This window comes from Pezoporus wallicus, unplaced genomic scaffold (genome assembly GCF_028554395.1).
Source record: "Pezoporus wallicus isolate ANWC-B61680 ecotype Strahan unplaced genomic scaffold, APGP_CSIRO_Pwel_v1 contig_4452, whole genome shotgun sequence".
Lineage (NCBI taxonomy): Eukaryota > Metazoa > Chordata > Aves > Psittaciformes > Psittacidae > Pezoporus > Pezoporus wallicus.
Genome location: NW_026641651.1, coordinates 16,796 through 78,539, shown reverse-complemented (window position 1 = coordinate 78,539; position 61,744 = coordinate 16,796). Strand labels below are relative to the sequence as shown.

Below are 61,744 nucleotides of genomic sequence, written 5' to 3'. Positions count from 1 at the left end.
TTTTTCATCAATTGTTGCAGCTGAGCGTCTCCAAGGCCAGTAAGTAGTTGCTGATGAGCTGAGCAGACGGACCCGGGAGACGACGAGTCAGAGTCTGGAAGCAGAGGATATAAATCTGGCTCGGATTCAGGGGACTCGGAGTCTGATCCTGGGTCGAACTCAGGGTCTCCGGTGTTCGCATCTAAGTCTTTCTTGTCAGGTGTCTCTTGTTCGGTATGTGGCCGTCTGTGGACCTGGCTCTTGCTTTCATCGGCTCGGGGCGTTGATTTTTTCGGCGCCGTTCCAGGTACCACAGGGGGTGCAAAAGTCATAGCCGCAGCACTATGATGGGGGTTAGGGGAGACAGCCCCTTCTGGAGCTGTGGCGGCAAATACAGAAGCTACCGCCGCCCTTTCCAATTTCATCTCTTTCAAAGTCTCAAACACCTATCTCCAAAGTGTAGAGTGTTTCTGTGCATCTTTGGTCCCTTTACTAACCTCGCGATCATGGGACCACTTTAACAGCCATCATATTGCAGTCCTCTCTTAGAGAGAATGTGTTGGAGGAGCTTCACCACCGCCTGTTCCTCTTTGGATAGCAAGTGCCCCATCTCCTCCCCGGTCACTCACCTGATCAGGGCGAGATTCCCGAAGTTTTGCAGACGTCTGACTTCCCAGTGCCAGGGCAGCGCTGAATTTCGGCTGTCTCTCCACCCCCTCCTTTTTGTCGGACCTTCAAACTCGTCTTTGTCGAGTACCCGATCGGAGGGTCCCTGTTCGGGCTCCACTTGTTGACGCGGGAGTCACAGACAATGCAAAGACGATCAATGTGATCAAGCAATTGCCATATTTATTACAAAGCCTTAACTCCTTATATACTATTTCTTACATGCAGTTACAGTGATTTGGCATATTATGATTGGATACATGTCTTGAAGACCCTTAGTGACTAACATATAATTGGTTAAGCACAGGTGTGAGAACTTGACCTCGAAAGCTTGCCAACAGTCCACAGTTTTCATTAACTCAGTGAATTCCAGCTTCTTCTTATCTTGCTTGCTTAAGCTTCCTTGGGCCTCTCACGGCCTTGCTGTATCTTTCAGGATTATTCAGTTTATGTACCAATTATCCATTCTCCTGTGAGAACACTGTCTCCACAGCCGATGGGTCTGGAAGAGAATTAGGATGGGGAATCAATTAAGGAAAGAAGAAACGGCCATCCTCAATCTCTTCCAGCATATCCTCTCAGCGAGAGGGATAGAGTATGACAATCTGTCAAAAAGACTATTGCTCTGCAGTAAAGAAAACGAGCTGATCCAGGGGGTTAATGAAGCCTTTGAGTTTGGGACTTGGGAAAAAATCGCTAAGGAAGAAACCTCTGTTTTTTGGATGTTTTCAGTCCTTCTTAAGGTGAAGGGAGTAACCTTTAAAGAGACAGACTTAAATTTAATGTTGAAATAGTTGAAGACGCGTTATCCAGAGACTGATGAGTCTACCGTGTTTGAGGTCTCTTTGTGCAATGGTGCAGGAGTTAAATTGTGGGATGCAGTTACAAAAGGCAATGACACTGTGAAAAATTTGTTAGTCATTTGGAGATCTATTTTAGAGACGTTAAAGTCAAAAAATGAGATCGTGGAGCTCAGTCGTCATTCCCCTACCCCCCTCACCCCCCCCACCCCACCACCAACCTCTGCTGGTTGCCGCCATGGCTGCGAAGACTGAGGATAGAGATGAAGATGATCCTTTTAACTCAGGCCCTATTGACCCCTGGAAGGGGCCTGTGCACGTTCATCAGACTGCTGTTGCTGCTCCTGAGGTTCTGATGCCTGATAATTCTGATGCTGACCTGGATGGTTCTTTTGAACTGGAGCCTATTGATCTGGAAAAAGAGCCTGATTTATATCCCCCAGATCCTCATGATAAATGCACCGCTGTAAAGGGAGAAGCGAGACCAGTGGGGGATGCAGGCGTATTGGGTGCTTTCCTGGTGGCGTATGTGCTGGATCAAGACCCACGGTGAGAAGGTCTCCCGTATGCTCTTATCAGGGGTATTGGGCAGACTGTGGCAGACCATGGACTCTGGACCCCATATACAACTCAATTGATACAGTCTGTCTGTGATACCCATGTACTAGAAGTTGGTAAATATAAGTATGTCCAAGTTTCTATCGACCTTTGGAGACCTTTATAGATATTGCTGGCCACTTCTTCCAACGTAGGCTGGCCACCTGTGTCGGAATGAGTGTGCATTTTGGTTAGGATAAAAGCCCAAGCCTCATGCGATGTGGGGGGGGCAGAGCCTCTGCGGGGACACCCGCTAAGGTTGAGCCTGCCATCTTGCACTGCGGTGATGCTTCTCGGAGCTGGTTTCCTGATAGTCTTCACAGGGTCCTTGTGCCACGTTCTGTATGTGGGACTGTGTAGTGGGAGTAATGATTGTCTGGATTTTGTGCTTCAAATATTGTAGTTATGTGGAGTGTGCTTCTGGGATCCCATACATGTGTGTGTGCGTGTGTTGAGGGCAGATGGTGTTCTGTGTATTTTTTTGTTGTAGGGTTCATGTAAAAGTTTTCAACTGGTAGCAGTTTAACATTTCGGGCAAGAAAGGGTTAATACAAAAGTGTGGTTGCCGGCAGGTATTTATGGTTGCTGCTGAAGCAGGCAAGCAGCTGTAGCTGCAGCGGAGCAGGCAGTCATTTATAGCTGCTGCTGAGCAGGCCGGTGTTCGTAGCAGTGCAAAGCAGGTTGAGCGACTTTGGCAAAAAAAAAACGATTCAGCTCCCGGTACTCCACCGGCAGAAGAGCCAGGATGGACGCCAGAGCCGAGGAGTGCAAAAAAAAAAAAAAAAGGCATTCTGTCTGAAACCTCTAAAGTACAAATTGGGAAAACAAATAGGAATGCATAAATTTTTATGCATGCCAAATTCTCTAAAATCTTTATTAGGGCAAGAAGCAACATTTAAAGAAGGAAAAATAAATGGAATTTAGAGCTAAAAACAATCAATTAATTGCAGTTTTGAGTTTTTCTTTAATTCAGCAGAAAAGCAAACAGGAGGACCTCCCTGAAATAGAAGAAATCCTTAATCAGGTATATGTGGGAGTATGGGCATCTGAAGTTCCAGGTAAGGAGAAAAATGCTTTGCCTGTTAAAGTGAAAATAAAAAAGGGGGGCCTTCCCAATTAGAATAAAACAATATCCCTTAAAATTAGAAGATCAAAGGGAATAAAAAAAAAAACATTGCTAAATTTTAAAATATAGATTATTAATTGAATGTGGTGGGGGTGGTGGGGGGTGGGTGGGGCACACTTTCTTAGACCTTCCTCTTCTGGTTGACATACCTGTAGAAGCCCTTGTTGTTCTTTTCCATCCCTTGCAAGGTTCAGCTCCACCTGCATCTTGGCCTTCCTGACCCCATCTCTGTACAACCAGTCAGTGTCCCTATGTCCTTCCCAGGATATCTGTCCCTGCTTCCAATGCCTGTCCTTTTCCTTCTTGCCCTCTAGTTTGACTAGCAGGTCTCAACTCAGCCGTGACAGTCTCTTGCCTTCCTTACTCTATATCTTACACCTGGGGATCATGAGATCTTGTGATCTATGGAAAGTGTCCTTAAAGATCTTCCAGCTCTGTTCTGCTCCCTTGTCTGTGAGGGCAGTTTTCCAGGTTGAGGTTTTCCAGGTTAGTCCTATTGACTAACTCCTTAAAGAGCTAGAAGTTGGATTTCTTAAAATTCAGCATCCTGACTATACTCTTTGTATGTCCCACCTCCCTCAGGACTGCAAATTCCAGCAGTGCATGATCACTGCAGCCCAGGCTGCCTCCAATCTTGATGTCACCGTTTACCTCACTCACACTGGTGACCATCAGGTCCAGTATCGCATCCCCCCTGGTAGGGCTGTCTATTACCTGGCTTAAGAAGTTATCCTCAATGCACTGGAGTCTCCTGGATTGCCTACAGCTCACCATGCTACTTTTCCAGCAGATGTCATGGTGGTTGAAGTCCCCTAGCAGTTCAAGAGACTGCAAGCGTGATGCCTCCTGTAGCTGGAGTAAGAAATCTTCATCAACAGTCTCCCCCTGATTGGGCAGCCTGTAGTAGACACCAGTCACCAGGTTTCCTTTGTTTCCTTGGTCCCCAATTCTTACCCACCAGCTTTCAACCTGCTCATGGCTCTTCTTCAGAAACAACTCTTTGTGCTCTGCCCATCTCTTGATGTAGAGGACAACCCATCCACCCTTCCTTCCTCGCCTGTCTCTTCTGAACAGCCTGTCGCCATTGATAGCCACACTCCAGTCATGGAATCCATCCCAGCACATTTCAGTAATGGCCACCAGGTCATAGCTTTCCATCTTACTGGTGGCTTCCAACTCCTGCCATTTGTTGCCTATGCTGTGTGCATTGGTGTAGAGGCACTTCAGCTGGGTTGTCAGTCTTGTCACCTTCTTAGAGAAACACCTCTTAATTCCTTTGGAGTGTTTCACTGGTGTTTCCCTGTTGGCATTAATTCTAGTGTATTTAGCTTTATAGTTCATGAAGCAAATAGTTCAGAGTGAGCAATGCAATTATTCATGTGCAGACCACTAAGCTTATTCATAAAAAATAATAGTCATCACACTATTGAGCTTTCTCAGTACTTTAGAATTACAATTTGAGTCCATTTCTTAGATTTTCTCAACTAATAAGATGGGAGCTAATATCTGATGGTTTAAAACTAATAATTAAAAGAATTTAAAAGATTCTTAATACTGCTATTTGGGGAGGGGGGGGTAGGTTAGAAGTTAAATTTTATCTGAAAAAAAGCCTTGTGTCCTTTTTGCTTGATTCATGAAAAGCTGAAATGTTTAAGAGCAAAATCGTTGCTTCCTGACAAAGCAGGAGGATTTTGAGAAATGTCAGGCTCCCTGGTCCAAGCTAGCACATCAATATTTTGACTCAGGAATAGTTTTTGTTGTGTGAAAATCAGGATCAAGGCAGGATTGAGTACACTCTGGGCTATTTGGTTTTGTTTTATTTTTGTGCTGAGGTACAGTAACATGCAGACTGACAACCGAACTGTTGTCATGTAGGTAACTTCAGCTTGACTAGAATAGATGAGGGGTTTTGCTTCAGATGTAAAAATAAACAAAACCTGTAGGCTTAGGCTACAAAATGAGGATCTCCTGCAGTATGTAGGAAACTGTACATTCACAATAAAAATATTTTTTCCACAGATCCAACAGTTTACGAATATTTAATATACTATAGTTTTAGCCAAGCTTGAGTTAAAATAGGAAGGTTTTTTTTGAGTGCTTCAGAAACTGTGTTCTATAAAAATGCACCCAATAATTAAATTCTAAAAAAAGATAACTAGCTTACTAAGCAAAAGCTTTCAGACTTGGTTGGTCTTTCCCACCTGTGTGGAGGAAAAGCACAAGAATTCTTTGTGCAGGCAAGAGTGGATCAATTTTGTTGTCATGTGAGGAAGATAGTTGCTTCTGCTTTTTAGAGAACAAGTACAGATTGTGAAGCCTTCACTGTCATATTGCAATTCAAGTCCACGGGCCTTTTTTTTATTATTTTTTTATTTCAGCTGGGATGTTAATCATGGTTATATGAACATATGAAATGCTGTGTTATTCTTTCACTACTGGGATAGTGTTTTCTGTCTTGTATACAAAGTGTTCATGCAACTGACATGGTTCATGCCATGGAATAAATAATAAAACCCAGAGTAACTCTGTTTTTAGCTAGCACCTGTATTATTTTAGTGCTGTACTGTTCCTATACAGACAAAGATTTTTGTTTGAACTATCGGTTTGGTTTTTTTTAACTGAGGGAAAAAGTGTAAATTCAGCCCTTTTTAGACAGTTTTTTTTTCCCCTATTTTAAGCTTTTAGGCATGTTCTCTATTTGAACTCTACCTGCTGATGTAATGTCTTTCTTTTTAATGAAGCACAGCTAGGTTTTGTCTCTTTCTAGAAAGCAATAATATGAAATTTAGTGTTGGGACAAAAGTAACTTGTCCCATTAATCTTGAAGTTAAGCAAGAATTAATGCTTAACCTCTGAAAAAAACATTAAGTCTTAGGTGGATTGTTTTTCTAGTTGTAAGCATTTAAGTCTTTAATTGCTAGACAGTTCTGAGTGTCTAAATTTGGTTATTAACAGTAGTTTTAGATGTTGCTTGAAAGAAAATGAATTTTGTTTACAATATCCATCTGCTTATTACATTTTGTTACTGAACAGGAAGTGCTATTTCCTTTCTCAGAATACATTGTTTCCTTGGTGTCTACAATGAGAGAAAAAACCCAAATCCGACACAACTACTCCTTCTGACCAGTGAAAACTTCTCATTTTTTCTAAGTAAGGATTTGTGATAAATGAACTTTAGTAATGCATGGCTGATAGGCATTGTAATTTTAACATCTTATTGCAGTGAACATTGTAGGTAATATGTTGTAGGTCATCATACAATACATAAATGTAGTTTTAACTGCATAGCTAAAAATTTTAGAAATTGAAGACTGGATGCGTGAAAGCAGCTGATGTAAATATGCAATTGCTTCTCACTGTAAGTAAATTTTTATATAGCCTTATCTTCCACTTTAAATTGTGATTTTATTTTTGAAACAATTTTATCGTAAGAGTTGGCTTAATCAAGCTTGCTTATTTTTATATGGCTAACTTCAAGAAGTTAGAAGGGGATCATGTACCGCTGCTTAAGAATGTAGTTTTCTTGGTGATTTAGCAGATAATTCAGGAGAATCAGGAAATCTTCCAGACTGTTCACATTTTTTTTTTCAGTGTCTGACAGTACTTTTTGCTGCACTGTTGTTGCCAGCAATCAAACTACTTTGCTTTAGGTCAAAAAAGCACAAGCCCAGATGGATTATACTTTCACTTCACAGATATGAACTTGCTGTGAGTTTTGCTATTATAGCTGACTTGAAGTGCTTCTGAGTCATCACTCATAAACTAATACACAGTATGTTTAAATTAGACACAGAAATTGTGAAAATAAGGCTAGTGCCCTTGAGAACCATTGAACCCATTGAAACTATTGCAAATAAAAAATCCCTTAACTTACTTTCTTTTAAAAACCTCTTTATTCTTAACAATTTGCAGACTCTTAATTGTGAACCTCTTATTTTTTTAATTAGCTGTTTAACAGGAAATTGTGGTTGACTTTATGAAGTGTATGCATTTATTAAGTTTCTATTTTTAAAAAAGGCGTATTGCTGTGCTGCAATCAGTAAAAGATACTGTAGTGTATAAGTACTGTAGTAGTATAAGATGCTGCTGTGGCAACACTCCCCTCTAATGTTCATTATTGTCCTGGGTTCAGCAGTAGCAGTCATGTTTCTCCTTCTTGGTAGCTGGTGCAGTGCAGTGTTTTGACTTTTGGCCTGGGAACAGAGCTGATAGCGATGTTTTGGTTTGGCCAAGGACTTTGTGAGCCTCATGCTCTGCCAGGGAGGAGGGGAAGCCAGGAGGAAGCAGAGACAGGACACCTGACCCAAACTGACAAAAGAGGTATTCCATACCACAGCACATCATGCCCAGGAGGTAGCTGGGAGTTAGCCGGAAGGGCTGGGAGACTGCAGGGTTGGAGGAGGTATGGGTCGGTGCTTGGTCGGGCTTGGGGGGCGAGTTATCAGTTGGCTGGTGGTGAGGTGATGTATTCTCTTCCCTTGTTATTTCCTTTATCATTGTTATTATTGGTAGTAGCAGTAGTGGTTTGTGTTATACCTTAGTTACTAAACTGTTCTTATCTCAACCGGTGGGAGTTGCGTTCTTTTCGATTCTCCTCTCTGTCCCTCTGGGAGTAGGGAGAGGGAAAAGAAGGGGGGGAGTGAGTGAACGAGTTACCTGACTGGGTTTAAACCATGACAATTGTGTAAAAAAATACATTTGAGTATAAAACTGTCCTGTAGTGCTTTGTACTCCATTATTTAGGGTTCCATGAGCTTGCATTTCCCTAGTTTGTTAATTTTTTTTTATGTTTCACATGTTGTCCTGAGTTCAGCAGTAGCACTCATTTTTTCTCCTTAGTAGCTGATGCAGTGCTGTGTTGTTGACTTTTGGCCTGGGAACAGCGCTAATAACACTGATGTTTTTATCTATTGCTCAAATGTTTGGTCTGGCCAAGGACTTTCTGAGTCTCATGATCTGCCAGGGAGTAGGGGAAGCCTGGAGGAAGCAGAGACAGGGCACCTGACCCAAGCTAGCCAAAGAGGTATTCCATACTACAGCACGTCATGCCCAGGATGTAACTGGGAGTTACCCGGAAGGGCACTCACTGCTTGGTTGGGTTTGTTTTGGCGGGTGGTATCGTATTCTCTTCCCTTGTTATTTCTGTTATCAGTATTATTATTGGTGGTAGCAGTAGTGATTTGTGTTGTACTTTGGTTGCTGGACTGTGCTGGACTGTTCTTGTCTCAACCCATGGGAGTTACATTCTTTCGATTCTCCTCCCCATCCCTCTGGGGGGGGGGGGGGAAGGGGTAGGGAAGAAAGAGGGGGGAGAGAGAAACTGCGTGGCTTGCTAACAGGACTTAAACCACGACACGTGAATTTTTTGCTAGATGAATATACAAACTGCAAGCTTATTAGAACCAGAAAAATCAAATCCAAGTAACTCCTTCACATAAGTTTGAACTCTGCTGAAACTTTGATGCCAGAGTATTCCTATTAGACTTTTTCGGTAATGCTTTTTTATAAATGGCTCAAAAGTAATTTCAAGAGATTTCATTATTTTATTAAACAGTTGTGATTCTAACACTAGCATATTCCGTATAATCATGGTTAATAATAGCAACTAGCTATGCATAAGTGTAGTTGCACTGATCAGTGTGACTCCTGTGTAACACTTGATGGGAGTGCAAATTTAAAGCTAAGATCATCTAATGCAGTAAACAAGTGTTTGGGGGCAGCTTTCCTAGAACAGAAATAAGGGTTATGTTGGTAAGTTTCTTTCATAAGACCATTGAAAATACTGAAAATGCACCAAAAAAGCAATACCTTGAATAATAAAAGACAGTTCTTACTCGAAAAAAATTCTAAATGCATCTTGATTAGTGCATAGCTTGAAATTATGGTTCTCTGCTCAGCTCACTTCCCTTGAGGGTTCTGTTTTTTTCTAATGCAACTTTTGATGCTCCAGATTCTCAGTCATTACCATTTTACATTTAAACTTTTTCAAGCCCTAGCAAATGATAACTAACTTGTCCTTAGGCACATGAATTTACATTTTGATCTTCCAGGAAAGAAAAAAGCAGTAATTGCAGTAATTACATTACTGTAATGCTTTCCCCAAAGCAGGGACCCCCCCCCCCCCCCCTTTTTTTTTTTTTTCGGAAATTTGAGACTTCTGCAACTCTGCAACTTTATGGGAGAAGTCTGTTCTGTTAATTTCAAGTATTACTTGGAGCTTCCCTCTGGTTTTGAGCCAAGCCTCTAAGACATGGGGCCTTACTCTTCTCATGCATTACGTAAACCTAAGGGGCAAGCAGCTGCAAGTTGTCTTGAAATATTCCATATCTTGGTGTCAAAATTCAGTGTTTATGCAACAAAGCACTGTATTAGTAGTGTAAGATCACTCTTCTTGATCACATGTCTTTTCAGGTAGTGCAACACTGTGCACAGTGATTAGCCCAGATACCAGATGCTGTGTAGCTGTTTTACTTGTATTGCAGGCAGAAAAGCTGGCTGTGGTTCTTATAGGGCACAGCACACCTTATTTTTGCTGTATTGCCTTCAGGTTTAACACAATTTTACTTTGCAGCAACCATTCATATTGTGCTGTAGAAATAGAAATCCTAGTATTTATCAACTGATACTGTATGTAGCAGATGGATCCAATGTTATGGCTCTTAAATAAGCAGTCAGCATCTGTAGAAAAAAAATATTTTGGTTCCTACTATCCAAATGGGAGAATTGCTATCCTCTGAGATGCCATGAATGGCAATTGCAGAAGTGCTCTGAGACTCAAATCAGTTGCTGCTACAGCTCTAACATGTGGCACAAATGGACAGGAAAAATGGTTTTTGCTTCTGTGTTGGGTATAGATTAACAAGATGATAGACCCTATTACATGTTAATATCAGTACCTCAGGAATATGAAAGCTTTGCATGTCTAAATAAAAGCTTGATTATAATGTTAGCAAATTTGATAAATTTGTTTTGCTTTAATGTGCTTTAATGTAAAATGATCAATTTGTAACTCTAGCATGGTTTAATTCCTGCAAGGTGGTGAAACCTATTCCTGGGAAAGGAAACGGCTTGGAAATGAACAAACTCTCTCTAGAGCCTCAGGCTGAAGGACAAAGCACTGCTACTTCACCTACACAGAAAAGAAGACATAGTCATCTTTCTAGTAACTCGTCATCATCACTTAGGACAATTAAATCTGAATCACCAGGTGTTAGAAGAAAAAATATATCTCCAGTGCCTGTAAGTTGCAAGCTCTGATGCAATTTTTAATTTAGCTACATACTGCAATCTTTTGCTTACAGAAGCAATAGGTATCATCCTACCTGGGTAAGCAAGATGCTGATATAAAGCATCTTTTATGACAGGGGTTATGACTGACAGGGTATCACTTAGAATCACAGAATCATAGAATAGTTAGGGTTGGAAAGGACCTTAAGATCATCTAGTTCCTGCCCCCTGCCATGGGCAGGAACACCTCACAGTAGACCATGTTGCCCAATGTCCAACCTAGCCTTGAAAACTGCCAGGGATGGAGCATTTACCACATCTTTGGGCAACCAGTCCCAGTGCCTCAGCACCCTCACAGTAAAGAATTTCTTCCTTATATCCAACCTGAACCACCGCAGAAAAAATGTGGACTCAGTCAGAGATCAATATAATCAGACAAAAGCCTTTTTTTACAAAGCCATAACTCCTTATATACTATTTCTTACATGCACTTACAGTGATTTGGCATATTATGATTGGATACATATCTTGAAGACCCTTAGCGGCTAACATATAATTGGCTAAGCATAGGTGTGAGAACTTGACTTCGAAAGCTTGCCAACAGTCCACAGTTCTCATAACTCGGTGAATTCCAGCTTCTTTTTATCTTGCTTGCTCAAGCTTCCTCGGGCTTCTCATGGTCTTGCTGTATCTTTTGGGATTATTCAGAGTTCACGTACCAAATATCCATTCTCCTGTGAGAACACTGTCTCCACACTGAACTTCCCCTGATTAATTTTTAACCTATTGCCCCTTCTCCTATCGCTACAATCCCTGATGAAGAGTCCCCCTCCAGCATCCTTGTAGGCCCCGTTCAGATATTGGAAGGCTGCTTTAAATTTTTATTACTAGGAAATAAATTGAGAAATATAAATGTTCAGTTGTGAACACATGTATGTTCTCTTAGCTTGATTTGCATGAAGAGGTGCCAGGAGTTCTTTGCTTTCTGTGGGTTTTTTTGTTTTGTTTTGGGGTGTGGTTTTTTTGTTTTGTTTTGAGACAAGGGGGAGCGCAAAATTACAAAATGAAATGTATAAACCTTTAGAATCAGTTTTAAGCAGTGTTAAGTTTGATGGCTTTGTAACAGTAGCAATGGAAAATTACTGAGGTGCATGATACACAGAAAAAAAAGTAGACTATAGCTAGAGAATATACTGAGAATTCTTGTACAAGATAAATCGTTATAGTTGACATAGTTTTAAGAAAAACAGTCTAGAAGAACAGGACACAGGGATAAGGAGTATCTGGGAATGGCAGGTGTCCAGGATGGGCTACAGTTAAACTAACTGGTAAGTAGGAGGACAGGAGGATTATTATGTCTCTGGTGCTAACAAACCAATTAAGCTGGTATAAGCATCTACTGCTGGTGCTCCAAAGGTGGCCAGATGTGATGAAGATTGTTGGAAGAAGTAAATGACCCTAAGAGACCATTACCACAATTCTGTATGCATGCGGGGAACTTTCTGTAAAATTATGTAATCCATATGTAGCCTCATGAATATGTATGTATGCCCAGTGGCTATAAAAGGATGGCTTGTGCAGCAACACAGGGACACACATTAGGTGGAGCTATCCCCTCTGTCTCCTGATGCCGCAATAAAGAATACCTGCTTGTCAGCTTGAAAACTTTGTTGGCGAGTTTGTTCCTGGAGTTTTCTCCGAATAATTTGGCACCCCAGATGGGACACTTTCTGCGCAGTTGCAGGACCTGCTGAGGACAGGGCTCCCTAGGGCCCTCAGGAGTTTTTCCCAGAGGGACCCCTCAACTCATCCAGATCACTGCAGGAGCAGACAAGGACCATCTTCATAAAAGGTATTCTTTTCTTTTGTATAGTCTGTAAGGTGCAGGGGCATCTTGCATAAAGACTAATTTGGTAATTGGGTTGGTTTGGTGAGCGTGCACAAGGTTTTGAAGCCTTCCATAAATCGAGATAGGAAATCTTGTGGGTAAAGGCGTATACCTGGCTGCTAGCCTCCATTTGGTATACACCCACAAGAAGCAGGGGGCTTCTTGTGGTTTTGGTCCTGCAAGACGCAGTGGGCATCTTGTAGAAAAGGTTTTGGAATTTACTGGTATACAGCCACAAGAAGCAGGGGTCTTCCTGTGGTTTGGGTTCTGCAAGACGCAGGGGGTATCTTGTGGAAATGGCTTTCGATCTTGTTGGTAACTGATTTGTTTTGTGGCTTGTTACATTAAGGATTTTGGTCTTGTGATTTTGGTGTCAGTGACCGACTGTTATAACTAAGCAGGGGGCATCTTGTGATTTGGGTCCTACAAGACACAGGGGTGTCTTGTGGAAATAGTTTTGGGTCCAGTGTGCTATCAACAGCCCATAAAGGATTTGATTCAGTGATGCTGTCAGCATGGGTCCCTGAATAGGTTAGTCAAATCACCGTCCGATACAGTGGGCTGTCCAGTACGGGTCTCACAGTGGGACGCAGACAGGCTGGTCGGCACAAGGGTCTCGTCCTTCTTGGTACACTGACAGGCTGGCCAACTATAAAGGGTTCAAGGAACCCCCCTATTAATGTTACAATATGGTCTGAGCCATAGGGGTTAGGATGTATTGCTTTTGATTCTACTGGTATTCATCTTATTTTGCGGCTTGTTACAGTAATGATTTTGGTCTTGTGATTTTGGTATTGCTGACAGGATGTTATAACTGTGTTGTTAACTGTTGTTTGTTTTATTGAATTTTAGTCTCTGTCTTTGTCTCAAGTGTTGTAACTGTGTGGAGTGTGTCTGTGGGATCCCGTTTGTGTATGTGTGTGTGTGTGTGAGTGTGTGATTGATAATGGAAAATCAGCAGAGTGAAGAGATCTTGAAAAAGAGTCCTTTTGGGTGCATTTTGACACACTGGAAAGAACTGTGAGGGTCTCCTGGGGGCTCAGTAAATAAGAAAACATTGGTAAAATATTGTAACCAATGGTGGCTTTTGTATATACTATATTACTATAGTAATGTACACAGATATGTTTTTCACTTTAAGAAGCCATGCAGATTGACAGACTGAATGCAAAATTAATATAGCTCTGCCAGTTTCCTTAATTTTGGCCTTGGAAAAGGACAGAGAAAAACTGAAAGTTAAGCTGAAGAGGTGTTGTTCAGTCTGTGATATTGGGGAAAGATGTTTAAAGTTAAAAAAACAGTAATCAGGAAGAGAGGTTGAAAATTATGTATCACAGGTACCTCTGAGAGGATCACCCTCTGCATCTGTCCAATCTGATACTGATAAGGAGGAAGAGATTGCTGTCACTGGCAACAAGCGGCACATTCACATTCAGAGTTAGGAAGGGGTTAAACCAGAAGTGACAGAAGTGATGTTGCAGAGGCAGGCATCTGCAGGCCCTGTGCAGCTGTGAAAAAAAAAAAAAAAGGGAAAACAAAGGGGGAAAGGGGGGAGCTCGGGCAGCTCCTGTGTTTGAGCATGGAGGAGTGACGACGGGCAGAGGTTGGGGGAGTGGGCTCTTCTGTGGACACGGATCGGTGTGCGTGCTATGGGGAGTTTGGACATTGGAAGTGAGACTGCCTTGGGGGGGGGGGGGCAGTGCCATGGGGTGGCGCCGGTGACTGAATTGGAACTAGACTGAGAGGGACCTGGGGAATCTACCCTAGCAGATCCACTGGTTAAATTAAAACTACGGACTAGAGGAAATAAAGAGGAATTTTAGGAATTTTAGTGGATACTGGAGCAACTTATTTGGTGTTAAATCAGAGAGGAAAGAATTCGTTACAGATGTGGGTGCTACTGGCCACCAAAAAAAAGCAGGGAAAAAAAAAAAAGCCATTCTATCTGAAACCTCTAAAGTACAAATTGGGAAAACAAATAGGAATGAATAAATTTCTATGCATGCCAAATTCGAGGGCGAGAAGCAACATTTAAAGAAGGCGAAATGGAACTTAGACTTAAAAAGAGTCAATTAATGGCAGTTTTGAGTTTATCTTTAATTCAACCGAAAAGCAAAAAGAAGGACCTCCCTGAAATAGAAGAAATCCTTAATTAGGTATATGTGGGAGTATGGGCATCTCAAGTTCCAGGTAAGGCAAAAAAATGCTTTGCCTGTTAAAGTGGAAATAAAAAAGGGGGGCCTGCCCAATTAGAATAAAACAGTATCCCTTAAAATTAGAAGATCAAAGGGAATAAAAAAAAAATGTTAAATTTTAAAATATAGATTATTAATTGAATGTGAATTGGAATATAATACTCGTATCTGGACAGGAAAGAAATATGATGGGAAAAGTTGCAGATTGGTTTACGATCTCAGGGTAATCAACAAAATTGCAGAGGATATTTGTCCAGTAGCAGCTAATTCGTATGATTTATTGACTAAATTGAATAATAATCAGAAATGGTTTGCCATCCTGGATTTAAAGGATACTTTCTTTTGCTTACCACTGGCCAAAGAAAGCCAAAATTATTTGCTTTCGAATGAGAAAATCCTGACGCAGAAAGAAAAACTCAATTAACTTGTACAGTATTACCACAGGGGTTTAAAAACAGTCCAGCAATTTTTGGAAATCAGTTAGCATTGGAATTAGAATTATGAAAGCCACCTGCTCAGACAGGGACTCTGTTACAATATGTGGATGACCTGTTAAATGCTACAGAAACAAAGGAAGAATGTGTCCACTGAATGGTGGGATTATTGAATTTCTGGGACTGAATGGTTATTGGGTATCCAGACAAAAGGCCCAACTAATCCAAACCTGAGTTTTCTGCCTAGGATATGAAATTAGAGGAGGGCAGAGACAACTTGGAACTGCCAGAAAGGAAGCCATTTGCCAGACTCGACAACCGTCGACCATCAAGGAGCTCCGGACATTCCTTGGAATGACAGGATGGTGCAGACTTTGGATCCATGATTATGGTGTTCTGGTAAGACCAGTATACGAGCTGTTGAAGGGAAGCCCTCCCTCTTTGGACTGGACTGATAAAGCAGAGGAGGCTTTTAGAAATTTAAAGATAGAGTTAATGAGAGCTCCAGCTCTGGGACTTCCGGGTGTGACTAAACCATTTTGGCTATGTTCCTATGAAAAACAAGGAATAGCCTTGGGGGTCCTTGCTCAGAAACTAGGACCATAGAGAAGGACAGTGGCGTATTTTTCAAAACGGCTGGATGAAGCGAGCAAAGGATAGCCCGGATGCGTAAGAGCTGTGGCAGCAGTCGTCATGAATATTGAAGAGGCTCTCAAATTCACCTTGGGACAAAAGATTACTGTGCTAGTGTCCCATGTGGTATCAGCAGTCCTGGAACAGAAAGGAGCCCACTGGTTATCTCCTTCACGTTTTTTAAAATACCAGGCCACCATTGTAGAACAGGATGATATAGAATTGGGGTCACTAACATTGTGAATCCAGCATCCTTTTTGCAGGAACAATCAACAGAACCACTAACACACGACTGCTTGACCACCATAGAGACTGTATATTCGAGCTGACCAGACTTGAAAGAAAAACCTCTGGAAGATGCTGATTCTTGGTTTACTGATGGTAGTAGTTTCATGAAAAATGGTAAACGAAAGGCAGGATATGCTGTTACCATCACTTCACAGGTAATAGAAGCTAAACCTTTACCCTCAAACACCTCCACCCAGAAGGCAGAAATAATAGCCCTCTTTTTGGAGTACCAGCAGCAATTAGAAACTGATTGGCAACTACATGTTCCATACAGGCCTCAGGCCAGTGGGCAAGTACGAAAGATGAACCATCTGATTAAACAACAGATTAGTAAAATATGTCAGGAAATGAATTTATATTGGTACCAGGCATTACCACTGACTTTATTAAGAATTCGAGCTAAACCTCGGTCGAAAGAATAGGTCAGTCCATTTGAGATTTTGTATGGAAGACCATATCAGTCCCAGCTTAAAGGAGAAAGTCTTCAGGAAGTGGGAGAAAGTTATCTCAGGCAGTTTCTGATCAATCTGGGAAAACAATTGGAGGAGATAAATAAGAGAATAGTAGGGACAAGAGCAAGAGGTTTGGATTATCCAATTCACCCTTTCAGATCTGGAGACTGGGTTTATGTTAAGAATTTTTCAGGAGATCCTCTACAGAAGTGGAGCGGACAGCACCAGATATTACTGACCACCTTTACAGCAGTGAAGATAAAGGAACAACCTGCTCAGATGCATTATTCAGGAATCAAGAAAGCACCAGAGCCAGAAAAGACATGGTGGATCAAACCTTCAGGACCCTTATGTATAAAATTGCATCGGTCATAATTTGGACTCATATGATAACTGGCGCACAAACTTGGGACCAGAACTTATACCTGAAATTAGTGCAGAATGGATTTCCATTTCCTAACAGTGTCTCATGGACAAATTTGTGGGTGAACACTAGCAATCTGTATTCAAAGGAAAGGTTAAAATTTGGAATACCTAATCCTAATCCAGGTAATAAATATTACACCTGTGCACAAAGGTGTATTGCACCAGGAACCAGGGTAGGGAATCTTGCTTAAATGCCACAGATGTAGGTCACCATTCAAATTGCAATCATACTATTAGTATAGATGGTATCATAGTTCAGTGGTGGCCCGTTCCTAAAGGGAAAGGATGGTATTGGTTATGTGGAGAAAATTCTCATGAGATTCTACCCCCAAGCTGGAAGGGGGCATGCACCTTAGATGATGTAATACCCAGTTTTAACCAGGCTGTCTAAAGTGGTATTACAAAACCAAATGGCTCGCGACATGTTATGGGCATCACAAGGAGGGGTTTGTTCCATAATCAGTGAAAGCTGTTGTTCCTATATAGACCAAAGTGGCAGAATCGAAACAGCTCTGGAGGAAATTTGAAAACAAACTAAGATATTTCATGAAATAGCCATGGATGACACCTCCTGGGGTTTTGAAGAAATATGGAAAAAGTTAACTTCATGGTTACCCAATCTCTCCTGATTGAGTCAACTGGTTGCAGGAATATTGATGTTATTTTAAGATTGATTACTTGTGGTATGATACAATGTTCCTTCTGGTGTTTTAAACGCTCTGTGTTTTGAAAAGGAATGAAATTAAGCACTAAGCTGAAATGGGAAATTATTTCAAAAAGAATTTTGATGGTAATGGTAATATACAAAATGTTGCAAAAGAATTTGCAAAAGGACAGAAAAATGGGGGAATTTGAAGCAAGGGGGCACAAAATCACAAAATGGAATATAGAAACCTTTAGAATTGGATTTAAGTAATGTTACGTTTGATGGCTTTGTAACAGTAGCAATGGAAAATTACTGAGGTGCATGATACATAGAGAAAAAAAAATAGAGTACAGCTAGAGAACATACTGACAGTTCTCACAAGATACATCGTTATAGTCATTATAGTTGTGACATAGTTTAAGAAAAACAGTCTAGAAGAACAGGACACAGGGATAAGGAGTATCTGGGAACCGCAGGTGTCCAGGATGGGCTACAGTTAAACTAACTGAGAAGTAGGAGGATAGGAGGATTATTATGTCTCTGGTGCTAATGAACCAATTAAACTGGTATGAGCATCTACTGCCCATGCTTCAAAGACTGCCAGAAGTGATGAAGATTGTTGGAAGAAGTAAACAACCCTCAGAGACCACCACCACAGTTCTATACGCATGCGAGGAACTCTCTGGAAAATGATGTAATCCATACGTAGCCTCATGAATATGTATGTATGCCCAGTGGCTATAAAAGGATGGCTTGTGTCAATGTGGAGACACATGTTAGGAGGAGCTGTCCCCCGTGTCTCCCGCCGCCGCAATAACGAATACCTTCTTGTCAGCTTGAAAACTTTGTTGGCAAGTTTGTTCCTGGAGTTTTCTCCGTATCAGAACTGTGTTGGTGATACCGATGTTTTCAGTTGTTCCTAAGTGATGTTTACCCTGACTAAGGACTTTGTGAGGCTCATGCTCTGCCAGGGAGGAGGGGAGGAGGGGAAGCCGGGAGGAAGCAGAGACGGGGCGCCTGACCCAGACCAGCCAAAGAGGTATTCCACACAACAGCACGTCATGCCCGGGGGGGGGGGGTAACTGGGAGTTACCTGGAAGGACACGGGCTTCCGGGTGGGATTCGTTTCTTGGCTGGTGATATTGTATTCTCTTCCCTTGTTATTTTCTCTTATCATTGTTGTCATTGATAGTAGTGGTGGTGATTTGTGTTGTACATTGGTTGCTGGACTGTTCTTGTCTCAAGTTGCACTCTTTCGATTCTCCTCCCCATTCCTCTGGGAGCGGGGAAGGGGAGAGCCCCGGTGGGGGAAGGGCCTCGATTGCTCTCAGCCCGGTACCACTCACTGGGAATGAGTGAACAAGCTGTCTGGGTAGGGTTTAAACTACGACAGACTCTGATCAGGAAATTGTAAATAATTTGGCCAATTTTGAAGCGAAACAAGAAATTGAACAATTTCAAATCATGTCCTTAATCTCTGATGGCAAGCTAACAATTGAAAAATCTAAACCTAGGTATTCAAAAGAGGATAGAAAATTGATTGATGATCTAAAGGGCCAGGAAAATAAAGAGGGTTGGGCTCAAATACCTGATGGGCGAATTGTAATCCCCTATAACCAACACTGGAAGTTAGTTCAGGAATAACATAATAAAACTCATTGGGGTAGCAACTCTTTGTATAAATATTTAGTCACACAAATTGTAGGAAGGAATCTATACACCACAGTTCAATTAGTGACAAAACAATGTCAGTTATGTCTTAAGAATAATCCTAAAACTGAAAATAGAAATCAAATTGGGAAAACTGGGAGAGTGTCCTGGGTTCAGCAGTAGCAGTCATTTTTCTCCTTCTTGGTAGCTGGTACAGTGCAGTGTTTTGACTTTAGGCCTGGGAACAGAGCTGATAGCGATGTTTTGGTTTGGCCAAGGACTTTGTGAGCCTCATGCTCTGCCAGGGAGGAGGGGAAGCCAGGAGGAAGCAGAGACAGGACACCTGACCCAAACTGACCAAAGAGGTATTCCATACCACAGCACGTCATGCCCAGGATGTAACTGGGAGTTAGCCGGAAGGGCTGGGAAACGGCGGGGTTGGAGGAGGTATCGGTCGGAGCTTGGTCGGGCTTGGGGGGTGAATTATCGGTCAGCTGGTGCTGAGGTGTTGTATTCTCTTCCCTTGTTATTTCCTTTATCATTACTATTACTGGTGGTAGCAGTAGTGATGTGTGTTATACCTTAGTTACTAAACTGTTCTTATCTCAACCGGTGGGAGTTGCATTCTTTTCGATTCTCCTCTCCGTCCCTCCGGGAGCAGGGGGAGGGCAAGAAAGGGGGGGAAGTGAGCAAACGAATTACCTGACTGGGTTTAAACCACGACAGAGAGGAAGTTATCCGGGACAGCAGTGGTAAACAGATTTTTCTGAATTACCACGAAAAGGGGGTTATCGATATTTGTTGGTGTTAACGGATATTTTTTCAGGCTGGCCAGAAGCATTCCTTTGTAGGATAAATGATGCAAAACAACTGATTAAAACATTATTTAACAAGATAATACCTCATTCTGGCATACCCAAAGCAATTTCTTCCGACCAGGGTTCACACTTTAGTGCAAAATTGTCACAAGGAATTAGCAAAAAATTAGAAACTGATTGGCAACTACATGTTCCATACAGGCCTCAGGCCAGTGGGCAAGCAGAAAAGATGAACAACAGATTAGTAAAATATGTCAGGAAATGAATTTCTATTGGTACCAAGGTTTACCACTGGCTCCATTAAGAATTCAAACTAACCCTCGTTTGAACAAAGAGGTTAGCCCATTTGAAATTTTTTATGGAAGACCATATCAGTCCCAGTTTAAGGAGAAAGTCTTCAGGAAGAGGGAGAAGGCTATCTCTGAGAGTTTCTGATCAGTCTGAGAAAGCACTTGGAGGAGATAAATAAGAGAATAGTAGGGACAAGAGCAAGAGGTTTGGATTATCCGATTTGCCCTTTCAGATCTGGAGACTGGGTTTATGTTAAGAATTTTTCAGGAGATCCTCTACAGGAGAAGTGGAGCAGACCATACCAGATATTATTGACCACCTTTACAGCAGTGAATATAAAGGAACAACCTGCTCAGATACATTATTCAAGAATTAAGAAAGCACCAGAGCCAGAGAAGACATGGCAGATCGAACCTTCAGGACCCTTATGTATGAAATTGCGTCGGCCATAATTTGGACTCATGATAACTGATGCACAAGCTTGGGACCAGAACTTATACCTGAAATTAGTGCAGAATGTTGCTAAGGTTTTAATTGTAGTGACTGTTGGGTGTGTGCACAGTTGCCTAAATCAGGAGAAAATCCAGACCTTCCATTCTCCTAACACTATCTCATGGACATATTTGTGTGTGAACACTAGCATTCTACGTCCGAGGGAAAGGTTAAAATTTGGGATAGTTAATCCTAGTCCCGGTAATAAATATCATACCTGAGCACAAAGATGTATTACACCAGGAACCGAGGTAGGAGACCATGCTTGTTTAAATGCCACAGATGTAAGTCACCATTCAAATTGCAATCATACTATTAATATAGATGGTATCGTAGTTCAGTGATGGCCTGTTCCTAAAGGTACTGGTTATGTGGAGAAAATGCTTATAAGACTCTGCCCCGCAACTGGAAGGGGGCATGCACCTTAGGTGCTGTTATACCCAATTTTACTACTATCAACAGGAATCCTTCCGGGACCTGGATTAGAAGTTTTGCTAAACGAATTAAGCGACGGTTTAACCCTATTGTTGAACGGCACACCACATTTCATAGTTTTGTAAGATGGCTAATTCCATCTTTGGGAGTAAGTGAATTAGAGAAGGCAATTGTAAATATCTCAGCAACCATAGAGGAAATGGAAAGTAAAAACATTGATATAATTCAGGCAGAACAACAAGAGATAACTAGCCTATCTGAGGTGATATTACAAAACTGAATGGCTCTAGACATGTTACTGGTGTGAAATACGAACTCAACAAGGTAACAAGGATTTATTGAGGGGCAAAGTCAGTAAAGCAAAAGCAACAGCGCTGAGTGCATGACCGTAGCCAGAGGCACGAGTGATTAGCATTTGTTACAGGTTTATATACTTTCACTATTACATTAGTTACATGCATATTCATAATTCCTGCATATGGGTGGGGAATATTATAACTAATGCCCAGAACTTATTATCATAAGTCCCCTCCTCTTGGCATCTGCGCACTGCTCTCTGGTGCTTGTGGTCAGGGGTCTTGAGGATAAAGTAAGCAGTCTTCCTCTTGTGAGTGGGGGTCTTCAAGGTGAAGTAAGCATTCTTCCTCACAGTGTACTTTTCACCTTTGGCACAGTTGGACGCCCCAGTAATCAAACAACTAGCTGAAACCAGCTATATCTGTATTCTGATAACTAGCAAAGATTTAAAACAGTGTGACCTTCCTGCAAAATTTATTGCAGGATAGGCAGACAAGGAGTATCCCAAGCTAGCAGATATTTGGGAGGCTGTCTCTAAACTAACTGATAAGTTAGTTTAAACTAACGTTTAGTGCAGCCACTACATTCCACAGATTTACAACATAAACGTTCTCTTTCTACAACCTAAGTTAAGCTAAAAAGTACTTTAACTCTTATGTTTTTCAGGCACTACCTTTTCTTATATCAAGCCTCCTCCCTCCCCCCCCTTTCTTTTACCTTTACTAATTCTTTGCTATGTGACTCCGTTTTGCTCAAGAGTTCTGGCCCTTTTTAACTTGTTGTCTAATCTTGTGTCTTTAGCGAGCTTTGTTTCTGTTACTGTAACCTGGTACAGTTATAGCCACATAACCACACCTATGATTTGCAAATACATTTATGTGCTTATCACAATTCTCCCCCTTTTTCTTTTTCTTAATCCATTTGGCTTGAGCCATAATTTCCATTTCCGGCTTTTCTCATTTTTTTTTTTTTTTTTTTTTTGGGGAAGGTTAGTTTTGCCTCCTTAAACGGATCATCATAAGACAGATTTTTTAACATTCTAACTTTTGATTCTGTTCCCTCAGGAGTAATTATTTCAAACTGTAATTCCCCTATGGTCCTACGGACCATTCTACTCATCAGGGGAACAACACAAGGTGCAGGTAAACCAGTTATTAGCAAAACAAAACCCAGCAGAATTCTCTTAACCCCCCAAAGTTCAAACAGTTATTGTTCCACTGTTTTTCCATATCCAAGTTAAACCCCTTCCAGGTTCAAACGGGAACATGTGCGACCTTTTTCATTTCAGTAATTATATTCTCAATAGCTTTTCCTTCATCATCTATCTGTAAACAACAGTTAGAGAAACTGAATTTCGTCCACACACCCCCTTCCTGGGCCAAGAGGTAATCCAGGGCTAAGCAATTTTGATAGACTGCTGTAAGAATTTTGCTATTCTGTTTGGCTAATACAGTTAATGCATCACCAATTTTGTTAGTCACAATTTCCAGGACTGCTTGCAACCTAATTATGCGATTTAACATATATATATGAGTCTGGTATCCCCAGGATCCATCCTCAGCCCAGGAGGCAGGATCGTGATATGCAATAATTCCTTCTGGGGGCCACTGATCATATTTCCAGTTTCCAATCTGTAGGCCCCTTTTTGCCCGGGAGATTTCAGATGCATCAGAATAGACTGGCACCCCTAATCGTTCCCCCCTACTTATTGGTAATAAAAAGAAACTTGTCTGGATGGTTCCCAAAACACATGTTCCGGTCCAATTCCCAGGTAATTCAGAGTATGCATATTTACCACAGATCCAATATAGTCCTTCTGGAGCTTCCCACTTATCCCCAGGATTCTTATTTAAAGTCCAATTTTTCCCTCCATCTGCAATATCCAAAGGATGGCCCCAAGTTGTCCATTTTTTTACTGTTTCATTGCAAATTCGACTGTTTTTACAAGTTAAATCCCCTACTGTTTTTTTTCCCTTGTCTCCCAGGAGGCTTTTGCCAACAGTTTTGGCCAATGATACTCGTCTGTAGTGCCCATTGTTTTGCTCTCTGGACTTTGCTTGAGTTCCTTATATTATTGTTAGTGATATTAATTTCCTTCGACTCTCAAGGCCATTGTTCCCCCATATTGGTACCTCCACAAACATAACAATTACTTATATTGAGTACTTTTGCTATATTTTCTGCCAAGTTCACAAACAAATTTCTGGCAATTGTGGGAATTTCATATTTGGCCCCAGTTTCCATTTCATGATAGGAAGACTGGAACAGTAGTTCCTCCTCCTTGTTCGAGTGTACAACTTCCTGGATCTTAATATAGATTAGAGTTCCTGGGTCTGAACCAGTTCTGTCAATCTGCAGGCTGAAAATGTGTTCAGCCATTTTCCAATCCTCATTCCGGGTTCTGGGTTTATTTATGGTTAAGTTCAGTGGGTTACACTGGTTTCTCCTGCATTCTTTTGGGGTGGTCAGTCTCTCTAGCTTAACTACCCAATATCCTCGCACCTCTGGTCTCTTGGTATACTTTCCTGGAGTATAATCTGTGGACTAAATAACTCAGGTCCAAGAAGTACAATAATTCCAGTTCCTTGTACAATCAGAACTTGCCCCTTTAGATTTATACCTCCAAGAGGAGCACATATATTTCCAGTCATGGGAATAGGTTTGCACCCATTCCATATTTCCACATCCCCCTGACCACTTACCACTGTCTATTGCTTCACAAGCATCAAAAATTATGCTTGCTGGATTATTTATGTTGGTAATTTCAATTCGCCCTACTACTATTCCGTCTTTCCCCAGGGACCGCACTTCCAACCACCATTCCTTTACTTTTGCTTTAGGATCATAACAGATTATCTTGCCTTTAACATTACATCTGGCGTACTCTGTATTGTTATGGGTACACATCTCGAGCGGGGTTCCACTGCATCGATAATGGGTGTGATAGATTAAAGTTTGCATGGTCAAGCGCCCGCTCAAAGTGGTCTTTATACATTCCGTGCAATCGGAGGAGGCTCGTACTCGTGATAGGGACAGGAACCATAAGATGATCAGAGGTCTAGTATGACATATACCTCCACACCTCTGGCCTGTGGGGTTGCTACCCACAGCTGAGGCATGTTTGTGCTTCTTGGTGGCAGGCATAGAGGCCAACCTGGGCTTGCCCTTGGCCATCTTATTTCCTCCTATTCAATTTTCATGCAAACTTTATTCACAGACCCTTATAGTGGATTCCCACTTATGTTCAGTTACCTCCCACTCCGATGGTACCAATAAGTCCTAGCCACAGAGTAGAGTAAGTATGTCAGTGTCCCGTAATGGCTGACTATATTCAATCCAGGGTGAATTTATACGACATGGCATACAGCGCAGGTGTCTATTATGGGAGCTGCAATATCACTTCTGTTTACAAGTCTTACACCGACAGAACATCCGACTAGTGTGTCTTGTATTGGGGTGTCTCAGACATGATATATATATATACCTTGGGGAAGGCTCTTGTTCTTCTATTACAGGATCACTAGCCCGAGCCAGTTCCCCATGTATATCTGAATAATATAATCCAGATCCCCCAAACTGGGGTATATTACCTCCCCAGGAGGAGAACCGGAGTTTCCTCAAAGTATCCCACAAAAGAATTTGAAACCAGTCATACAAGCTCGCCCTTAACCTTTTGTCTCCCTGTATTCGCGAGTTATTACCTATATATTACTACATAGTCCTCTTCTTGAGAGTCGGTTTGGTGTCACCTGGCGCAGATACGACAGTCCACTCCGTAGGTTCTTCCACAGGTCCTCTAATCCTGCTGGCATGGGTCCATCCTCTTTCTCTGGTCCGGACTGCAGCTTCTGTTGTCAGCAATACCTGAAAGGGACCTTCCCATTGTGGAGTTAAAGATTGCTCTCTCCGGGTCTTAATCAATAACCACTCTCTGGTATTAATGTTATGAATTTTAAAGTCTAGAGGTGTCAACTGGGGAAACCATCTTTTTAATCTTAAATGTTCCAGAGTCTGAGCTATTGTGGTGTTATATCTTCTGATATTCTCCTCTCCTCCTTTATAAGTAGCGGTCTCCTTTTTGGGTTGTCATAAAAGGTAATCCAAACATAATTTCATAAGGAGATATCCCTAAATCCGATCTGGGTTGTGTTTGAACTCGTAACAATGCTAAAGGCAAACACTTTACCCAAGACATTTGGGTCTCAATCATTAGTTTAGTTAATGTTTGTTTCAAGGTTTGATTAATTTTTCCACTCCTCCTGAGCTTTGAGGATGCCATGGGGTGTGCAATTCCCATTTTATCCCCCAGGCTTGGGTTACTTGTAAAATTTTTGATGTAAAATGTGTTCTATATGAGTCGATTCTGCTAATCATCCCATAACTAGGGATAATTAGTTCCAAAAGAGTTTTTGATACTATGTTTGCCATAGCTCTGACAACCAGAATTGCTTCCACACAATGAGTTAAGTGATCTACTATTACTAATAGGAACTTCCACCTCTGCACAGGAGGGAGTTCAGTGAAATCTATTTGGATGCTTTGAAAGGGCCGCATCGCCAATTCACGCCCCCTGGAGGTAGTTTTTCTCATGACCTTTTTATTCACTCTTTGGCAAGTCATGCGTTTATCACTTATTTGTTTCGCTAACCCAAAAATTCCAATACATCTATACTCCCTTAAAAAGTGGTCAAACAGGGCCTGTGTGCCCCAGTGAGTCTTTTGATGTATGTTTTCCAATATCTGTCTGGTCAGTGGTGTATTAAGGAGTTGACTCCCATCAGCGAGTTTCCATTTCCCATGTTGATCCTATTCTCCCCCTATTTTACTCAACTCTTTCTCTTCTGACTCACTGAATTTTGGAATCTCCAATTCCCCTTTCTGAGGTAACAGAGCCAACATGATTCCCTCAATTCCATTTTCTGCTGCATCTCTAGCTTCTTGGTCTGCTAAATTATTTCCCCTTATTTCAGGTGTCATACCTCTCTGATGTCCCCTAACATGCACTACAGCTATTTCTTCAGGTAATTTTAACGCTTCCAAGACTTCCAAGATAAGCCTTTCATGAATCAACCCCTTCCCTTTTAAATTTAAAAGCTCCCATTCTTCCCAAATTTACCCAAAGGTATGCACTACACCAAATGCATATTTCGAGTCATTATAAATTGTTCCCTTCCTATGCGCTAGGTATTCTAAGGCTCTTTTCAGAGCATATAGCTCACATTTTTGAGCAGACCAATCTGAGGGTAATTTCCCCTTTTTCAATGATTTGCATCTTTTCTCCGTTAACTAGCGCATACCCTGACATCCTTTTTCCCTGTAGACATCTAGACGATCCATCTACATATATTCTTTCACCCTCCGGGAGATCCTGTTCCATTAAATCCTCCCAAATCTTGATCTGGTATTGTATAACTTCTAAACAGCTGTGGGTTAAACCTTCTTTTGCTCCCCATATAAGAAAGGAGCAGGGTTTAGGCTTTTGTCCACCATTAATGTTAAATCATCGTTATTAATTAATATCGCTTCATACAAATAAAAGGGTTTGTCCTGTGAGGGTCCAGCAAGCCCTCAGTCCCGTCTGTCAGCATGTCTGTTCCCACTTGTCTGCCTGCCCCAGCACTCATCCTATGCTCAAACGCAGAAGCTGCATGAGCTCCCCTCCTTTCCCCCTTGTTTTTTTTCCTCACAGTTGCTCACCCTGCTTTGCAGGGGCTGCAGATGCTTGCCTCTGCAACAGCACTTCTGCTTTAACCCTTTCTTAACTCTGAATGTGACTGTGCTGCTTGTTAACAGTGACAGCAATCTCTTCCTCCTTATCAATATCAGATAGGACAGATACAGAAGGTGCACCTCTCTCCAAGGTTCCTGTGATACATGATTTTTCAGCCTATCTTCCTGATTACACCGGGTTTGTTTTTTTTTTTGTGGTTTTGTTTGTTTGTTTGTTTGTTTTAAATTTAAACATCTTTCCCCAGTATTACAGGCTGAACAACATCTCTCCAGCTTAGCTCTCTGTTTTTCCCTGTCCTTTTCCAAAGCCAAAATTAAGGGATCTGGCTGAGCTATATTAATTTTGTAGTCATTCTGTCATGCCTGGTGGTTTCTTAAAATGAAAAACATATCTGCGTAAGTCACTTCATCCCATTTTCCTTGTCGCTTTAAGAACAACATCAATTGTAACAACGTATTATAGTTCAAAAGTTCCATTGAAGGTCCACTTTTCCCCATCTTCCAATTTATATAAAGGCCACCATTGATTACAATATTTGATCAGAGTTTTGTTATTCACACTTTCTCCCAGTGGCCCCCCCCATATCTTTCCAGTGAGCTAAAATGCAACCTAACCGGCTCTTTCTGAGAATTCTCCCACTCTGTTGTCCTCCCATTGTAATCCTTTATATGATACGGTTAGCCCTACATCAATAACATTTTACCCAGAGTAAAAGGTATAACAGAGTGCAGCACCCACAACAGATACGCCTAAATTCCAAACAGTTCTGTAAATAAACCTCTTGTCTCCCACCAAAAGAGATGATAACATATTTTGAACAAGCAGGACACTTAGCTTGGATATGCAAACTACAGTGATGACAGATAGGGCAAGGGCTAGTTCGAGCCCCGTGCCAGGGGGCTCGAACACTACTTTGGCAGTTAACCCCTATATTGCTCTACTGGTTCTTTAGTTCTCACAAATTTCCACAAATTACTCGTACTAATTCACCCAAATACTCAATCCAGTCCCAATCAGACCAATTTCCCAGGCAATTAACACACCAAAAATCCTGATCATCAAATTCCCCCACACTTTATCCTCACAAACAAAACATTCAAAGACAGAAATTGGTTTGCACACAACACTATGGTGGACAAGACAAGAAAACTCAACAATAGGTTCAATTTCAAAGGACATATACGCTTCGTCCATCTCTGGCCACTCTCCTCATGGAGAGCACAGAACTGCGGATCATGACTCCATACTCGCTTTGTAGCTATGCCACGTCTCACTCACACAAAACACTCATTCACACAAGTGCCCATCTCGCAATCACCCACTCCGTCTAAGCCAATAATTGGTAACACATAAAACTCAAGCCATTGTTTACCTGCCAAAGGTTTGTAAAGCCGTTAGTACAGTTACCCTTGTACCAAACCAACCCTTGGGGCGAGCACTCATGCTCTTTACCTCACATAGGACATCTCCTTACGACTTACAGGTATCCCCTTTACCTGATATTCCCCAGGAGGTAGAGCCCCTGGCACCCCTAGTCTTCTCTCTCCTACCTGAACCATATTCCCTGTTAGCTAACATAACCTCCAGTGGACTGTCTGGGGGTATTTTGGCTGGCATTTCCTTGCTCCCTTTCTTTCCCGGGACTTGGCTTACCTGCCCCTTGTCCCATAATTATACCCTGGGGGGTCTTTTGGCCTTTCTTCAGTTACTCGTTCAATTCGTCTCTTCACTGGCCAATTCCTTCGCGGGAGATTGGAACCGCAGTTAGAAAGACTCTGCACTCACGTCACAGATCCCAGCTATCCGGTACGTGTCTTCACAGATCCAGGTTACCCGGTCCATGTCTCATTCACATACCGATCACCCCATTATTCCTGCCTAACCGAACAGTACTTACAGTCCCTTTTCTTGTACGGATCTTCATGCACGTGAATTACAGGCGACCGCGGTTTTCCTGGGAGCCCTTCCCCGCTTTTGCTTTATGAGTCCCCTTCTTTGCCCAGGATATAACCTGCAAGTGCCGATGAGACCAGAGGAAACTGAGCAAAGTGCCGAAATTGGCAGGGTGCGCCTTACACTCAGATTCCCCAAGGCCCACGGAAGCAAAGCAGGTTTTAACCCGGACAAGCCCCCATTTCTGAAATATGAACTCACTCCTCTAAACAAGATAACAAGGTTTTATTGAGGGACAAAGTCAATAAAGCAAAAGCAACAGAACTGGGCGCTTGACCGTAGCCAGAGGCACGAGTGATTAGCATTTGTTACAGGTTTATATACTTTCACTATTACGTTAGTTACATGCATATTCATAATTCCCGCACATGGGAGGGGAATATTATAACTAATGCCTGGAACTTATTATCATAAGTCCCCTCCTCTTGGCATCTGCACACTGCAGACTAGCAAAGATTTAAAACAGTGTGACCTTCCTGCAAAATTTATTGCAGGATAGGCAGACAAGGAGTATCCCAAGCTAGAAGATATTTGGGAGGCTGTCTCTAAACTAACTGATAAGTTAGTTTAAACTAACGTTTAGTGCAGCCACTACATTCCACAGACTTACAACATAAACATTGTTCTCTTTCTGCAACCTAAGTTAAGCTAAAAAATACTTTAACTCTTATGTTTTTCAGGCATTAGCTTTTCTTATATCAAGCCTCCCCCCCCCCTTTCTTTTACCTTTACTAATTCTTTGCTATGTGACTCCGTTTTGCTCAAGAGTTCTGGCCCTTTTTAACTTGTTGTCTAATCTTGTGTCTTTAGCGAGCTTTGTTTCTGTTACTGTAACCTGGTACAGTTATATCCACATAACCACGCCTATGATTTGCAAATACATTTATGTGTTTATCACACTGGCATCACAAAGAGGGGTTTGTTCCATAATCAATGAAAGTTGTTGTTCCTATACAGACTAAAGTGGCAAAATTGAAACAGATCTGGAGGAAATTTGGAAACAAACTAGGATATTTCATGAAATGGCCATGGATGACACCTCCTGGGGTTTTGAATACGGAAAAAGTTAACTTCATGGTTACCTAATCTCTCCTGGTTGAGTCAACTGGTTGCAGGAATATTGATGTTAATTATTTTGATATTGATTACTTGTGGTATGATACAATGTTCCCTCTGGTGTTGTAAAGGGTCTATGATAAATTATGAAGAATGGAAGAGAAACGAAATTAAGCACCAAGTAGAAACGGGAAATTATTTCAAAAAGACTTTAGACGGTAATGGTAATATAAAAAATGTTGCAAAAGAATTTGCAAAAGGACAGAAAAAGGGGGAATTTGAGACAAGGGGAGGGGGTCAAAAAATTACAAAATGAAATATATATACCTTTAGAATCAGTTTTAAGTAATGTTGTTTGATGGCTTTGTAACAGTAGCAATGGAAAATTACTGAGGTGCATGACACACAGAAAAAAAGAGTAGACTACAGCTAGAGAACATACTGAGAATTCTCACAGGATTAATTGTCATAGCTGACATAGTTTTAAGAAAAAACAGTCGAGAAGAACAAGACACAGGATAAGGAGTATCTGGGAACCTCAGGTGTCCAGGATGGGCAATAGTTAAACTAACTGAGAAGTAGGAGGACAGGAGGATTATTATGTCTCTGGTGCTAACAAACCAATTAAACTGGCATAAGCATCTACTGCAGGTGCTCCAAAGGTGGCCAGAAGTGATGAAGATTGTTGGAAGAAGTGAACGAGCCTCAGAGACCACCACCACAATTCTGTACGCATGGGGGGAACTGTTTGCAAAATGATGTACTCCATATGTAGCCTCATGAATATGTATGTATGCCCGGGGTCTATATAAGGACGGCTTGTGCAACAATACAGGGACACACGTTAGGAGGAGCTATCTCCTGTGTCTCCCAGCGCCTCAATAAGGAATACCTGCTTGTCAGCTTGAAATCTTTCTTGACAAGTTTGTTCCTGGAGTTTTCTCTGAATCAGTTTTGGTTTGTGTTTTCTGTTGTTGGTTACTTGTATGTTTGGGTTTTGTGGGTTACATCCCCCATAATTTTACATGTCACTTGTCGTGGTTTAAACCCAGTCAGGTAACTTGTTCACTCACTCTCACTCCCAGTGAGTGGTGCCGAGCTGACAACAATCGAGGTCCGTGTGTCCCCCCCCCCACTGGGGTTCTCCCCCACTCCCGGAGGAAACGGGGAAGAGGATTGAAAAAAATGCAACTCCCACGGGTTGAGACAAGAACAGTCCAGCAACCAATGTACACAAATCACCATCGCTACTATCAACTACAACAATGATAAGGGAAAATAACAAGGGAAGAGAATACGATACCACCGGCCAAGAAACGAGTTCCACCCGGAAGCCCGTGTCCTTCCGGGTAACTCCCAGTTACCCCCCACCCCGGCCATGACGTGCTGTGGTATGGAATACCTCCCTGGCTAGCCCGGGTCAGGCGCCCCGTCTCTGCTTCCTCCCGGCTTCCCCTCCTCCCTGGCAGAGCATGAGCCTCACAAAGTCCTTGGTCAGGGTAAACATCACTTAGCAACAACTGAAAACATCGACTTCACCAACACTGTTCTCAGGCTGGAAGTCAAAACACAGCACTGCACCAGCTACCACAAAGGAAAAAAAAAAACACATGACTGCTACTGCTGAACCCAGGACACACTTCTCCAGGCAAGTATTCCCTTGATGCAAGTGATGCACAATATAATTGCTTGCCACATGCTGACCAATACCCAGATGGTCACTGAGCAGTGATCGCCCATTCCTGGTCACTTCTCTTCAGTTTATATACTGAGCATGAGATTTTATGGTATGGAATACCCCTTTGGTGAGTTCAAGTCAGGTATCCTGTCCAGCTACTAGGAAACGAATTAACTCTGTCCCAGTGGAAACCTGGAGATTATCCACCCCTTATTCCATATAATTTACCTAGAATCATAGAATCCGAGAATAATTAGGGTTGGAAAGAACCTTAAGATCATATAGTTCCAGTCCCCCTGCCATGGGCAGGGACACCCCACACTTGATCATGTTGCCCAAGACTCTGTCCAACCTGGCCTTGAACACTGCCAGGGATGGTGCATTCACAACTTCCCTGGGCAACCCATTCCAGGGCCTCACAACCCTTACACTAAAGAACTTCCTCCTTATATGCAGTCTAAACTTCTCATGTTGAAGTTTTAACCCATTACCCCTTTCCCTATCACTACAGTCCCTAATGATGAGTCCCTCCCCAGCATGCTTATAGGCCCCCTTCAGACACTGGAAGGCTGCTATAAGGTATCCACACAGCTTCTCTTCTGCAGGATGAACAGCCCCAGCTGTCTCATCCTATCTTCATACGCGAGGTGCTTCAACCCCCCAGTCATCCTTGTGGCCCTCCTCTGGACTTGTTCAAACATTTCCATGTTTTTCTTATGCTGAGGACACCAGAACTGTACACAATACTCCAGGTGAGGTCTCACAAGAGCAGAGTAAAGGAGCAGGATCACCTCCTTCAACCTGCTGGTCATGCTCCTTTTGATGCAGCCCAGGATACGGTTGGCTTTCTGGGCTGCAAGCGCAAACTGAAGCCGGCTCATGTTCATTTTCTCATTGACCAACACCCCCAGGTCTTTCTCTGCAGGGCTGCTCTGAATCTCTTCTCTGCCTCACCTGTAGCTGTGCCTGGTATTGCTCCGACCCAGGTGTAGGACCTTGCACTTGGCATGGTTAAACTTCATAAGGTGTCAAGCGTGTCAAGGTCCCTCTGAATGGCATTCCTTCCCTCCAGCGTATCAACAGAACCACACAGTTTGGTGTCATTGGCAAACTTGCTGAGGGTGCACTCAATCCCACTGTCCATGTCACCAACAAAGATGTTGAACAAGACCGGTCCCAACACCGATCTCAGAGGGACACCACTAGTTACTAGTCTCCAGCTGGACACTGAGCCATTGACCACAACTCTTTGCGTGCAGCCATCCATCCAATTCTTTATCCACTGAGTGGTCCATCCATCAAATTGATCTCTCTCCAATTTAGAGATGAGGATGTCATGTGGGACAGTGTCAAGCGCTTTGCAGAAGTCCAAGTAGATGGTGTCAACTGCTCTACCTCTGTCCATCAGTTCTGTAGCCCCATCATAGAAGGCCACCAAATTGGTCAGGCAGGATTTCCCCTTAGTGAAGCCATGCTGGCTGGCACCAACCACCTTGTTGTTTTTCACATGCCTTAGCATGCCTTCCAGGAGAATCTTCTCCAAGATTTTGCCAAGCACAGAGGTGAGACTGACTGGTCTGTAGTTCCTTGGTTCATCCATTTTCCCCTTCTTGAAAATGGGGGTTATATTTCCCTTTTACCAGTTGTCAGGAACTTCACCTGACTGCCATGATTTTTCAAAGATGAAAAACATCAGGCCAGGTCCCAGTATTCAAAATACACCATCACCTTTCCTGTCTTTTTTTTTTTATATGTATATATACACACACAAACAGAGATATTCCCCTAATCTCTGGACCATCCCATAAGTGTCCATTGCATTAACTTATTCCATGACTTTGGGCTCCATCTGTTCCAAGATTCAGGGCAGGAAAGATGGATGGTGAGGTGTTGGATTGTTGCATATTTAAACCAGTTCTGATTCCAACACCACTGCACTTGTCTGGTTTCATCCAAGTTCATTTTTCATTAATATGGTGAGAAAAAGGGAGTCAGGTTCAGATCCTCAAATCCAGAGCAACCGTGACAGGCACCGTGAGGTGCCCAGTGTGGTGATGACCATATAGCTGCCATGGAAGTGATAATGTATAATATATAGCAGTTAACATAATACACTTGAATTCCTGCTTATTCTCACTCAAAATCAAATCCCCTTGAGGTACACACCAGATATTTCCATACTCCCACGTTACCCATGAAGTGCATCCAGGTCCTTGAATAAAAACAGTCCCACAAGTGGGTTTGTCTTTGCCTGAGGCAGGAATAACCCGGACTGTTTACTCCTATGTGCAACACAGGAACATTATTCCATACTACAGTACATAAAAGCTTTGATTGGGCAGGACCAGCCCAATCTGCAGATACTGTAGTGTTGACTAACCATGTGGCTTCTGCTAAATGTGTATCGAGTGCTTGAAAGTCCCACCACCCATTGCTCTCAGTGTAGTTTTTAACAGTTCATTGTACCATTTGATTTTCCAGAGGCTGGTGCATGATAGGGGATGTGATCTAACCACTCAGTGCCATGCTCTTTGGCCCAGGTGTCTATGAGGTTGTTCTGGAAATGAGTCCCGTTGTCTGACTCAATTATTTCTGGTGTGCCAAGTCGCCATAAGACCTGTATTTCAAGGTCAAGGATAGTGTTCCAGGCAGTGGCATAGGGCAAAGCATGCTTCCAGCCAACAAGTGGTTGCTTCCACCATCATAAACATGCTCTTCAGTAGCTTGACTCTTGGGTACATGGCAGGGGGGAAGAAGGGAGAGAGTGATTGAACGGTTGCGTGGTTCTGAGTTACTGGCTGGGCTTAAACCATGACAGTGGCATACCTTTACAACCAAATTCTCCACCCGGGCACCAGTATCTTGCCACAGTGCAACAGGCCAGATGGGTTTATCTCTGCATTGCCAGTTACTCTGCTTCCATTGCTGCAACCACCCCAACAGGGTATTTGCCACCATCCATGAGTCAGTAAAGAAATAAAGAACTGGCCATTTTTCTCATTCAGCAATGCCCAAAGGCAGCTGGATGGCTTTCAGCTCTGCAAATCGACTCAACTAGCCTTCTCCTTCAGCAGTTTCTTCAAGTTGTCATAGGGGACCCCATACAGGAACCTTCCATCTCTGATGCTTTCTCACTATATGACATAAGTAAACAAGGCCTTTTTCTTCTCAATGTCTGGTAATTTCTTATTGTCCTCGGTTCAGCTGTAACAGTTATTTTTCTCCTTCTTAGTAGCTGGTGCAGTGCTGTGTTTTCGATTTTAGACTGAGAACAATGCTGATAACACACCAATATTTTTAGTTCTGGCTAAGTAATACTTACTCCAGTTGAGGACTTTTCAGTCTCATGCTCTGCCAGTAACGAGGGGCACAGGAGACCAGGAGGAAGCAGAGACAGGACACCTGACCCACAGTAGCCAAAGGCGCATTCCGTACCAAAGAACATCATGCCCAGTATATAAACTGGGGGGAGTCACCTGGAAGGCCTAGATCATTGCTCAGGTCAGGCTGGGTATCGGTGAGTAGGTAGTGAGGTAGTGAACGATTGTATTATGCATCACTTGTGTTTATTATTTTGTTTTTTTTTCCTTTAGTTTCTCTTTAGTTTTATATTCTCTCCCCTTGTTATTTTCTTTATGTGAAATACAAGCTCACTCCTCTAAATGAGATAACAGGTTTTTATTGAGGGACAAAGTCAATAAAGCAAAAGCAACAGCGCTGGGTGCATGACCGTAGCCAGAGGCGCACTGATTAGCATTTGTTATAGGTTTATATACTTTCACTATTGCATTAGCCATATACATATTCATAATTCTCACGTATAGGCGGGGAATATTATAACTAGCTCCAGGAAATTATTATCCTAAGTCTCCTCCTCTTGGCGTCTGTGCACTGCTCTGCGGTGATTGTGGGCAGGGGTCTTGAGGATGAAGTAAGCAGTCTTCCTCATGGTGTACTTTTCATCTTTGGCACAGTTGGATGCCCCAGTAATCACAAAACTAGATGAAACCAGCCATATCTTGTTGCAGAACGACTCTGAGAGCAGGACCATAGAGCCCTGGAGGACTGTGCGAGCAAGGCAGGGGGTGGCCCCCACAGGTAACCAGAAACCGGACATGGGAGGAGAATGTGGAGGAAGCTGTGTGGGGCTAACCAATACTGTTGTGCCAAGGAGGAGTGGCTGAATACCACTCCTATATATATGTGAACTGCGTCAAAAATAAGGTAGAAGTTTGCTTACCACCCATATTGGGTTTGCCTGTCTGCTTCACGCCGCTTACAAATGGCGCCCGAACAGGGATGTGGACTACAGGGCCCTGGTCACTGGGGACCCAGATACAGGGCCCCGACTAGCGGGGACCCGGATTACAGGGCCCCGACTAGCGGGGACCCGGATTACAGGGCCCCGGTTTAACGGGGACCCGGATTACAGGGCCCCGGTTAACGGGGACCCGGATACAGGGCCCCGGTTTAACAGGGACCCGGATACAGGGCCCCGGCTAACAGGGACCCGGATACAGGGCCCCTGCTAACGGGGACCTGGATACAGGGTCCTGGCTAACGGGGACCCAGATACAGGGCCCCGGTTAAAGGGGACCCGGAACGGCGAGTGAGCGGCGCCAGAGGCAGCAGCCAGGGAGCGCAGGCAATGCTGCTGCGGTGGCGTGACAGACCCGGGTGCTTGGACTAACCTAAAGGAATCCGCCGCTGGGGCGAACCAGACACGGCTGTGTCGGGAGGCTGATCCGGAGACCGAGGTTACAGGACGACCCAGAAGAAGACGATCCAGAAAAGGCTGGCCATGAGAATGGACCGAGAGGTAGCCCTGGACTTATTACAGTGCTTTTTATAAAAGCGGGGAATTGAGCCTGAGACTCTAAAGCAGCTAGCGGGTCTAGTGGCTGTAGGGAAGGCTAAGGGATTTTTTGCAGATCCTAATACAATATTTGAGGAGAGTGAGTGGTGAAAGTTTGGTGATGAACTATTTGACTCAGTGATTAATGATGATAAAACAGCAAAGAAACTCGATAAACCACATAGAGAAGTAATGAACTGTATAAAAAGATACAAGGCAGAAAAGAAAACTGCCGTGGTAGCAACGGAGAAACTAGGAACAGACGTCCCCGGTCGGTTGAAACCGGGGGAAGATTACAACTTGTTTCCCCCAATTCGCGGGAGCACAGGGTTTCCCACTCCCCCCCCCCCCCCTTCCTTTTCTCCCCCTCCCTCAGAAGGTGCAGCGGAGGAGGTTTAATCCCCTGCTCCCCCACCCCCCAGTTCCGAAAGTAGGGACTTCAAAAAGGACAGAGAAAGTATATTAGAAGGTATACGCATGATAAATGTCGAGGAATCTGAAAGAAAGAGGGCGGTGCCTCGGTGCCGGATCGATTGAGGCGCCATTTTGAAGCACGCAGTAGAAAATAGAGATCATGCGCTAGCGGGAGATTTAAAGGAACCGCGAGCCTCTCCAACCCACTATGCCCTAGAGTGAAAAAAATTTTTAACTCGGCTACGGAGGAGCCAGGTCTGCAGATGGCTACATACCGAACGAGACATCTGATAAGAAAGACACAGCTGCGAGCAACGGAGACCCTGAGTTCGGCGCAGGATCAGCCCCCGAATCCCCTGAATCCGATCCAGATTTATATCCTCTGCTTCCAGACCCTGACTCTTCATCTCACGGGTCGGTCTGCTCAGACTTACCGGCCCTGGAGACGCTCAGTTGTAACAATGGGTAACCAGGGATGCGAACATTACTGGGGAATTTTCTGCAATGGGCATCTTTGCATATCCTGTGTTTCCTACACAGCAGGGGGCTAAAGAGTGGGAAGCTCTTGATCTCAGTATAGTTAAGGAGGCCTGACAAACAGTGACCACGTATGCGTTAAAATCCTCTTACACTCAAGCTGTATATGTTATGATTTTTTCTTGCAATTGACAGGGGGAGCCCACACAGTTTCTCTGTGATACTCATGTACTAGAAGTTGGTAAATATAAGTATGTCCAGGTTTCTATCAACCCTTGGAGACCTTTGGAGATACTGCTGGCCACTTCTCCCAGCACAGGCTGGCCACCTGTGTTGGAATGAGTGTGCATTTTGGTCAGGATAAAAGCCCAAGCCTCATGCGATGTGGGGGAGGCAGAGCCTCTGAGGGGATGCCCGCTAAGGTTGAGCCTGCCACCTCACACTGCAATGATGCTTCTCGGAGCCGTTTTTCTGCTAGTCTCCCCAGGGTCCTTGTGCCACATTCTGTACGTGGGACTGTAGTGGGAGTAATGATTGTCTGGATTTTGTGCTTCAAATATTGTGCTTGCATGGAGTGTGCTTGTGGGATCCCACACGTGTGTGTGTGTTGAGGGCAGACGGTGTTCTGTGTATTTTTTGCTGTTGGGTTCATGTAAAAGCTTTCAACGGGCAGCTGTTTAACATTTCGGGCATGAAAGGGTTAACGTAAAGGTGCGGTTAACGGCAGGAATTTATGGTTGGCAGGCAGGCCGCTATAGTTGCTGCCCAGCAGGATGGCTTTTGCAGGGACTCAAAAAAAAAAAAAAAATGAAAAGGGGGGGAGAGAGAGAGTAATGATGCTGCACTTAACCTGTCTAACCTGTCTACTTCTCAAGAACTGAAGAACTGATAACCTGGGGGAGGGGGTGTATTTGTGTCCTCCTGCCTACAGGTCCATGGCGACTGCCTGCAAAGTTTGTGAAGCCCTGCCATGAGCTGGACAGACGAATGGAAAAATCTGATGCCTCACGGAGCTGACCGTGATTACCCCAAGCAGAATGAGATAGAGGAAGAGAAAAACGAATGACTGCAAAACATCACTTGGGGGCAACTGAAAAGTAACATCCTGAATATGTGTGCTTGTAAAGTAGCTATTATTGGAGGTTGTGATTTTGTGTATAAAAACACCTGTATTTACTAGCTAGCTGCTAATAAGAAACTGCACCTTGTATAGATTTGTCACTTGTAAAAGAGATGTTAGAGTATGGAAATTTGCAGTAGCTGCTAGAAAAATGCTAAGGCAAAAGCTAGAAAAATTTTAATACAATGGTAGTGTTATAAAGCAGGTGTTGGAAGAAATTTAAGAGGGGGGGAGAATTCCACTGGTAAGAAATTTCTTTGGCTAGTCCCTCACTGCCATCAGCATCTTCAACATGCTGCTGCACCCTGTAATAGTTACTCTGTGTGCCTTGCTGTAGTAGTGACTTGTTACTGGATGAAGCAGGTGAAACTGTGCATTGACAACAAGGTGCAAGGACTGAGGCTGACCAAATGCCTGCTACCACAATCAAGGGCAAGACTGGGTTGGCCTCTGTGTTTGCCACCAAGAAGAACCTTTAGCTCCGCTGTTGGCTGCAACCCAGCAGGCGTGGAGCGGTGGGGACACATGGCATGCCAGACCTTGATGTGAAGGATCAGAGAGCTATACAGCCTGTTACCAGAGAACCATACAGCAGAAAAAAGGGGCAGACCCAGCAGCCTGTAGTTGGCATATGTTGGAAATATAATCTAGCCCAGATCCCCTGCTCAAGTAGGGTCACCCAAACCATATATAAAAAACATAAAGGGGGAAGATGTGGAGACAGTGTTCTCACAGGAGAATGCATAATTGGTACATAAACTTTGAATAGTCCTGAAAGATACAGCAAGGCCATGAGAGGCCTGAAGAAGCTTAAGCAAGCAAGATAAGAGGCTGGAATTCACCAAGTTAATGAGAACTGTGGACTGTTGGCAAGCTTTCAAGGTTGAGTTCTCACACCTGTGTTTAACCAATTATATGTTAGTCACTAAGGGTCTTCAAAACATGTATCCAATCATAATATGCCAGGTCACTGTAAGTGCCTCAGCCAGGGCCTTGGCTCAACTAAGCAGACTGGGTTGCTGAGTTGCTAAGCAGACAATTCTACATTGAAGGCAATTCCTGATTTGTTTTAATGTTGACTCTATAAGACATGCAACACTGCAGAACCTTTTGTTGTTGGAACAGGGACATGGATGTGAAGAGTTTGATGGAATGTGTTGTATGAGTCTCTCTGATTATGCTAATTCGATGCACGCACAGCTGAGAACCCTGGCTCAGCTTACCCAGCAATAGTAAATGAGCAATATCCTAAGAATAACTAGATGGTTGTCTTCACGGGGCATTACAGGTTGAGTCAAACACTGCTGTTTAAAGTATTGCACTTATGTATCATTGTTAGGTTAATCATCGTAGCTATTAGACTTGCTTATAGTTGTGTGATAAAACAGGTGAACAGAATAACCCACAATGCCTTGCTTGCAAAAAGAAAAAGGGGGGAATTGTTGCAGAATGACTCTGAGAGCAGGACCATAGAGCCCTGGAGGACTGTGCAAGCAAGGCAGGGGGTGGCCCCCACAGGTAACCGGAAACCGGACATGGGAGGAGAATGTGGAGGAAGCTGTGTGGGGCTAACCAATACTGTTGTGCCAAGGAGGAGTGGCTGAATACCATTCCTATATATATGTGAACTGCGTCACAAATAAGGTAGAAGTTTGCTTATCACCCATATTGGGTTTGCCTGTCTGCTTCTCCTCACCGCTTACAATATCTGTAATTTTTCTGATAGCTGGCAAAGATTTAGAACAGCGTGACCTTCATGCAAAATCTATTGCAAGCAAAAAAGGACGGGCAGACAAGGAGTATCCAAAGCTAGCAGATGTTTGGGAGGCACTGTCTCTAAACTAACTGATAAGTAGAAGGATGGTGTGAAGTAATTCCCTCATGTTTAGTGGGGCCACTAAATTCTGTTGTCTCACCACAGACTTACAACGCAAACGTTCTTCAACCAAAGTTAAGCTAACAGTACTTAAACCCTATGTTTTCCAGGCACTAGCTTTCCTCATATCAAGCCCCCCAACACCCCCCCCCCTTTTCTTTTACCTTTACAAATACTTTTGCTATATGACTCCTTTTTGCTCAAGAGTTCTGGCCATTTTCAATTTGTGTCTTTAGCAAGCTTTGCAAACTCATACAGTTATATCCACATAGCAACACTTGTGATTTGCGAAAGCCAATACATTTATGTGTTTATCACACTTATCATTATTATTACTGGTGGTAGTAGTAGTAGTAGTTTTGTATCATGCCTTAGTTACTGGGCTGTTTTTATGTCAACCGCTGGGTTTTACATTCTTTCAGTTCTCCTCCCCATCCCTCCGGGACTGGGGGGGAGGGGGGGAAAGGGGGGAGTGAGCGAGTGGCTGCATGGTTCTGATTTACTGGCTGGTCTTAAACCACAACAGTTATACACTGGGGCCTCTTCAGCATGCGTCACCTCTTCTGGTGACATTCCAAAATCTTTGCCCTCTGGCCAGTCTATGATCACTTCCAAGATTAATGGATGACTGGGATTTCCTACTTGAGTTCATTTTGTGATCAGTGTGACCCATCAGTTGCATGATGTGTAGAGGAGACCTGTCCTTTGAACATCCAGCCCAGCATGTTCAAGCAGGGTGCCAGGAGGACCTGTGCTTCAGTACTATTTTCTTGTACTATTCTTGTACTATTTTCTTCCCTTTTTCAAAAGCTTTTTCTGCTATATCGCCCCACACAATGATGTCATCAATGTATTACAGGTGTTCTGGAGCTTCCCCCCCGTTCCAGTTGCAGTCTGGATCAGTCCATAGCAGATGGTAGGGCTGAGTTTCCAGACCTGGAGTAAACAATTCCAAGTGTACTGGACACCCCTCCAAGTGAAAACAAACTGTGGCCTGCACTCCCCTGCCAAAGGGATTGTGGCATACCACTTGGCTGCCTTTGACACAAGTTCATATTGAAGTTCTAACATGTCTGGTACAGCAGCATGACTTCATTCAAGCTACAATAGTCTACTGTTAGTCTCCACTCTCCATTGGACTTCCACACTGGCTCTTGAAGTGCTATCAGGTCCTGCTGATCACTCCTTGGCTATCCAGCGTACAGATCAGCTTATGGGTGGGAGTCAGGGAGTCTTGGTTGGTGCAATATTGCAGCCAGTGTGCTGTTATGGTAGTAGTCATCATCTGTTGTTCTACCTTCAGCAACCCCACAACAGAAAGGTGCTCTGACAGACAGCCCTTCTGGTCCTTGAAGTACTCTCTCCTGAGAGAGTCTATGCCAAGGATGCATGGAGACTCTATACCAGTCACAGTGGGGTGCTTTATCCACTCCTTCCCAGTCAGGCTGATTTCAGCCTCCAGTACAGCTGTTGGGATTCCCATCACTCTAGAAATACAAATGGGTTCTGCCCCTTTATAGCTTGATGGCATTAGGATACACTGTGCACTGGTGTCTACTAGAGCCGTATACACCTACTGGTCTGACGTGCCAGGCCATCTGATCCACACAGTCCAGTAAACCCAGATGTCCCTCTCCACCACCTGGATGGAAGTAGGGACCCTCTAGTACTGGTCATAGGATTCTCCATGTCCTTCTTGTAGAAATGGGTTAGAATGTCTTTCCATAGGATCAGGAGTAATATCAGCCCTTCCATTCTGGTTGGGAAATAGAAACTGGAGTAACAAGTCTGCTGGAAGAACCCCCATTTGTGGGTGGTTTCCCATGCAGTTCATGTACCTGTTCCTCCAGATTTGAGGTAGGCTTTCCATCCCAGTTCCTCATGTCCCCTTCGTGGTCCTGCAGGTAAAACCACAGGGTACCCTGTGGTGTGTACCTCCTATATCCACCCTCTTGAGTGAGAGGATGCTTCCTGTTAATACCTGAGACATGGGTCCGTATAGGTGGGGAGTAGGATTTATCCTGTTATTGTTGCTGTAACATCTTGAACAGTTTTCACACTGGACAGTTTTCCACATCATGCTGCAAGTAAGGTGTTCCAAAATGCAACTTCGAGAACAACATTCTGACCATGGAATATTAAACCAATACAATGAATTCTTATTAAGACACATTTGTTTTAACATGATCCGGTCAGATCTGTTGTTATCTCAACCCTTTGTGCCCCATGTTGGATGTCTAAAAGGACTGTCATGGTTTAGCCCCAGCTGGCAACTAAGTGCCAGGCAGCTGCTCACTCATTCCCCCTCTGTTGTGGCTTATCCCAGCTGGTAACTCAGAACCACTAAGCAGCTCGCTCACTCCCCATCTTCTTCCCCCCCCTGCTCCCGGAGGGATGGGGAGGTGAATTGAAAGAATGTAAATCCCATGGGTTGAGATAAGAACAGTCCAATAACAAGGTACCATACAAAACCACTGCTACTACCACCAATAATAATAATGATAAGGGAAAAAACAAGGGGAGAGAATATAAAACTAAAAGAGGAAAAGGAAAACAATAAACACAAGTGATACACAATACAGTTGCTCACTACTTGCCGACCTATACCCAGCCCGACCTGAGCAGTGATCTGGGCCTTCCGTACTGTGGTATGGAATGAATACACCTTTGGCTACTATGGGTCAGGTGTCCTGTCTCTGCCTCGTCCCAGCTTCTTTGGGCCTCCTCACTGGCAGAGCATGAGAGACTGACAAGTTCTTGATCGGAGTGAGCATTACTTAGCGACAACTAAAAACATTGGTGTGTTATCAGCATTGTTCTCAGATTAAAGTTGAAAACACAGCACTGCACCAGCTACTGAAAAGGAGAAAAATAACTGTTACAGCTGAATCCAGGACATCCTCCCACATCAGGATGGGGAGGAGAATTGTAAAAGAGGTACATCCCATGCATTGAGATAAGAACAGTTAGAAACATCATAGAATGGTTAGTGTTGGAAAGGCCCTTAAAATTGTCTAGTTCCAACCTCCAACACATCCTACTAGACCAGGTTGCTCAAGGCACTGTCCAACATGGCCTTGAACACTACCAGGGATGGAACATTTAATAATTGAAATAAAGCACAATATAATAATAATAATATGATGGTAAAGGAAATAACAAAAAGAGAACAAGTCAGAGATAAAAAAAAAAAATAAAACCACAACAAAATCACAACAAAAAAAACCCAACAGCACACAACAAAAAACAAATAAAAAAGAAAAAACAGGTGATGCACAATGCAATTGCTCACCATACACTGACAGATACCCTGCCTGTCCCTGAACAGTGATCGGCCCCTTCCTGCTAACTCCCTGCGATTTATATACTGAGGATGACATTCTGTCCTTTTGACTACTTCGGGGCAGGTGTCCTGTCTGTGCTCCCTCCTGGTTTCTTGTGCCCCTCCTCCTTGGGAGAGCATGAGAGACTGAAAAGTCCTTGATCAGGGTAAGCGCTACTTAGCAACAACTAAAATATTGGTGTGTTATCAACATTATTCTCAAGACTAAAGCCACAACACAGCACTGTACCAGCTACTAGGAAGAAAATTAACTCTAACCCAGCCAAAACCAGGACAGCAGGTTATATTTTCTTCAGGCTTTGGGGACTCTCTTATTCTTTGTCATTTTGGGAAAAAAATACATAGTTAAAAATTACTGTTGTTCTGGAAATGCTCATGATGGCACTGCTTATGTAGTTTCATGTGGAGGCAGTGTTCTCACAGGAGAATGGATAATTGGTACATAAATTCTGAATAATCCTGAAAGATACAGCAAGGCCATGAGAGGCCCGAAGAAGCTTCAGAAAGCAAGATAAGAAGAAGCTGGAATTCACTGAGGTAATGAGAACTGTGGACTGTTGGCAAGCTTTCGAGGTCAAGTTCTCACACCTGTGCTTAGCCAATTATATGTTAGTCGCTAAGGGTCTTCAAGACATGTATCCAATCATAATATGCCAAATCACTGTAAGTGCATGTAAGAAATAGTATATAAGGAGTTAAGGCTTTGTAATAAATTTGGAAATCACTTGATCACATTGATCGTCTCTGCGTTGTTCGTGACTCCCGTGTCAACAGTTTCAGAGTGGACAAATAGCACCACCTCAAAGAGCCCCATCTCCAGATGGCTCTTCTCCATACAGCCCTGAGAAAACAAATCATCGTGTCAACAAAGTTATGTGAGCCAGGCTATACCTGCTTCAGCAGATAGAACCTAACTCTTTCTTAATTGGAGGAGACAGCCCTGATAATAAATACAGAGTGTTTATTGGGCCTCAGGTAGAGAACGTTTTTGTGTTGTCTGTAGCTTTTATTAATTTATTTTAATCTTGGAAAACTGTACAAACCCAAATTAGATCAAGTTTGTCACCAACCCTTGATAGCAGTTCTATAAAAGATGTAATCTGTGCTTAGGCAATATAATGACCAGCTTCTGTTTTTTTTTTAAAATGTAGCACTTATTAGTTTTTTTCTAGCATTTATCTTTAAAATAAATAAATAAATTACTCAGGGGAAGGAATTACTAATGCTCTGTAGATTTCTCATTCCTAGAAGTGGCTCCTAATTATATGTCTTAAGTACTTTTTGGCTATTATTTGCCCACTTAGTTTTCTTAGTTTCTCAATGTGAAACACTATATTTATTCTATTCATGGGTTATTAGACGAGAATATGACATAATTCCTTTAATGGCGTGCTAATTTCATTGATGCCCATGGTGAGGTTCTTTTCAGAGACTTGTGTAGTGATGCATTGGAGGACATTTAGGGTTTTGAGTAAACAGAAGCATCTCATTTAAGTTAGATTGTTGTCATGTTATGGGTATATGATGATTATATGCATAATTTTCTTCTAGTATGAAGTACAGCAATAGCTTCAGCTGATTTTAAAACATAAAAAAGAGGGGGCGGGTGTCAAGAGAAAACTGGTGTTATAATTGTCTGCTTTACCATACATATTCCTGAGTAATGTTTTGGGGATTTGCATTTTCTGTAAGGCCATGCAAAAAGATACTTATGTCATATATATGAACTACTGTTTTGTTGTGGTTTTTTTTTAAGCCAGGGGGAATGTCCAGTATATGTCTCTGTGATGCACTTCATGATCTATGTAATTATCAATTCAGTAGAGCCCTAGCATATTCTTTTCTTTGCAGCTGTGGCCGTGGGATGTTTTGTATTCATCTTCTGTTTGTTATGTTACGGGTCTTTCAGCTTGAGCCCTCAGACCGAACGCTCTGGAGAAAGATGTTGAAAAACTTTGAGGAAATCAATTTCTAATAGAACTAATAGCAGATCTAAAATACACTCCAAGTGAAAGTCTTTAGGGTATTATCTTAAAAATATTGAGATCTGCTGTATTTCAAAGCAACAGGAATGTATGTTTTTAATTATATCTTTAATTTGGGTACAAGGGCTCTGCAAGTAGAAAACAAAATACCCTGCAAATAAAAGGTATAACTAAAAGAAATAGCAGAGAGCTGTAGCTTAGTGAGTGATTCACATCTTGGATTTTTTACTCAAATTTGTATGTCTCATTATCTGAAAGGTAAACAGAACAAGAATCTTCAGAAGTAACTGTGTTCATACTTAAAGCTACTATTTTTAATAAGCAAATAAATAGTTTTTTGTTGTAAAATTTCTTGTGCTCTATTATTAAGATTACTGAAGTTACTACTACTTCATTATTGTGAATATGAATAGATTTTTCTCAGAAGTAGTTAAACTTCAGTAATAATAGCTTTTAAATACAAGCTATTCATAGCATAAAAATGACTGTTGCTATCTTTTTCTGATGTTAGGTTGAGAGCTTGTTCCAGAAATATCACAGTAGTCATAGCTCGAGGATCAAAGCTCTATCTCACAGCACCATCCAGAAGTTTGTCTCACGCATGTCAAATTCTCATACATTGTCATCATCTAGTACTTCTACATCTAGTTCAGAAAACTGGTTAGTATTTTTCTAAAAGAATTAAAAGCTTTATTCTGTAGGGGTTTATTTTGTTTTGAAGGTTTGGAATCACCTACATTCTTTTTGTTCAAAGCTGCTTTAATTTCAAGCCACAGTAGGTCTCTGTATTTGCAAACAATCAAGAGTCAAGCATGCATTAGTCACAGTCATGCCAAGTGCCCAAGGCTGGGCCTTTCAACCTCTAATTGTTTTCAGACCTAGTCTGAAAAGATGTCATGCATTTTGTGATGTTCCCTTTCATTTCAACAGTGTTGTTTGTACTCAGTGCTTCTAAAAATTTGATTGCTCACTTATTCAGACCAAGGTTTAGGTGAATGATTCATGAATAGCATATTGTTATTTGGAAGTGACTGTTCCAAACTTGGATGTAAATCTTTTTGACTGTTAAATCCTGTTCTGAATTTTGATATGCCATTTTTGCAATCACAAGTATTTATTTTTATAGTATGAAGGATGAAGGACAGATGTGCCCCATTTGTTTGTTAGGCATGCTGGATGAATAGAGCCTAACTGTGTGTGAAGATGGCTGCAGGAACAAATTACACCACCACTGCATGTCAATATGCATGTTGTCATCTTTGTCTCATTAAATTCTGGTGACTCTAAATATGCAAAAGTATTATAATTTACTCTGTGTGTTGTAGGGTTTTTTTTGTTTTGTTTTGTTTAAAAAGCTAAACAGAAACCTGCTCTTAAGTGATGACTCCTTTGAGAGTTTGGTATTGTTCAGGTACTATTGATATGCCTTATTTATCTGTTATTAAATGACAACTTGATTTGTGAATGCTTTGAGAAAGAAGTTAACTGCAGGTCTAGAGGTTTGAGCCTCTTACTGAGTATGAAGATCATGTACAATTAGAGGAAGTTAGGAACAGACATTTTACCCCTTTGACTTGTCATTAGAATGCATGGAAGTTATCTACTAGGATTGTATAGTGAATTATGGAATATTTTTTTAATATACTGCATTAAAGTATTTAAATAGTTTGCTTTAACAAATAAAAATCAATATCCCATGCTTTGATACCTTTGAAAAAGTATTGTGCATGCTTGAAGCACAAAAAGAACTTCGTTTCAATTTATAAATTTAAATTGCAGTGATAAACTGAAGTATTTCTGCATGCAAAAATATTTAAATGCACATATTTATCAGGCTTCTGCAAATGGTTCAATTCAGAAGTGTTTATATGAAACTGACATTCTTCAGTAGAAGTAAAAAAAACAACAAACCATCAAACTCATATCCTGTTTTTATGCACTATAAAACTGAAGTACATATTATCTTGTTGCTGTGTTCCAGGGGCAGAAGAATGCAGAAGAAACAGAGAGCCACTTATATGTCCTCTTTGTAGATCTAAATGGAGATCTCATTATTTCCATAGGTAAGGACTGAGTCTAACAAACTATCTGTTTCTGGATCCTTTGTTGATGTTCCTAAATATGCTGAAGTATTTACTTATCTAAATGTTTCATTTGTTAATCCATGTTATTTGTTGTTAATCTGTAGTCATGATTTTCCAAGCCCTGTGGATTCTTCTGTTCTCCATGTGGTTCACCAAGAAATTCAGCAGCAATCTACAGTTGTATCACAGAGAAGAACCCAAGATAGTAATTTTAACCTTACTTATTATGGAGTCCAGCAGATCACTTCTGCATGGCTATCTGAGCCATGGATTCAGGTAATTTTATTTTGTAAAAGAAGTTTCAAATGTAAAACCTGATCTTTTTAACTGTTTTTCTAGATTTGTCAACTCAACAGTTACAAAATTTAGTCTGAATCCCATCACTTTTATGGTTGATTCTTATTGGAAAGAATTATATTTAACTTGTATCAGAAGAAAATGTCTTGTTTTCACTGGAATTTTCAGTTTTGAGCATTATCTCAGGCCTTATATTAAAGGTCCATGTAATAAAATGTAGTTTTCTTAATTCTACTTTTGGTTGTGCAACTGTCACGTAAATACAAAGTTGGCATTTGTTGTTACCCAAGTGGGATTGCAGGAGACAAATAACCTAAATAGCCTCTAGAGTCCAGAGGTGGGTTCAACTGATATGGGATCACATACTGAGAGTGGGGCAATTTGTACTGGCTATATTTCTTCTGTAACTGTTGTCTGGTATAGACGGACCTTAGTTTAGAGGTTATTTATATCAGTAATCTCAACATGAGCTGGCAGTGTGCACTTGCAGCCCAGAAAACAATCGTATCCTGGGCTGCATCAAAAGGAACGTGAACAGCAGGTTGAGGGGGGGAATTGTCCCCCTCTACTCCACTCTGGTAAGACCCCACCTGGAGTACAACATCCATTTCTGGACATGTTGGAGCAAGTCCAGAGGAGGCTACAAAGATGATCAGATGGCTGGAATACTTCTCATATGAAGACAGTTTGAGAGAGTTGGACTTGTTCAGCCTGGAGAAGGCTCCAAGGAGATGTTAGAACAAACTTCCAGTACCTAAAGGGGGCCTACAAGAAAGCTGGGGAGGGACTTTTTACAGGGGCATGTAGTGACAGGACAAGGGGGAATGGCTTTAAACTGAAAGAGGGTAGATTTAGATTCGATATTAGGAAGAAATTTTTTACTGTGAGGGTTGTGAGACACTGGAACAGGTTCCCCAGAGAAGTTGTGGAGGTCCCATTCCTGGAAATGTTCAAGGCTAGGCTGGACGGGGCTTTGAGCAACCTGGTCTAGTGGAAGGCACCCCTGCCTGTGGAAGGGGGTTGGAACTGGATGAGATTTAAAGTCCCTTTCAACCCAAAACATTCTATAAATGAAATCTATACTGAATAATTAAAATTCAGAGTGAATGAAACCATCCATTTCAGAGTGAATGAAACCATCCATACAGTCATTACCCCACTTCTCTTAGCAGAATTTTTGGAGAACTGATTACTTGAAAATGAAACATCATAAACAATGTCACAGAATCTTTTTAAAGACACTACTTTCTGGCACATTTTTGCTGTCAGGCTTCTTAAGATGATCTTTCACCAGAAACATTTTCTTCCTCTTTTTGATTACTTACTGCTCTTAAGTACTTAAGTTGCAGTATTATTCAATTTGATTCCTGTAGTGTTGCTTTTCTTTTTGGCAGGTATTTGGAGTGGAGTTAGCTATCTGGCTGCTTGTTTTCTCAAAACTGGAATATAAAAGAGATGGCACTTCGACCTCTTTCCCATGACGTTAGTGGTGCTCTGTTACTGGCTAATGGTGAAAGCACTGGAGATTCTGCAAGTAGCAATGGAAACAACATGAGTACTGGAGCTTTGAGTGCAGTTTGTGGGTCATTTCAGATCAGTGTATCAAGAAATGTGGTAGAATCCTGCTGCAATGTCCAAGGTCTGTGCTGACCCTGTCTACAAAGTATATGTTGCTGCTTTAGTAAGTAGCTGTTTACTCATTGTATTCTAGTAATTTCCAACTTCATTTTTGAAAGGGGGGAGATATATGAAGTCAGGAATCCTAATAATTGCTGTCAAGCACCACTGACTTTTAACCATCATCTGAAAGTGGTTTGAACAAAATCATCAGCAAGAGTGAAATGGCATGACTCCACTGGTCAAATATAAGGAAATGCTGCAGTGCAAAGTGTTAACAGTACTTGTATGACCAGATTCTTTCTAATCTCAAAGAATATGTGACTAATTCTAATAGTGAATATATAGTAAGATTTTTGTTCTTTGAAAAATTCACTGATATTTTGTATGCAATTTACATAGAATTATTTACAACTCTTAAAAAAAATTAGTTAATTTGATTTCATGTGTATTGTTTTTTCCTTTCTCTTAGAAAAACTTAAGAGCCATGCTGGTATATACTTCTTGTCATACTTTAGCAGAGAGGACTAAACTACAGCAACTTCTCAAGCCAATTGTAGAAACAATATTAGTTAAATGTGCAGATGCTAACAGGTATGGTGTCTCATGAACTTCAAATGGATTTTGGATTGTTACTGAAATGTCTTGAAGCTTCACTTGTTGCTATTTTACATGGAACTAGGAGACCATTTATAGGTGGTGGTGAAATAAAATGTGTGGATCATATCTATAAATGTTTTTGTTAAAGTCTAATTGCTACCAACTGACTTCTGTCTTAAAAGATGTAGGGTTTGAAGGCACCTGATTATATTTTTTCCAGCACTTAAGGATCTTAAATGGTGCTTTGCTTGCATAAGGCCTTTTTCCCCCTTAAAACAAAGGAAGATATGTTGGGTGCAGTCATCAACAACCCCTTCCATCTCAGTTGATATTGCTTTAGTATAATTCTCATGACCCCTTTAAGCAATCAGTAACTACCAATTATCAAATTTTGTATCTTTATGTGTGTTTCCTACTTCAACAAAAGCTGTTGTACATGTATGTCATAAAGTGTAAACATAACACTGCTGCATTTTACTTCATAGCATAATGTTAGGAGATGGCTATTCTGAGTGAATGCATTTGGCAGTTCTGTCTTGAGTAGCCCTTGTCTTCCTCTCCCAAACTACCCCATCTGCTCTGCCAGACCAACCATTTCTTCAGCTGTACTGTAAACTAGATGCAAAAGTACATCAGATTGATTTGGGTTTTTTGCTCTTTCAGTTTAGTTCCTAAGCAGCATTGCTTCTGAAACTGCAACTAGAGATGCACTGGCAATAGTTTAACAATAGAAAATATAAAATTAAAGGTATGAGTGAAATAGAACTGTTTCTTATGGTGCTGGATTCCTGGATTTGGCCTGTTTGTACAAAAGGATGAGATCCTAATGTGTAGTTGAATTAATTTCTTTTAATAAGGAGATTATTGCCTGAAAGTCTTAATGAATATGAGAAATTGGAAACTTATTTCTATTTTTTTTTTTATTTATTAGTGATAGACATTACGCCTCTGGAAATATCCTTGCAAAAATTGTCACAACTCTACTGGTAGCTTACAGATAGAAGATTATAGAACCGTATATGAATAAAGTGTTGTGAAATAATTTTCCAAATGCAATTCCAAGTTAATGATTATTGAAATGTAATGATTGATTTTGTTGTTGTTATTGTTGAATGCATTTGCTAAAAGTTGCTTGGGGCATTTCTTTTCATTTCTCAGTCAAACGAGTCAACTTTCAGTCTCAACGCTATTGGAGATGTGTAAAGGCCAAGCAGGAGAGCTGGAAGTTGGGAGCGAAATACTTAAATTTGGTAATAATAACTCTACATATATAATTGAATTATAATTATAAGCAAATATACTGAAGTGTTTTAAATTTAATACAGATTTTATCCTGTATTTGCCAGCATAGCAAAGAGAACAGTGTTGCTCTCAGCAGTTTGGGTTGGGAGGGTGCTGTTAATTTGAATGCAAATTGTTTACCTCTGTATGATGTAGTTCTGTTCTTTATTTAGATTAGAATTTAGATTGTGAACATATCTAATCTTTACTTTATCAACTTTTTTTATAGGGTCTATTGGTATTGATGGTATTGATTATGTCTTAAACTGTATTCTTGTAACCCAAAATGAGTCTAGCAATTGGCAAGCTCTACTGGGGCGACTTTGTCTAGTAGACAGACTTCTGTTGGAATTTCCTGCTGAATTTTATCCCCACGTTTTCAGTGGAGGTGTTTTACAGGCTGATACTGTAGTAGACAGGTACTCACTTAAATTATGTGACTATTATTCTTTGCAGTTGAATGTGTTGCTAGTGATTTCTTCAAAAATTGGTTGTTTTCATTCCTGTAAACAAATAGTGCATATTTATATGTGAAAGCGCACCTGCTTTACAGAGTAAATGATTGCTTTTTTTTAACTTCTGAGCTGTGAAACAATTCTGAAGAACCAGTGCAGCAATAAGTCTCCTTTCTACTGCAGAACTGACAGCTAAATAGTTTAACTTGAAATGGCTTTCTCGACACTAGTTAACTAAAGCATATCAGTTTATAAGATGCTTTTTTTTTTTATTTTTTACTTTCAGGTATAAGAAACTTATCTGCCTCTTAAATTTTGTCTTGCAGTCAACTGACAATTCCCACTCAGTGGTTGGAAAACTATCACAGAGAGTATTTTTGGGTGCAGCAAGAATGGTGGCCAGAGTGCCCCATGTTTTTTTAAAGCTGTTAGAAATGATGAGTGTGACAAGCTCAATTCATCACACAAGGATACATAGACATCTGATGGCAATAGCAGATGAAATGGAAATTGCAGGCTCCATCCAGCTAGGCATGGAAAAAATGCACTCTGGGGAATGTCAACATGAAGAAGTTTTGCAACTACCTGTACCAGATAAGTCTCCAGAAGCTACAGAAAGTAATACTCCCAACAATACTGTCCGGATATAAAGGAAAAGGGAGAAAAGTTTAAGTGATGATAAACTGCGTGCTAGTCTAGAGGACGATTCTGAGATGCTGGCTGACCTTGCTATGGGACTTCCCATTTCATCAGTAACCAGTGAGCAACCAAAGCCAGTGTCCTGGGTTCAGCAGTAGCAGTCATTTTTCTCCTTTTTAGTAGTTGGTGCAGTTCTGTGGTTTTGACTTTCGGCCTGGGAACAGTGCTGATAACACTGATGTTTTTAGTTGCTGCTAAGTCATGTTTACCCTGACCAAGGACTTTGTGAGGCTCATGCTCTGCCAGGGAGGAGGGGAAGCCTGGAGGAAGCAGAGACAGGACAACTGACCCAAACTAGCCAAAGAGGTATTCCATACCACAGCACATCATGCCCAGTATATAAACTGGGGGCAGTTACCTGGAAGGGTTAGATCACTGCTGGGCTTGGGCTGTAGGAGAAGAGGAGTTTGGACTTGGTCAGAGTATGCTGAGTGACCTTAATTCTTTGGGGAATTAACTTTGAACCAGACTCTCAAAAAAAAAGATTCACAAAAGATAACATCACTGGCACATATGCGACCTGCGGTTTCACACAAAAAGGGTTCAGGCAGAACGATGATGGCTACAAGCTGCAGGGAGCAAGAAGAGGAAGATGAAGGGAGTAAAATAAGAGAAGAGTGGAGAAAAGTGCATTTAGATAACATCGCTGGCACATATGCGACCTGCGGTCTCACACAAAAAGGGTTCAGGCAGAACGATGATGGCTACAAGCTGCAGGGAGCAAGAAGAGGAAGATGAAGGGAGTAAAATAAGAGAAGGGTGGAGAAAAGTGCATTTAGATGGAATCAAGGAAGGGGAAAAGTTGCAATTAACACCTCACTTGTCATTTCCAGTGGTGGTTCAGCCCAATCTGCCTGGGATCCATCAGTCTTTCAATTAGGAACTGGTAAAGGAGGTTCGAAAAGCTGTGATGCAAAATGGGTTACAATCACCATTTACCCAAACATTATTGGAAAATGTTTTGGGTTGACCAGTCTCTTTCACCATGATAAGACAGGGGAAGGATGAACACTATATGCAATTTATGGATCGCTTGAGAGAAGCCATAGATAGGCAGTTCGATCATCCAGAAGCAAAAGAGTCTTTGTTACTAAAATTGGCTATTGAGAACGCGAATGTGGACTGTGGAAAGGTTTTGCTGTCCCTGCCAAAATCTACATCATTAATAGAGATGGTAGAGACTGCAGAACGCGTAGGCTCTTTGGAACAGCAACAGACAACTTTAGCCAGTGCATTTGCTACAGCCATGCAACCCCTAGGAACCACAAATATGTTATGCTTGCGACAAACTAGGTCACCTTAGCTTCCAGGGCCCGAAAGGCAAAGCAGACAAATCCAAGGGCCAATCAGATCAGGTCCCAGGATTGTGCCCCCGATGTCAAAAGGGTCGTCATTATGCCAACCAGTGTCGGTCCAAATATGATCGGGAGGGCAAACCCCTTGACCAGGGTTCAGGAAACCGGAAGCGCAGCGCGGGGCAGGGCCGCGCCATGACACAAATGCCCCTGAATGTGGTGAGTTGGCCCCAGTCATTAAACAGCAACCTTCAGGGAGCTTAGACCAACTCACCACAAAAACTTGTGGAAGTGCCTGAATGGATGTAGTGACGACTGAAGGAGTCACATTAATAGCACCTACTGTCCACATGGTAGCGCTTAATGCGCATGGACCTTTACACCACGGCCTTAGTGCCATGTTATGAGGATGTCCTAGTGTAATGATGCAGGGAATCTTTGTGCTGCCTGGCGTAACTGATGCAGACTATATGGGACAGATTAAGGCAATGGTATGGACTCCGAGCCCCCCAGTGCATATCCCTAAGAACACACGTATAGCACAACTTACTCCATTTTTAAATCAGGCACCCAGAGCTGAGTCAAAGAAAAGGGGAACTGAAGGCTTCGGCTCCACAGGACAAGAAACAAATATTATGTGGACATTAGAGATTCAGCAAACAAAACCACAGATTCAAATAATGATGGGCTGGGGAAATCAGTCAGTTTACCATTCCTAAGAAAAATGGAAAATGGAGACATAGAAAGGGCAATTTTACAAGAAGTTGCTAATCACAGGTTGTGGATCTTGTTAAAAACCTTATTACATCTTGTGAATACTCGTAAATGTACATATTTTATTATGCATATTCGCAGTCATTCAGGCCTTCCAGGAAGCCTTAGTGAAGGCAATAACAAAATGGATAAATTAGTTGCCCCAGCATGGGCAGGACCCTCTGTAAATATCTTTCAACAAGCTCGAGCGTCCCATGCCTTCTTCCATCAATCAGCAAAAATGTTAGTTCGACAGTTTGGACTGTCCCTAACAGATGCCCGAGGCACTGTGCAATCTTGTCCCGATTGTCAAGGCCAAGCAGTAGATATAGGCCTTGGAGTCAACCCTCGAGGCCTCTAGCCTCTTCAGCTTTGGCAAATGGATGCGACTCATGTACCCTCTTTTGGGAAACTGAAATATGTCCATGTTACTATTGACACTTTTTCTCACTTTGTCTGGGCCGCTCCCCTGGCTGGTGAGACTGCACGCAATGTAATCATGCATCTATGTGGTTGTTTTGCAGCTATGGGAGTACCTTTACAGCTAAAAACAGACAATGCATCTAGCTATAACTCTTCAATACTTTCTAAATTTTTGAATAATTGGGGTATTTCTCATATCATGGGTATTCTTCATTCTCCTACAGGACAAGCTATTATTGAACGATCATTCAGTCAGCTGATCGGAGCTAGCCTAGCTAGAGCCACAGCCGGCAAGCTTCAGCGACCGCGAGGGTCAACGGAGATTAGGAAAATCAGAGGGGATAGCGCAGAGACATCGCGATTCCCGACATCTCCCGATCCCCGAAACCCCAGCAGCCCTTGCGAGAGAGAGGCTGACGTGGAGGGGGGCGTTCCCACGGTGACGGTGACCACTCCCCTGCCGCTTGCCTTGAAAAAGCCTTTGAGAGAGCAGCGACCAGTCGCTGCCCACCAGGTGCAGGGAGGAGCAAGCAGGTCGTGTTGCTGACCCTGTTGCTGGTGTCCCAGACTGCGGACCAATATGGTTGCCTCCAGAAAGAGAGCTTGCAGTAAGGTGACTGCAGCAACTCAGACAGAGACCCCGTCCCAAACCGTGGCTGTTCAGGCATCTGGGTGCAGGGAGTGCCAGAGCCTGCTGCTGCCGGAGGAGGGAGGACAGCATTCCACCTTTGTGAGGTGTGAGCAGGTAGAAGATCTGCTTAGCCTGGTGGCAAGACTTAAGGAGGAGGTTGAGACACTGAGGACCATCAGGGAGTGTGAAAGGGAGATCGACTGGTGAAGTAACTCCCTGGCGGGCCAGTCGAAACGGTTCCAGGGAGATACCCCCCAAAAGGGGAACGACCCCCTGCCTTCTCACACAGAGGGGGATGGCCCGAGACAGCCCCTGCCCTGTAGCTGTTGCGCAGAGGTAGGGGACCAAAAAGACGCCGAGGGTTGGAAGCGAGTTCCAGTTCAGTGTCGTGGGAAACCCTCCCCCCTTCCTGCCCTGCTTCCCCAGGTGTCCCTCCATAATAGGTTTGAGGCCCTGGATCTTGAAGGAGAGGTAGGTGAGAATGTGGGGCAAGGCCAGCCCACAAGGCCACATAGGAAAAGGCAGTCGACTTTGCACCTCAAGACTGCCTCTGTTAAGAAAGAAAGAAGGGTCATTGTAGTAGGGGATTCCCTTCTGAGAGGAACAGAGGGCCCGATATGCAGAGTTGACCCTCATCATAGGGAAGTGTGTAGTCTGCCTGGAGCCCGGATCAGGGATATCACTAGGGTGCTCCCCAACCTGGTGCACCCGACAGACTACTACCTGCTGCTGGTCTTCCAGACAGGTGGGGAGGAAGCTGCTTCCCGCAGTCTGAGGGGGATGAAGAAAGACTACAGGGCCTTGGGGCGGATGGTGAAAGAGTCTGGGGCTCAAGTGATCTTCTCCTCACTCCTTCCATCTTCCACTGATGATGTGGGAAGGAATGGGAAGATTCAGTTCATAAACAATTGGCTTTGAGACTGGTGCTACAGGCAGGGCTTTGGATTCTTTGATAACGGCTGGTTTTATAGGGCACCAGTCTGGACAATGACAAGTGAGAAAGGTTTGTCTCACAGATGCAAAAGGATGCTGTGGCACAAATTAGCAGGGCTCATTTGGAGAGCTTTAAACTAGATTCGAAGGGGGATGGGGTTGTAGCTGGGCTTGTCCCAGTGGGGCAGCACTCCAGAATTAATGAAGACTGGGAGGCCTCCTATAATCCTAGGGTGAAATCGGTGTGCTCAGCTCGCTCCCTGGAATGTCTGTACACCAATGCACGCAGCATGGGAAATAAGCAGGAGGAGTTGGAAACCTGTGTTAAGTCAGGAGATTATGATCTGGTGGCAATTACAGAGACGTGGTGGGACAGCTCACATGACTGGAATATAGTCATGGAGGGCTATGTCCTTTTCAGGAAAGACAGGCCAGCCAGGAGGGGTGGTGGGGTTGCTCTTTATGTGCGGGAGCAACTAAAATGTCCAGGGACAGATGATGAGCGAGTTGAGAGTCTGTGGGTGAGAATTAAGGGGCAGGCTGGCAGGGGGGATACTGTTGTAGGTGTCTGTTACAGACCACCAGATCAGGGTGAGGAAGTTGACGAGGCCTTCTACAGGCAGCTGAGAGCGGCCTCACAGTCACAGGCCGTGGTCATCGTGGGGGATTTTAACTTCCCTGATGTTTGCTGGAAGGACCACTCGGCAACCCAGCCGCAGCCCAGGAGGTTCCTCCAGTGTATGGATGATAACTTCCTCCTGCAAATGGTGGATGAGCCGACCAGGAGAGGAGCGCTGCTGGATCTCATCCTCACTAACAAGGAGGATCTGGTTGAAGCAGTAAGGGTTGAGGAAAGCAAATGTCACTACAGTCTTCAAAAAGGGCAAGAAGGAGGACCCGGGTAACTATAGACCGGTCAGCCTCAGCTCCATCCCTGGGAAAGTGATGGAACACCTTATCCTTGGTGCCATCTTAAAGCATATCAAGGATAAGAGGGTTATGAGGGGCAGTCAGCATGGCTTCACCAAGGGGAAATCATGTTTGACCAATCTCTTAGCCTTTTATGAGGAAATAACACGGTGGATGGATGATGGCAGAGCGGTGGATGTGGTCTACCTAGACTTCAGCAAAGCATTTGACACAGTCTCCCACAGCATCCTCACAGCTAAATTGAGGAAGTGTGGACTGGATGATCAGGTAGTGAGGTGGACTGTGAACTGGCTGAAAGAGAGAAGCCAGAGAGTTGTAGTCTATGGGGCTGAGTCTAGTTGGAGGCCTGTAACTAGTGGAGTGCCTCAAGGGTCAGTACTGGGACCGGTATTATTTAATATATTCATCAATGACTTAGATGAGGGAATTGAGTGTACTATCAGCAAGTTTGCTGATGACACTAAGCTGGGAGGAGTGGCTGACACGCCAGAAAGCTGTGCTGCCATCCAGCGAGACCTGGACAGGCTGGAGAGTTGGGCAGGGAATAACTTGATGAAATATAACAAGGGAAAGTGTAGAGTCCTGCATCTGGGCAGGAACAACCCCAGGTTCCAGTATAGGTTGGGAAACGACCTGTTAGAGAGCAGTGTAGGGGAGAGGGACCTGGGGGTCCTAGTGGACGACAGGATGACCATGAGCCAACACTGTGCCCTTGTGGCTAAGAAGGCCAATGGCATCCTGGGGTGTATTAGAAGGGCGGTGGTTAGTAGGTCGAGAGAGGTCCTCCGTCCCCTCTACTCTGCCCTGGTGAGACCGCATCTGGAATATTGTGTCCAGTTCTGGGCCCCTCAGTTCAAGAAGGACAGGGAGCTGCTGGAGAGAGTCCAGCGCAGGGCAACGAAGATGATTAAGGGAGTGGAGCATCTCCCTTATGAGGAAAGACTGAGGGAGCTGGGTCTCTATAGTTTGGAGGAGACTGAGGGGTGACCTTATAAGTGTCTATAAATATATAAAGGAGGAGTGTCACGAGGATGGAGCCAGGCTCTACTCAGTGGCAAACAATGATAGGACAAGGGGTAATGGGTACAAACTGGAACACAAGAGGTTCCACTTAAACTTGAGAAGAAACTTCTTCTCAGTGAGGGTGACGGAACACTGGAACTGGCTGCCCAGGGAGGTTGTGGAGTCTCCTTCCCTGGAGACATTCAAAACCCACCTGGACACATTCCTGTGTAACATTATCTAGGTGTTCCTGCTCCGGCAGGGGGATTGGACTAGATGATCTTTCGAGGTCCCTTCCAATCTCTAACATACTGTGATACTGTGATACTGTGCGCACAGCAAACTTTGAAACAGTTGTTGGAAAAACAAAAAACGGGGGAAGAAGGACTTACACCGGTAGCAAGGATACAGAAAGCTTCATATGTTATGAATTTTTGCAATTGGCAGGAGACTTTAATGCCCCTCCGCTATAATACATGGTCAGGCATTAGGTTCAGCTTATATGACTAAAAATCTGGGTATTCGGGTCCAGTACAAGGATTTGGAAAACGGCATTTTGAAAGGTCCTGCGAAAGTAAAACTAACTGGTTGAGGTTATAAGTGTGTAATTACAGATTCCGATCTGCGGTGGGTGCCAGGTCAGTGGGTGAAACCCTGGAAAGAGTCAGCACTGCCCAAGGAGACCCAGGACACCCCCCTTGTCCATGATTGAATGAATTGAATCTTGAGCATAGGAAATCCATTTTATGGATGTTTTCAGTCCTTCTTAAAGTGAAGGGAGCAATCTTTTTTATGTTAAAAAAAAAAACAAAAAACAACCCCCCACCCCCACCCCCAGAACCTCCAGGGAAGCGAGACCAGCGCGGGATACAGATGTACTGTGTGCTTTTCCAGTGGTGGGAAGGTCTCTCGTATGCTCTTATCAGGGGTATTGGGCATACTGTGACGGACCGTGAACTTGGGACCCCATATACAACTCATTTGATACAGTCTCTCTGTGACACTCATGTACTAGAAGTTGGTAAATATAAGTATGTCCAGGTTTCTGTTGACCTTTGGTGACCTTTATAGATATTGCTGGCCACTTCTTCCAACATAGGCTGGCCACCTGTGTCGGAATGAGTGTGCATTTTGGTCAGTATAAAAGCCCAAGCCTCATGCGATGTGGGGGACGCAGAGCCTCTGCAGGGACGCCCGCTAAGGTTGAGCCTGCCACCTCGCACTGCAATGATGCTTCTCGGAGCTGGTTTCCTGTTAGTCTCCACAGGGTCCTTGGGCCACCTTCTGTTTGTGGGACTGTGTAGTGGGAGTACTGATTGTCTGGATTTTGTGCTTCAAATATTGTAGTTGTGTGGAGTGTGCTTGTGGGATCCCACACGTGTGTGTGTGTGTGTGTGTGTTGAGGGCAGACGGTGTTCTTTGTATTTTTTTTGTTGTTGGGTTCATGTAAAAGTTTTGTAACAGGTAGCAGTTTAACATTTCAGGCAAGAAAGGGTTAATGCAAAAGTGCGGTTGCCGGCAGGAATTTATGGTTGCTGCTGAAGCAGGCAGGCAGCTGTAGCTGCGGCCAAGCAGGCAGGCTTTTATAGCTGCTGCTGAGCAGGCCAGCATTTGTAACCGTATAAAGCAGGAAAAAAAAAAAAGGGCAATGATGCAGCAAACTCCTCAATGGTTAAGAACATGCAGTTTAACCTGTCTACTTTTCAAGAACTGATAACCTGGAGGAGGGGGTATATTTGTGTCCTCCTGCCTACAGGTGCATGGAGAATGCCTGCAAATTTTGTCAAGCCTTGCCATGAGCTGGACAGATGAATGGAAAAACCTGATGCCTCAGCTACAGGAGCTGACCGTGAATACCCCAAGCAGAATGAGATAGAGGAAGAGAAAAACGAATGACTGCAAAACATCACTTGGGGGCAAATGAAAAGTAACAGCTTGAATATATGTGTGCTTGTAAAGTAGCTATTATTAGAGGCTGTGATTTTGTGTATAAAACCACTTGCATTTACTAGCCAGTTGCTAATAAGAAGCTACACCTTGTATTATATAGATTTGTCACTTGTAAAAGAGATGTTAGAGTATGGAAATTTGCAGTAGCTGCTAGAAAATGCTAAGGCAAAAGCTAGAGAAATTTTAATACAATGGTAGTTCTATAAAGCAGGTGATGGAACAAATTAAGAGGGTGGGAGAATTCCACTGGTAAGAAATTTCTTTGGCTAGTCCCTCGCTGCCATCAGCATCTTCAACATACTGCTGCACCCTGTAATAGTTACTCTGCTAATGTAAATTTGTGTGTGCCTTGCCTATGGGACTGGATTGGTATGTGTGTGCTGTGGGGAGTTTTGGACGTTGGAAGTGAGACTGTCCTGGGGGGGGAATGCCATGGGGTGGCTCCGTGGGCTGAATTGGAACTAAACTGACAAGGGACCTGGGAAATCTACCCAGCAGATCCACTGGTTAAATTAAAACTAGGGACTAGAGGAAATAAAAACAAATTGGGAAAACAAATGCATGCCAAATTATCTAAAATCTTTATTAGGGCAAGAAGCAACATTTAACAAAGGCAAAATGGAATTTAGAGCTGAAAACAATCAATTAATTTCAGTTTTGAGTTTATCTTTAATTCAACAGAAAAGCAAAAAGGAGGACTTCCCTGAAATTGAAGAAAACCTTAATTCGGTATATCTGGGAGTATGGGCATCTGAAGTTCCAGGAAAGGCAAAAAATTCTTTGCCTGTTAAAGTAGAAATAAAAAGGGGGGGGGGGGGGGGGGCTGCCCAATTAGAATAAAACTATATCCCTTAAAATTGCTGGGAAAGGGAATTAAAAAAAAATTATTGATAAATTTTAAAACACAAATTATTAATTGATTGTGAATTGGAATATAATACTCCTATCTGGCCAGTAAAGAAAAGT

General features: G+C 42.7%; 1 pseudogene; it reads left to right on the top strand.

Annotated features, from left to right (window-relative positions):
• The first annotated feature begins 1,683 nt into the window (after positions 1 to 1,683).
• On the top strand, positions 1,684 to 54,375 carry LOC130607582 (mitogen-activated protein kinase kinase kinase 1-like; annotated as a pseudogene).
• The last annotated feature ends 7,369 nt before the right edge of the window (positions 54,376 to 61,744 follow it).